The sequence below is a fragment of the Macaca fascicularis genome, chromosome 5 (genome assembly GCF_037993035.2).
Source record: "Macaca fascicularis isolate 582-1 chromosome 5, T2T-MFA8v1.1".
NCBI classification, from domain to species: domain Eukaryota; kingdom Metazoa; phylum Chordata; class Mammalia; order Primates; family Cercopithecidae; genus Macaca; species Macaca fascicularis.
Window position 1 is genome coordinate 60,051,916 of NC_088379.1, and position 72,089 is coordinate 60,124,004.

General features: G+C 37.1%; 2 protein-coding genes and 1 long non-coding RNA gene across 5 annotated transcripts in view; all 3 read right to left on the minus strand.

Moving 5' to 3' along the window:
* Positions 1 to 30,701: 30,701 nt before the first annotated feature.
* On the minus strand, positions 30,702 to 48,557 carry LOC135970929 (uncharacterized). 2 transcript variants are annotated; one of them, XR_012435318.1, is made up of 3 exons: positions 48,030 to 48,557; positions 43,319 to 43,490; positions 30,702 to 30,916 (listed from the first exon to the last, which is right to left on the minus strand). It is a non-coding gene; the product is annotated as an uncharacterized lncRNA (long non-coding RNA). The 2 variants fall into 2 exon arrangements; XR_010586854.1 differs by lacking the exon at positions 30,702 to 30,916 and adding an exon at positions 35,450 to 38,783.
* Positions 48,558 to 53,069: 4,512 nt separating this feature from the next.
* Positions 53,070 to 54,922, minus strand: CXCL1 (C-X-C motif chemokine ligand 1). Its single transcript, XM_045392494.3, has 4 exons — positions 54,744 to 54,922; positions 54,522 to 54,645; positions 54,324 to 54,407; positions 53,070 to 53,792 (listed from the first exon to the last, which is right to left on the minus strand). Exons 1-4 carry the CDS (start codon positions 54,841 to 54,843, stop codon positions 53,777 to 53,779), a joined length of 324 nt encoding a protein of 107 aa, XP_045248429.1. The 5' UTR covers positions 54,844 to 54,922; the 3' UTR covers positions 53,070 to 53,776.
* A 17,129-nt stretch (positions 54,923 to 72,051) lies between these two features.
* PF4V1 (platelet factor 4 variant 1) overlaps positions 72,052 to 72,089 on the minus strand; it is a 1,169-nt gene continuing 1,131 nt past the window's right edge. For both annotated transcript variants that reach the window (XM_065545099.2, XM_065545098.1), the window contains exon 3: positions 72,052 to 72,089. This exon is cut by the window's right edge and continues 404 nt beyond it. The gene's annotated coding sequence lies outside the window, so the exon portion shown is untranslated.

A 72,089-nucleotide genomic window follows, 5' to 3' on the forward strand; every position in this document is an offset into this window, starting at 1 on the left:
CAAACGCAACAAAATACAACAACTAATAGAAGTACTTTAAATCAGCGGTCCCCAACTTTTTTTTGGCACCAGGGACCAGTTTTGTGGAAGACAATTTTTCCAAGGATGGTGAGGGTGGGGGAATAGTTTCGGGAATGAAACTGCCCCACCTCAGATCATCAGGCATTAGTTAAATTCTCACAAGGAGCTCGCAACCTAGAAGCCTCGCATGCAGTTCACAATAGGGTTCATGCTCTATGAGAATCTAATTTCATCAGAAATGGAGCTCAGGCAGTAATGCTGGCTTGCCTGCTGCTTGCCTCCTGCTGTGTGGCCCAGTTCCTAACAGGGGACAGACTGATGGCCCGGGATTGGCGACCCCTGTTTAGATTATAAACACAAGAAAATGTAATGGAAATAGATCCATTTCTGCTTAAGTATCAAAGAGTCTCCCAGTGCTGTTAACACTGTCTCTAATCCAGGATACAGAAAACTGCTGGGTGGCTCCATTACAGATGGAGAAATTGCCTAGAGAGGGTAGGAGGTTTCTCAACATAATGCTCAGAATCATAGAAAGGAATGAGAGGCCTCTGACTCACTGTCTGGTGTTTTCCAAAGGCAGACCACATTTAAATGCTTAAATTCAGAGCCAAGTACCTCCAAATGCAACTAACCACAGAGACTATGAGGGAAGCGGGTCACTTGGGAAAAAGTACAAGAAGTGTAACCTCTTGAGCAAGTGTTAAACATACCCCAAAATTATGGTGGTGTCTTAACTTTATTTACTGCAACATTAAACTAAGAAAAGTGACAGGCAGCACATTGGGGATGGCACCATTATCATACACAGACTAAACTAAATAAGCGCTTTGGGCTAACTGGCTACTTCTGAAATGAGAAGGCAACACAGCACCAAAGAAATGAAAACCAAAGAACTTTAAAATAGCCAATTGCAAAGTAGAAAAATAAATGTTTTTATAATCTATAGAACACCCAGAAAAAAACGTATTTTTATAGGCAGCAGATTTTTTATTTTTATTTTTATTCTTTTAGAATTGCCATAATTTTTACTCTCCTAAAATCAGAACCTCAGACAAGGACTTGGATGCTCGTAGTTGATTTGTGAGGGTATGCAAGACACAAAAGTGAGGGGTAGGAGGGGTGAAACTTGGAGGACTGGAAAACCAGTATAAATGTATGTCTCATTGAGTTGCTGCTATGAGCAACAGGGCCTCCATTCCTCTGGCATTTGTAGGGAGCACATAGAATGACGTCTGGAATTGTTTGCCTTGAAGGCCTGGAGTGGTTGAGGATTGCCCAGTGGTTGAGGATTGCTCCCAGGGGCATAAACTCTCCTCCTCTGCTCGTGACTCTTTTTCCATACTAGTCAAGCAGACTAGTACTGTAATAAAGCAATGAGAAAGGAGAAAAGCACAGAGAGAATTTAAGGCCATGTTACCCGTAGCTCTCAACTTAAGCAGTTTTGTTCTTCCTTTAGGCAGTTGGTATCATGGGGGAAAGTTTATAAACAAGATCTTGACAATGGGACTGAGATTTACTTGTACCTCAAAGAAACATCTAGCTATTTTGAAAGGTTATTTGGAGTTTTTGTTCTTTGTTTTATCATAGCATTAGAAGATTTTTCATTTTGAGTAAGCCGAAGCTCATTAAGCTACATCTCTCTGAATTTTGTTGAATTTGAAATTTTCTACCGCTGAGAGCCAGCTCCAAACTGTTGAATATTGGGGTGGTTATATAAATCACTATGGTTGCTCAGCAGTGAGAACTTCAAAGTGATTGTGCATGTCTCATTATCAAGTGAGAAATAGTGGCTACACTTGGAATACAATCAGGAGGGTTAATATGGACTTCAACAGTAGCAGTAATATTTTAGTTCTTAAGGTGGATAATAAATATGCAGCCATTTATCACATCAGTTTTATACCATTTTAAGTTTCTGAAAATTTTATAATAATTTTAAACTACTTGGTTAAATAAGAAAGGATTATATACTCTTCTATAATGATTTACCTGTCAACGCTAAGGATGTCTTATTAGTTCCACACCCACTTAGAAATGATAATTAATAAAATAATATGATAGTTCTTGCAGGGTTTTCATGCAAGCTAGTATTCATTTACTTAACAGGGAGGAATTATTACATGCCAAGGAGAAGTAGTGCGATTATGGAAGGATAATTTTTTAATATAGCTTTTCTCTCTTTTCATATATTGTTTCCTTTGCTCTGAGACCTGAAGTAATAGAATAAACCCACAGGGCATTGCAAGGATGTCAAGCTTAGACAAAAGATTTGAAAAAAGTGAAGTTTGAATAGGGAGCTTCTAGAATAGTTCTCAGCTGGGGTGATTTTGCCTCCAAAGCGGCATTTGGTAAAATCCAGAGACATTTTTCATTACCATAATTTAGGGAAAGGGGATGCTACCGAACCTACTGGGTAGAGGCCAGGGATACTGATAAATATTTTACCATAAATAGAAGAGCCCTTCGCAACAAAGAAGTATGTGGTTCCAAATATCTATAGTTCTGAGGTTTAGAAACACTGTTACAAGAAAGTTTTTGCTGGACTGGGGGTTGTGTGGATTGAAAGAGAGGATCGTGACATAATAGATATTGTTGGATCTAGGGAGAGAGACTCCCCAAAGAGAGTTGAGGAAGTAATGAAACTTGAGCTAGACTTGTGGGATCTGATAAAAGCAGTTTCCTGAGAAGTCTGGGCAGAGAAGGCTTCAGATGGCCTCTCTGAACATTTCTATGCCCCAGCAATACCATGGAATAAATATAATAATATACATCCTTTTGTCCTGTTGCAACAGTTGTGGAGCGGGTCAATGTACCTAAGGAATTCAGACATTTAGGAAATGTGTACATGTTTGTCGATGCCAAGTAGACAAATAATGACAGTGTTGGCCAGGGGCTTACCTACACAATCTCATTTTTGTGTAAATTAAAAACAATGCTTAGATAAAGCAAGAGCCAAATCTCAGGTAAGAATTGTATATGTATCACCCTGGTAGAATGGGGTTTAGCATAGGAAATGTTCTGAGTTACAGAAAAATAAAAAGAGGTATATTTTGTACATACCTGAGCCTATGGGCTGAAATTTAAACCACTTCATGATAAATTATGTTACCGAATTGATATTTTAATTGAAAATTAAACCAAAGCTAATAAACGATGCACATTAATTCAAACATTACCTGTATCTTTTAAGATGCTCCACAGACTCCAGTTCTTACCATTCTCTGCTTGTGTATAGGGATGTTCACATTTCAGATAACAAGTAAAGAGAGGGAGGTTTTCCCAACTACCAGTAGGTATGTTTTAACATGGAGTCCTTCTGTGAGGAAATTCTATTTTCCTTCACTCCAGGATTACCTGATTTCATCTACCATGATGCCAGTGAATACTGTCTTTATACAATCCATGTTGACCTGCCTGAAATCCAGACATGGTGGTCTGTTTATCTCCAGACTACGGTTGAGATTATGTTTTGAAAAATTCCAGGAAGCCATAGATCACCTGTTTTTAGGAAGCTCAAATTTGTTCCTCAAGTTCTTGATGAATATTTTGCCAAAAGAAATCTTTAGAGAACATATAACCTATTTCCAAACTTCTGTCTGGCTAAGACCCTACATGATCTCTCCTCACCCCCTACAGAATACATGTAGGCTCCTCCCTCCAAAAGTAGGTCATTAATCTATCTTTGTCTTACCTTTCAGTAGAATTTTATTTTTCCTTCTTATTTATTAGTAGATTGACATGTATCTTTAGATTGCCAGGAAATTCGTATTCATATTTAAATGGATATTGTCTTTAATTATGTAATTATATCCTTACCGGTCAACTTGAATCACCAGCAGCCATCACCTGTAAGTTGTAATTGTACAAACACACACACAAAATGCAGTGTGTAGCCTATCTTGATTACACTTTGACATATTTTATTATTGTCTTGGTCAAGAAACATTGTCTAAATTCCTCTCTCTCTGAGCATTCAATTTAGAATGTGAAATGGATGCTCTACAATGAATAATATTCCTACCAATACCAAAATAGCTTCTTTTGGTATTTCCAGGAGACTGATACATTAATTGCGGAACATTCTAACATGAAATGTACAAAATGTTTTATAGATTCTCACTGTCCCTGCCATCAATCTTTCTATTATAGTATAGAAATCAATATTTAACTAACATTTATTTCACAGTTACATGAGACCCTTAAAAGAGTCCTGCAAAGAGAGAGATATAAATGTTGATAATTCTTGCAAATAGCCATAAAATTACTGCTTATAAAAGGTTGCATACTTATTGCAAATGAGATGCTTATTGACAAACATTATCATAGGTAGTTGCATCTTTAAATTAAAGTCGTCTTATGTTACTGTAGAGTAAAAGTCTAAATTATGGACTTTTCTATCTATTTTATGCTTCTGTTGCAACATCAAAACATATTCTTGAATAACCACAGCATTTCCATAAACCAATAAAAGGATGATTCAAAAGGTTAAATACCCTAGGTCACAAACTACTTACATATGAATGTTTTAAAGTTATGTCAAAGTGCTATTTTAAAAAATATTTATATAATTGGCAAATAAATGTATCAGGCAAAATTGTTTGGTCCCTGACTCTTCTCTGAAATGTCTCAAAACAACTCACTGAGTTCAAGAAATGTTGTTTAAAAGCAGATTTTAAACTAGTTCAAACAGATGTATTATAATGACTTTAAACATTCTTTGGCACTTGCTTTCTTTGATTCACTAATGCAGAAAATAATTTAATACAGGGACTTTTTGCTAGCTGTATTTCATTCCATTGCTCACAGTTGTTTTATAGAGTGTAAATCCTAATGTGTCTGACTCCAGCCATGTTTGTAGCCACTTAACCATCCTCAGACTGGCCAGTCCCTGATTACCTCCATTGCTTAATGGTTGGTTCAAAGTTTTATACATTTGATTTGATAATTACATGGACGCAGACTTTGAGCAAAACCAGATGAAAGCAGTGGACTGTGCTGTTGATTCAGGGGGTACGTGGAAACAGCAGAAAGTGATGAGACACTAAATTAACAGCAGATGTTCAAAAGTTACAACATAATTCATCACACTCAGTATAAAACCTGTATTGTTACTCAATGTACAAAGATTGAATGATTTTGATAATTACTATAACATTTTGATCTACAAGTGTGAAAGTATGTATTACAAATGAAGGAAATATAAATAAGCCATTTGTAGGTAGCCACTGAAATTTAAGTGAAGTGAATTTCTGTATTTAATGCAGTACTGATTTCCACATCCACTGAGGCAGATAGGTTCTCTTTAGAATGTATTTATTGTACATTTTCTTTTTTAAAAAATTTAATTGACACATAATAATTATAAATATTTACAGGGTACAGCGTGATGTTTCATTACATGTATATAATGTGCAATATTAAAATTTGGATAATTAGCATATCCGTCACCTTAGATATTTATCACGTCTTTGTGGCAAGAACATTCAAAGCCCTCCTGTTTTAGCTATTTTGTAACATACAATATATCATGGTTAACTATAGTTGTTTTGTTCATTTTCTATAATCCAAGCAAACTCGGGAATACGCAGATATGGTTTTTTGTCATTGAAGAGTTCACAGTCTAAAACAGTGAAGAAGATTTTATAATATGTATATATAAATAAAGTTGCAAGGAGCTCCAAAGTTACTCCAAACAGAAATTCCCTTATATTCTCCTCCTTGTCTATAAAACAGAGGAAATAACCTTTACCCAACTTTTAAGGCTATTGTGAGGATTAGCTGCATTATTATACATGAAGTGTCGAAAATAGTACTTGACACATGCTCACTGTTGGCAGTTATAACAAAGGGAACCTCCACCGTTCCCTCTGTTCCCTACTTGTTAGACAGGAGAAGCTACCATTTAATGGATGCCTACTGTATGCCACACCTTTTACCCCAAGTTAATATTTCATTTTCTCCTTCCACTAACTCTTAGAAATAAGTCCCATTGATCTTAACTTATACATGAGAAACCTAATGTTCAGAAATTTGATAATTTGCCCAATTTTAGCTCTAGTAAATCCAGAGCTAACATTCAGACTATCTTTTCTATTAACCATACAGCCCCATGGATAGAGAGCACTATAGACACATCGGGATTAAATTGCTTAGCCCTCCAGATCTATTCCCTGGGGTAACTGGCTATTTCAATCCACTCTTTACTCCCTTTTGGAGCAAAGGAAGACACTGAGACAGAGACATGCTGCAACATGTAGGGCATTGGAAATGTAGAGTCAACTCAGTGCACTTTTTAAACTGCTTTTATTTCCACTGGCTTGTATAGAAAAGAAGATTGTGGTTCTCAGCAAAATGATAAAAAGTATTTAAGCATTACATATTGTGAATTCAATATTTTTCAGAAGAATCTATATTTCTAAGCATATTATATCACACTTATAAAACATTATTAATAAGTTCAATTCATTTCAGAGTACTAAGCAATCAGGAGAGAACTGGTTCAGTGCAATCCGTAAGAAACAGGTATGAATAAAGCCACAGTGAAGAGGCATGCTTTGCTTGGGCAAGGACTATACTTATTTCCTTGAACAATGTGCCTGTCATCTGATTTCCCTCATATCTTTCTCAAAGCAAACCAAGTGTGATTAAATTAGATTTTTAACAATACTCAACTGTCTTATTGAATAGGTAGGTGTATCTGTTTTCATTGTTTTAGAAGTTAAATGTTTAGATAATAAATTATTATAAATAGTGACTAAAATAATTATTATATAATTATTTTTTATAAAAATAGTGAATGCCTAAAATTTATCAAATGGTTAATTATATGCCAGCACTGTTCTAAACATTTTACATTATTTCATTTAACCTTTAGAGCAGTTGTATGAGATAGATATTGTTACTATTCCATTTTCATACATGAGGAAACTGAGGTCAAAAAATATAAGCAAAATGTCCAAGATCACAAAGATAGTAAAATATTCAACATTTTAAAAAGTTACTGAAAATGAAAAACCAGACAGTCAAACACAGATCTTAAGCTTTTAAGCATTATGTTATACTGCTACTATGCTCCTTAGAGAATTTGGAAAATAATTGACAAAATAAATGTCCTCCATAACTGCATTGCTAAGATAAAATCATTGTCTATATTTTTTAAGCTCTGTGCACATATAGAATATTATGTCACCATAAAGTTTTCATGTTTTTAACTTGCTATATCATGTATGATTTAAAATACTTAAAATTGTTTTGTTATGACTTTTTTTCTATGGTACTTTATCATTTATTTAGCTTTGCCCTGGTTTTTAAGAATTGAAGTTGCTCTCATTTGTTATCACAAAAATACTACACTGACATCTTTGTGTTCAAAGCCTTTTATGCAATTATTTAAGATTATCTGTTAGGATTATTTATAGAACTATAATTCCTATGCTATGAACATGATTTTATTTTAAAGCTTCAGCTTTTTTAAAATAAAAATTTATTTAGAATGTCCCATGGGACTTTATGTCTATTCTTTCTTCCTGTTGACACCTTATTTCCGCTTTTGTAGTTACTTTCACTCCCAAAAGGATCTCACATTTCTAATCCTTTAGAGGACTATTTGATTTCCAAACAGAGGCCAGCTGGAATTGGTTTAACAAGCCAATGTAGTGCTTCCAATTTCCACACTGTGTTTTCTCCCAAGTCAACCATTATATTCCTTAAGTGCAGGATTTGGATTCTTTAGTGCTTTCTGTATGCAGTTTAGACTGAGCTGCCACTTACCTTAGCCAGAAAGTCTGGCCTTTTGTGCATTCTTTCTGGCCTGCCTGTCTCTTCGAAGTTCTTGCATTTTCTCTGCCACATAATATTATTCAAATCTGGCTTCCACCTCCTGATTCATTCTAGATCTTTTGGTTTTGCTTCTTTGTTCGTTTGTTTTGGCTTCTCTGGTCACTGAAAAGCTTTTTTAAATTATTTTTTATTTTTTCTCCTGGCCCAAACAGACCCTGCATTTGAGTTTAGTCGTGTGTTCTTCCACATCACTTGACTCCCCAGTCCTTGCCTTCTTGGCTCTGGGCTCTGACTCTGAGGCCAGGCTTTTACTTGGAATCATTACGTAACACTTTACACCTAGACACAAGAGAGAGGGAACATCCTGCAACCTACAATATGTCTTTACTTGGAATCATTATGTAACACTTTACACCTAGACACAAGAGAGAGGGAACATCCTGCAACCCACAATATGTCTCACAGACATGACCTGAGAAGAATCTAAGATCCTAGGGATAAATGAGATTGTGATTCTTCTCAGCTCTACTATAACTCAACACTTAATTAGCTCATTGTGAAGATATCAATTCTACTATTCAACTGCTCACTTTGTGATAAATTCACATTGCAAAGAAAGATAGCATAACACAAAGATATTAATAGAACGTTAATAGCTGGCAAATAAATCTTACTTTTTAAGCAAAGACTAGGAAGAACTCAGTGAGTTGCAAAGAAGATGGCTATAGGAGCATGCAGAAACCCACTAAATACCAACTATATTGTTCATGACAGCTGCCCATCTAGGTGAGACAGTGGTTTAGTCAGATGCAAATGCAAAATGCTAAGACATTGGGGCCTTATGGAAATATGAATCGGGGGAATAAAATCTTGTATATCAAGCTCAGGACTAGAAGACAAACAAACAAACAAAAAAAGAAAACCTGGGATCTAATGCTAATCTTGACAATGACTTTATAAATTTGGACAAGTTACTTTTTCATTTCTCAACATCAAGTGCTAACTATGAGAAAAGTATCAAATTACAAAGCAATCTATCCAGGTTGAGTTCTTCATCTGGAGAAGAGGGGAAAATAGAAGTAAGTCACTGTTCAGCTTGCAGCCCGTGTCATTTTTTAAGAGAGTGTGTATGCTTTAATATTTACATCTACAAGGTTTTTTTTTTTTTTGGAAAAAATGCAAACAGTTTTTATATTCTATCATATAACAGCTGAAAACATTCTAAAATGTTGGCCAACTGGTAAAAATGTTTGCTGAGATCAAAGTCTTGTGAAATATTAATTGGTGACATTGCATCTCCCAGATTATTCACTTCCCACAAAAAGGAAAATGCAAACTCATTCTGTCAACCACATGTTGACAGATTTTTGGACTCATTGGAAAGGGAATACAGAGTTTTTGCAAAACACTTTAAAAAACTTATCTCTAATCATTAGTGAAATTTCTTCGCAAAGAAAGAAACCTGGCTGGGGCACAAGTGGTTAGGCAACACCATGGAAATGTGATTAGAGTCTATGGCTATACCACCCCTAATGTGACTGATCTTGTTTGATCTAGGAAGCTGAGCAGGGTCGGGACTGGATAGTACTTGGATGAAAGAGGTGATGGGGTATTCTAAAGACAGCCAAGAGCTGGAAAGACTTAAGAATTAGCTGAATCAAATGTGGTTTGATTGTCTATAACCAAAAACTTGACCTTTGAAAAGAAAGACAGGAATGTAAAATGAAGTAAAGTAAGAAATATATATTTACTTTAAAGCCAAATATAATGTAGCAAAATATATTATAAGCACTATTTTGTAATGAGATACTGCAGCAGAAAGTTCTTTGGAAATTAACACATTATACAGCTTACCAAAGAAACATGTTATTATTGATAGAATCTTTTCACTTCTAGTTTAATTGTTATTCTAATGTGAAAGAGAAAAATAGATTTTAAAAGGCCTAATTAAATCAGTGCATGAAAAAAATACACTGGAAAAGAATCCCACACATTTTTGCTTCACAAAGAAATAAGGTAATAAAAAAACATCCCACTGCAGGTCCAGATTTTGCATTTTATAACACAGGTTTCTGACTTATAAGTGGGCTATATTCTAAAATTTTATTGCCAAGTTGGCATTTGGAATAATTTTCCCATAAAAATAATGTTCTAGATAATGGGATTACTTTATAAAATAAGACCTGTCCACACACACACACACACACACACACACACACACACACACACACACACACATATACACAGACATAAAACAATCAAACAAAAAAACCCACACTCTTTCTAATTCCAAATGTGAAGCAACATGGTAGTACAGGCTTTGGTGATAGAATATGGTAATAACCAATCAGAAATGGTTAGGGGCTAAATTAGTAGCCTTAAGAAATTTGCTTAATTTCTTTTAACTTCATTTTACTCATTTGAAAATTGAAATAATAATAATTCCCTCATAGGGTGGTTATGAACATTAGGACAATGTAAGGAAAAGTTATCTTTATACTGCAACATGCTATATAAAAATGTTAGTTATTAGTGTGCTCTAGCACTCTGTGTTTCAGCTATTTTTGGATTAAATTGCCCTATGCAAACTAGGTGGAAAATTAAGTGTTACTTGTCAAGTCTCAATAGAGGAAGATGCATTGTGTAGCAAGAAGGGACTGCAGTTGATCAAGAAGAATAATGCCCCCATCTGTGGTGTTGCCAGCCAGCCATCTGGCCAACAGAAATACTTCTTTACTACCTCCCCTCCCTTTCCCAGCTGTAGTAATTGCTGTTTCCCAGAAAGCAATATGTCTAGTCTCATGCCTCTCATGGACCCACATATCATGTATACCATATTATCTTCCTTATTTTCGTAATTACCTGGGCTCTATTCTCTAGTTGTTTCATGCACGTTGCTAAAGAAAAAAATATATTTAGTGATGCCTGTTAAAGCACTGTATGGGTAACATTATTTAAGACCATCACAAAGGTTTGGTCATCATGGAGACCATGGCAATGTGATTTTTCAGAGGGGAAAGAGATTGAGCTCAACTTCAAATATAGCAGGAACAAGTGAGAATTTATAGCCAAGGTGCAAGGTGGGGGTCAGTGGATGGAAAATTACTAAGAGGAAGCAGCAGGCATCAGGGGGATTCTGGCCTAGACTGACCTGATAGGATTCTTGCTGAAGACAGACCAGAGTGATCAGACATTACCTGAGGTCAGGAAAAGGATGGGGTAGTTCTTATTAACCTGATTTAGCAGGCTTCTTTGCTAATACTAGATTTTACAAGGTTATTCACAGATGGGCTTAGGAGATGGTAGAGGAGCTGACTAAAGTTTAGTCAAGCAAATAATCTTTGTTGAGATGAGATTTGTTTCTTTCATTAATTCTAACATGGGTGGAGGTGAGAGTTGTTATTTTGCCTCTGCAGTCTCAGACAACCCTGTTCATCTCTAGCCACAAAATCCAAGCTTAACAAATGCTAAACAGTGAACGAGAGAGCGCTTCCTTTAACTTAGGTAAAGAGAATGCTCTTATAGACAGAGGGTGAAACTGAGCTTTTCTTTTCCAGGGTTATTATTTGGATTAGAGTCAGAAGGGAAGGCAGTAAGATTCAAACCACATTGAGAAGAAGTAAGGGCTAGATAAAAGATCTATGAGCAATAGCCAAGCCTGAAGATACTTAAGAAGCAAGTCACTTGATAAAAGTTGTGAATAGGATAAGTTTCTCCAGAAACAGAGAAGTGTCATGTATCAGAAGCTGAGGAAAATAGAACTTTAAAAACTTGGGAAAAGACAATAAATTTAGTAGAAAAATTATTTTAAAGGAAGTAATTTTAGGTTAATTCTACACTGAATAAATCTAAGAAATGAGATCAGTCAAGCAGACTCATCTTACTTGCCTGACTCATCTTACTTGTCATCTGTACCATCTGTAATAGACAATTGCCTCGACTCTCCTTATTTTAAAGTGCGCTGACCAGTTAAAAACTTAAATCACAATTGTAATAGCTAATATCTTCAAATACTTAATATGTCCCGAGATTCTATTTCATCTACTTTGTATAGGTTATGATAATATTTAACCATTGCATTAGTGTAATGATTTGGGAACTATCAAGGAAAAGGTCGCTCAGAATTTTTTTTTTTTAGACAGAGTCTGGCTCTGTCGCCCAGGGGCTAGAGTGCAGTGGTGCAATCTCAGCTCACTGCAACCTCCAACTCCCAGGTTCCAACAATTATCCTGTCTCAGCCTCCCGAGTAGTTGGGAGTACAGGCACCTGCCATCATGCATGGCTAATTTTTGTATTTTTTGTATTTTTTAGTAGAGATGGGGTTTCACCATGTTGGCCAGGCTGATCTTGAAATCCTGACCTCAGGTGATCCACCTGCCTCAGCCTCCCAAAGTGCTGGGATTACAGGCATGAGCCACTGCGCCTAGCTGGAAATTTTAAATGACTTACCCAAGGCTATAACAGCTCACAAACGGTGGAGTCAGGGTTTGAACTCAGCAATCACTATTCTTAAACCAGCTTTCTTAACCACTATGTCATCAAGACTCCCATATATGAAGAAAGTTTGTTCACTTAGGTGGTCAAATTCTGTGTGTTTTGATGTGAAAAAAGAAAATCCCTCTCTCCACATTAATGCATATCCTGTCCCCTGCCAAGCCTCCTATAATCATCCCTTGTATTTTCAACCCCCACTGCCTCTCTGTTGGATAGTCCTTCTCTCCTTAATTTTTCATGTTCTATCCAGTTGGAAACGTTGCCCAATGGCTCACACGCTCATCAGCGGTCTGTGGCTAATTTTGGTTAGCCATTAGTGGGGGTCAAACAGCAAGAGGTTTGGCAAGTGAAGGGGTTGGGTTAGTTTGGTTTTGTCCTTCTTGGCCTGAACCCACAACTCATGATTCAAAACAGTGCTTCTCTGTTTTGTAACTTTTTAATCTTTCAGAGCAGATGTGAGAGAGAGTAAGAGAAAAAAAAAAGGAGGTGGGCATTCAACTTCTACTATGTGTTTATTGTGTGTCAGTCTAGGTACTTTATGCAAATTATTTCATGTAATCTTCACAACAACCTTTTAAGGTGGGAAGCATTGTAATTGTCTCAGGAGGAAACAAGTGCTCCTAAATTTTAGGAAAAAAATGCCCAAATTTACACTGCTTTAAAGTGACAGAATAAAAATTTATTTCAGTTTTACCTGATTATAATGTCTATGTTTTTTGTACTACATCAATTCTATGGTAAGGGACAAAACTAATTCAGAGATAAAAAATTATAGAATTTCAAGCTTTTAGAATAAATCCTTTTTTGATAATGAAAATTACCATCTTGTGAGTGATTGGTAGATGCTAGGCTCTTTGCTGAACACTTTGCATGTATTATGTAATTTAATTCCTCACAACTCTATAAAATAGGCACTGTTATTATTTCTAATTTACAGAGAAGAAAAAAGAGTTAGAACAATTAAGAAACAATTTATCTGCTATCGGACACCAGGTAATCTGTTTCCGGTTCCCTTGTTCCTGTGTCTACACTGCCCTTTTTAGCCTAGCTCAAAAGATGTTTCTGCTTTCTTAATTTGTTTCCATTTCTCTCCAAGGTATATATGTGTGTGTGCGTGTGTCTGTGTGTGCGCGCGCGCGTGCGTGTGTGTGTGTATGTTTATATATCCCTATTAAATGTCAAGCATTATTTTAAACTCTTGACATGAATTACTTAATTTAATGCTCACAACAGTTCTATAAAGTAGCTATCATTATCATTCTTATTTAACGATGAGGAAGTTAAGGCACAGGGTGGGTAAACCAATTGCTCAACATCACACAGGCATCAGGGGCAGGATCTACTCTGGAAACCATGCATCTATGCTTACAAGTTCAGATGCTGCTTAACTGTGTATGGTGCCTCCAGGGCTCTCTTTCTGAAACTCAGATCCAGTCACATCTATCCCCTCTTAAGGATCTGCACTAGTTTCCCATTATTTATTAAATAAATTCAAATACATGTTGCTTGACATTTGAGGCTCTTCAATATTTGTCTCTCTTTTAACATTTTATTTTCATTTCTCTTTCTATTGATTAGCTACTTCACTCACTCTTGACTATTTGCCACCCCTAAACTAGCCAATCACACTGAGCTATTTATGACTTTTCTCATAGACTGTGCATTAGTTCATGCTCATGCTGCTAATAAAGACATATCTGACACTGGATAATTCATAAAGGAAAGAGGTTTAATGAACTTACAGTACCACATGACTGTGGAGGCCTCACAATCATGGCAGAAGGCGAAGGAAGAGTGAGGCACATTTTACATGGCAGCAGGCAAGAGAGCCTGTGTAAGGGACCTCCCACTTATAATATCATCAGATCTCATGAGACTTATTCACTATCATGAGAACAGCACAGGAAAGATCCACCCCCATGATTCAATTACCTCTCATTGGGCCCCTCCCACAACACATAGGAATTATGGGAGCTACAATTCAAGATGAGATTTGGGTGGGGACACAGCCAAACCATATCAGACTGGAAGGCTCTTTGTTTATAAAATCAGTATTCAAGTTATCTCAGCTGGCTCTGTTCCCACAATATTTCCCCATTCTCTCTGCACAGAACAGTCCCCACCTTCTTCTGCACTTATTTATATGTAGATAATATCCCATCTTTCTCTCTGTTTCACATTAAACTGTGATGTTTGCTCCCCTCCCATCCACAGCAGACTGTGAATCTCTTGAGATCAAAGGTTGTGTTTCATGAACATCCCCAAAGTGCCTGGAATTTAGTGCAGGTTGTGTATATTCGGTGAACATTGCTGAATGAATGAGAATACGAGTAAGTGAGTGGAAGTATTAACCATATTTTTATCTCTAAGGGGGAAAAAATTACAAGTTCTAAGTGTTTATTGAACTAAACTAACTTTTAGGATATATAAAATTTATATATATGAACATAATTTCAGTATTACCTACATGTTTCAGACAAGAATGCAGCAATACAAAATTCAGATCCTAGTGAATGATGACAACACCAAGGCAGGCTAGTTCAACAATGGCATGACTAAACACCCAGCTGACTTTCCTGGGTAAGTGTAACTTTCAAGTCTTCTGTTTAAATAAGTTCTTCCTAGTTGTCCATCTTCCTTTCCTTCCTGCTGGTTGGACATGGTGGTGATGGAGCAACTGTAGAAGCCACAGTGAAGAATGGCAGAGCCACCCTTGTAACCTGAGACTCTGGATTACTTTACCAAGCAAATTCTGACTACCTGCTCTGAACTGTTAAGGGAAAGATAAATAGACTTATGTCTTGTTTAGTCACTAAACTTTAGAGTCTATTTATTTACCATTACCCCAACTAATATACCCTGAAACACATTTCTACCAGTAGTAAATCTTGCTAGTACTGTATTTCAGGACTCAACTTAAACATTCCATCCTCATTGAGGTCTTTCCTAGCCTCTAGATCAGAACAATCTTCCTTAATACATCCTATCTTAGGACCCAGCTCTTTTCTCTTTTAAAGTTTAATCCTCACAACACTCTCTAGGGAGTGTCTCTCTCCCTCTCTAGATTGGAAGCTCCATGCACACATGGAGTGCGGCCACTTATCCACTAGCACTAACACATTGCCTGGTACATAGCTGACTCACCAAAAAAATTCCAGTGAGCACAGTTAATAATATTTTTAATTGTTTATTATAAATTATATTATTATACTATTAAGTATATTAATCATAACAATCATAATTGATATGATAATTATATTATTAATTGTGCCTACAGATTAGAAATATAATTGATATAATATTAAGTATATTAATTATAAATAATATAGTATATGTAGTATAGATATTATATTAATTATAAATAATTAATGTAATTAAAAACAGTTATTAGGGTAATAACTACCACCCCTAAATATATACAATGTTTCAGGAGTTATACTAATTGTTTCATGTGCATTATATCATTTAGTCCTCTCAATATGTAGAGAAGCCCCGAATAATATTGTTATCCTATTTCATGAGAAAAAAATAGGTTTAGAGAGGTTCTGTAATTCACACAGCATCACACAATTCAAAGTTTATATTTTCAAGTTGAAAGTTTCCTCCATGCTCTGTGCTTGGTTAGCAAGGGTAAGGTGCACAATAGCCAGATAGTTCTACAAAATAAAATCCAGGAATTTCAGCTAAGATTCAGATTCTAGTGAATGATGTCAACACCAAGTCAGGCCCGTACCGTGTTTGGACACTCAATCAATCTTTTTTTTTTTTTTTTTTTTTTGTAACTGGAACACTTTTATTTTTCTCTGCGACAGAAACAAAGCCTAAAACATTGTTTATAATTTTAAAACAATTGCCTATAGTCTGTGTAGTTAATTCAAGATGAGGCATGAAGAAACACTCTCTTGAACTCTGTGTAATTCCCAGTGGGGCAACTACAATGGATTTTTCTTTTCTTGAGTCAAAGATTTTATCTGGAATTCATTCATATTTCAGAACTATGCATGATAATTCTCTTATTATGTATTTTGTGGTTAAACACCTCCCTTACACCCCATACAAACCAAGCCAAGAGCTTAATGTTTAGCAGAAGAAAAATGAGCTAACTATTAGCTTGTGTGCAATATTGGAAAAAATATTATATCAGGGGCCAGCATACTGAAGGTCTATGACCACACTGCCCAATATGCTAGCTACAACCCACAGTTGCTATTTAAATTTAAATTTCATAAAAGTAAAAGACTCAGATCTTCAGTCGCACTAGCCACTGCTCAACAGCTAAATGTATCTAGTGGTTTTGTATCAGACAGTGCAGATTTATAGGACATTTTCAACACTGTGACAAATTCTATTGGAAAGCATAGCTCTATACAGTGATTTTCAAACTTTTTGGTCTCAAGATACTTTGAAACTCTTAAAAAGTATTCAGGACTCAAAAATAGCTTTTTTAAAAAATAGAAATATGGATTATAACCATTGATATTTACTCTATTAGAAATTAAAACTAGCCAGGTGTGGTGGCCCATACCTGTAATCCCAACACTTTAGGAGGCCAAGGCAGGAGACTTGAGCCAGGAGTTTGAGACCAGCCTGGGCAATATTATTAAACCCTGTCTCTACAAAAATTACAAAAATTAGCCTGGCATAGTGTCATGAGCCTGTAGTACTAGCCACTAGGGAGGCTGAGGTGGGAGAATCGCTTGAGGCCAAGGCTGCAGTGAGCCATGATTGTCCCACTGTACTTTAGCCAGGTCGACAGAGTCAGACCCTGTATCAAACAATAATAATAATAATAATAATAATAATAATAATAATAAAGAATTCTTCCTATAATCTTTGTGTTCACCATGGTGTCAGCATATTACAAAGGACCTCTTAAAAGGTCATTTTACAGCACAAAAAATAAGTTTCCAAAATACTAAAGTAAGTCCTGAATCTAACGTAAACACCATCAAAATTATTTCAGAATGTTGGGTTTTGGACTAAGTAGAACAAGTCCTTCCAATTCACCCTAAAAATATGAACTATTTCACAGTGTTAAACCACATGTAAGACTCTCAGAGCAAATACTACTTGCTCTATTCCTAAAAAATAGCAATAATTGAATAAAATTGAGTTACCGAGAAAGTACATTGTAGTAGTTTAACCATAATAGACTTTGCTAAGATATGTTCAGTAAAAATGGCTTTTTTCCTGAGAATTTTACAATGTCCATTATGGTAATGATCTGGATTTGAATGAATGCAATGATAACTAAAGAAAGATTCCACAGATTTTATTAATATCCGTGATTCATATTACCTTTTTCTACAGTGCTTTTTAAGGTAGGCACATGCTGTTTGAGATACATAAGTGAATGAGCTAAGAAAGGCAGCATTTCTGCTGCACTGGTAAAGGTAGACCTCATTTGGTAAAGCACACAACCAAGGGAAGTTTTTGCCTCTTTTTTGAAGTTTCTCTGCTAGTCATTGGCAAGAGAAGTCACTCTCAAATAATCTCTTCACACTGTATGTGACCAAGCCCTGTTTTCTCCTCTTCTTTCTGGATGATATCAGTTCACCCTTCACACCTTTCAAATGTTTTTTTTTCCTACATGTGCCAAGGTGTATCAAGAAAAAAAAAGTGACCTTTGAGACCACCAAACAAGTTTCCTAAGTGGGGCTGTTTGCCTGGTTAGGAGACTGATCTGGATCCATTTTCAACTCTATCTCTTCTTAGTGCTTGAGCCAGGGCAATGACTTAAGCCAGTGGTCTTCCTCACTTGCGACCTTAGGAGAAATAAGTAACCTCTGGAGGTTCGTAACAGCCTGATTTCTTTTTAATTGTCCAGCCTCAGAAAGAACAAACAATGGTCAAAATTATTCTATTATTGATCTATATCTATGTAGTTTCTTCTCCAGCTTTGCTCTGGAAATGTGTTACTCATAAAACCTCACAAATGTATAATCTGTTATTGTGCTGGGAACACACTGTGGTTGACATCATCTGGTAGTTTTGTTACCGGCAACAAATCCTTACCTGTATGAGTCTGCAGCCATCTCAATTCTTGCCTCCTCAGCAGAAAGAATTTGACCGAGGGGCATAAGGCAGAAGGAGAGACTGAGGCAAGTATTTGAGCAGGGGTGAAAGCTTATTTAAAAGCTTTAGGACAAGAGTGAAAGAAAGTAAAGTACACTTGGAAGAGGGCCAAGTGGGTGACTTGAGAGATTCAGCGTGAGGCTTGACCTTCTGACTAACGGTTTTATACACTGGCATACTTCCAGGGTCTTGCCTTACTTCTCCCAATTCTTCCCTTGGGTTGGGCTGTCTGCATGCACAGTGGCCTGCCAGCACTTGGGAGGTGAGCACGCTCAGTGTGTTCACTGGAGTTGTACACATGCTTACTTGAGGAGTTCTTCTTTTTCCTGTCAAATATTCCTGGAAGGTCATTTGCTGGTTAAATTCTGCCATTTTAATGTGCATGCTTGAGCCTACTCGCCCAACTCCTGAGATCTTGTTGGGAAGCTGCTGATCACTAGTTTCAGGTGTTTTCTATCTATGGGGAGATTTCCCTTCGCTGGTGCTGGCTGTGACCAATTAACAACTGCCTGACCATCATCTGCTGGCCGCCTGATGTTCCTGCTGTGTATGTGTGAGGGGAGCCTTCTCTTGCCCTGCTCATGTTTAACTAGCTACCTACTATAACAGTTTAACCATCTTGATTTGAAAAGAAAGAGGAAAGCTTGGTAAAATAAGTTACCTCTATCGAACAATTGTATCACTACAAATTATCATGTCTATCTAGCACATTGTAATGGAATAAATGCCAAAAGTATTGTTAAGTCTTCTTAAGAACTCTAAAATAATATTTTTTAAATTATTGCACATAGAGTCAGCCTTGGACTAATATTAGCCTGGTATAATATAGATTCAGTGAGCACTGAGCATTGCTCTGATTCTTATCTGCATTCTCTCTTTCTAATTGGTGATTATAACATCTCTTTATGTTAGTTACATGAACATCTTTCCATTAGGACCAGTGATTTTTCTCTTGAAAAGATGTCAGAACAAGGTGTAGAACAAACTCGTTTGACCATCTCCCTCTACCTTGTTCTAAATTCAATAGCTCTAAATGTGATTCCCTCTTCTTGAGGAAGTCCATGCTTTATCATGCTGTCTCAGATCTTCTGAGATGGAACCTCTACAACTTCTTCCAGGTGCAGAGAATGATAATGCTCATTGTAGATGTGCCTCAGAATTATGTGTCCTAGGGGTAAAAGTGGGGAGAATTTATTTGACAGCTCCTATCCCATAATATCCATCAGTGGCACAAAGGAGGTCAACTGCCTGTCACTCCCGGGTGCTCCCATGTTAGAAAAGCTCCAGGGAATAAAACAAGGGTCATGGAGTATAGCCGTTGGGTTATACTCAGAGCAGTTTGTTTGCTGCAGGAATTGCTGAATAGCAGGAGGACTGAGAGGATGTGAGGCAGGGTGCAAAAAAAATAAAATAATTTTAAGTTATATTACATAAAATAAAAGTCAGTGCAGTGTATGGGAATGATTTCCCTAGGTGAAGAAAATAGAAGTAAGCATCCCAGCAGAATTTTTATGAAGAAAATGTAGTGTATGTTTTTCAATATAAAATGCATACAAGGAAATAGGATAAACATGGAACTGGGCAGAAGTCATTCTATCTTCAAACTTCACTTCTGGACATCTTTGCATAGCTGCTTTTGGTCTCAGTTTGTTGGTCTTTAAGAATGTGGCCAAGCAAAGTAGATTGTGTTTGCATTGGTAAAATTATTTATTCTAATGTGATGGCTTTCAGTGAGTCAACACATGGTCCTTATGGGATCTTTACATCATGCCACGCCTGCTCTAATAGAACATGCCTGCCTGCTCTTTGATTGGTTTGAATTAGTGCCTGGGTTGCTTCTCTGATGGCTGATGGCAGAACAAAGGCAGCCAAACCTCTCACAGGTTATACATAAAGCTTTGCACACATTTTTGTTAGGAGGAGGCTAAGAGAAGCCAAAGAAGAATGAGAAGAAAGAATAGGTCCCCCTGGTCAGATAAGAAATAACACACTCAGAAGTAGACTGGGGTTGTGATTATGACTGTGTCAGGCAGGATGAGAGAGGGATGATTACATGACAGATTGAACTTCACAATGCCACCTTTAATGGACCATCTTATCATAGTTTTTCTGTTCTAGTACAGAGGACTTCCTGCTCATCAGAGCCAAGGGCATGGATGTATGCTAGTTGTTCTTCTAGGAAGCCTACAGGTAACACCATTTATCCCTTCTTAGATTATGACTTTTGATTCTATTGAGATAAAAAGAAAGTAATTTAGATAAGATACAAAAATATCCTGCTTACGAATAATGAAGCTGGTACTAGAGCCAGTGGTTTGTTTCTGTGGACAGGTGTACTTCCTAACACTGATTCCCAGAATTAGGCAGACATACCTATGTAGTCACAAGCTGGGTTGGAAAATCTTAGGTTTGCCCTATGGGATAAGCTACTTTTATTATCGGCAGAGAGCAGAACAGATCATTTACTTTACAGGAGGCTGAGTGGTTCTGTGAGAAAGGTAAGCAGGAGATGTTATGCTAAGTTGATTTTTTCAAACTCACCCATCTAACTAAGTCAATGTTTCCCTCAGAAGCAGAGAGACTAGATGAGTTAACTTTACAAAACACCACTTTTTCTCTGTAGGTAGATACATCATGAGGTGATAGATGCAAGATTACAGGTAAAAGACTTGCTTTTCCTCAGCAGTACAATCTACAGTTCAAGGCACAACTGCCTGAAAATAGAGTGTGGAAGATGTTAGGACACATGCTGTATTTCAGTGAGTCTAAAAGGCATATTTTATCACATTTTAACATCTCTGTAATTGTGACATGGCTTACCACTGATAGAGAATACAGATTATTTGGGCTGATTTTTCCCTTTCTTAATGTTATGTAAGGTAATGATTTGTATTATGATCCATGGTATCTTAGGTTAGATAAGTAGCAAATAATGAAATTAACATTTGTTACCTGGGTTATGACAATTTCTGAAATGATTCCAGACTATTTTCTAGCCAAAAATTTTTACCTCAACTATACAAGAAATTAAGGCAACACATACCTCATGTTCTATGCAAATGATTTCCTTCCCCACATTGTTTCATAAATTTGCCTGCAGTTTGGGATTTTGTGTCTCACTTGACCACATCTGTATAGAATTATGCTCCTTGGGAGTCACATTCCTTCTTCGCCTGTGAACTGAGGTCACTTAGGGAGTTCTGTGAAGTGACTGATGAAACATGTTTATTATCACAATTCAAACAAGTGTTGGTTGAATGTTCCATCAGATGGACCATTTTAGAAGAAAAACAAATTGGGCCTATTCACATTATTTTATGTAAACTCAACTTAAGTGGAATGTGAGAGGAAGAGTCCTGGGAACTTTTTTATTGCTCAAGACTATTGCTTGTTGCAATTGAGAAATGTGGGAAATAGCTGAAGTGATATTTTGGTTAATAATTTCTCAACCAATATTTTTTTGAAATTTTTTTAATGCAATAAATCTTGAGTGACTGTTTTGTGCAAAGCATGAACTAGTTGCCTCAGGGAATAAAATATGTTGCCTGGCATTAAGTGTCTAACATGATATATAAATGGAACCAGGCCAGGTGCCATGGCTCATGCCTGTAATCATAACACTTTGGGAGGCTGAAGCGGGCAGATCACCTGAGGTCTGGAGATTGAGACAAGCCTGGCCAACATGGTGAGACCCCATTTCTACTGAAAATACAAACATTAACCAGACATGGTAGTGTGTGCCTGTGGTCCCAATTACTTGGGAGGCTGAGGCAGGAGAATCTCTTGTACCCAGGAGGCAGAGGTTGCAGTGAGCCAAGATAGTCCCACCACACTCCAGCCTGGGCAACAGAACGAGACTCTGTCTCTAAATAGATAAATAAATAGGAAACCACTGAGTTTACTCATGACTGAAAAAATAAGTGATATGGTTTGGATGTGTTTCCACCCAAATCTTATCTTAAATTGTAGCTCCCGCAATTCCCACATGTTATGGGAGGGACCTGGTGGTAGATAATTGAATCATGGGGCAGGTCTTTTCTGTGCTGTTGTTGTGATAGTGAGTACGTCTCAAAGGATCTGATGGTTTCATAAAGGGGAGTTCCTCTGCACACCCTCTCTTGCCTGCCACCATGAAGATGTGACTTTGCTCCTCATTTACCTTCTGCCATGTTTGTGAGGCCTTTCCAGTCATGTGGAACTGTTAGTCAACTAAACTTCTTTCCTTTATAAATTATCTAGTCTTGAGTATGTCTTTATTAGCAGTGTCTTTATTACAACAGACTAAGACAATAAGAGAAAGAGAGGTTATACGATGTCTTGAAGAAAGAAGAAATCACATATGTGTAAGGAAATCAAGAACAGAATCATGGCAGAGCTTCAAAAGATTGGGTCTAATTTTCTCAAGTGGAGATGGGATTGAGACTTCTGGTTTCCAATAATGGCAAACTAGGTTACTTGGAGTCACACTCCCATAGAATACAACTGAAGATGGTAGATAAAATATTTTCTGGAAATATTTTAAAAGTCAAAGAGCTGAATAAGTAAAAAATTATTATACCAAGATTTGAAGAATATCAGGAACTCAGATAAATAAATGAAGTGTGGAAGTTCTCAAACTTTACTGTGCATAAGAAACATCTCAGGTCTTTGGATATAGTATAGATTATTGGACCTTACACATACACACACACACACACACACACACACACACACACACAATTAAGATTCTAATTAATTATATTTGGAGAGTAAGAAACCAAATTTGACATTTTGATAAATACCACAGAACACATTTTGAGAAACAGTGCACCATTCTATAAACTCTTTGAGGGCAAGTTTATGTTTCATTGACCACAAGATCTCCAATGCTAAAGTCAACGCCTGGTACATGGTTGGAACTTAATATGTATTTGCTATTGTTATCACAAAATTGGTTACATCTGAGCATGTATCTTCCTTGTAAGTGATATACCTATATCTATTTTCTATTCTTCTTGTATTACCTATAATTTTATATTTTCTTTTAAAATGTATCTTACTATCAAAATACATAATAAATTAGAGTTATCAGTTTTTTCCTACATTGTTTTGAGTAGAAGAGAGAAACAGAGGGTTCTGTCACATTCATTGGTTCTCACCTTACCATTTCCTCTTCATTTCTGAGTGTCTTTTGCTAAAAACTGTTATATATAATTTAATTAGAAATTTGCCCTAAGGAATATTGAAATGGAAAAGAAAATCACTTGAAATATGATGATTCATGACAGGGAAACCCTGAAGTAGCGTGAATGAGAGGAACCTAGTAGGAGATGAAGTCTTATTTTTAGTGGGGGTGTTATGGAATGAATGTTTGTGTCCTTCCTACTCAAAAATTTATGTGTTGAAACCCTAATTCCCAATATGACAGTATTTGGAAATAGGACCTTTGTGAAAAAACCTTAAGGTTAAATGATGTCGTAAGGATAGGGCCTTGATCTGATAGGATTAATGCCATTGTAATAAGAGATACCAGAGAGCTTTTTTCTTTCTCTTTCTCTGCCATGTGAGGATATAACATGATGACAATCATTGGCAAGATATCAAGAAAACCCTCGTTAGAACCCAATCAATCTGGCACCCTGATCATGGACTTACAGCTTCCAGAGCTGTGGGAAAATAAATTTTTGTTGTTTAAATTTCTGTTTGGTATTTTGTTATGGTAGCTTGAGCAGACTAAGACAAGGAGTATGGTAGAGGAAATGGAGGAGGGAAGATAATATAAAGCCTTGTTGGCCATTGTATGAATTTTGGCTTTTCTCTGAATGAGATGGAGAATGATTTGAAAATTTTCAGTAAAAGATTAATGTTATTTGATTTATGCTTTAAAAGAACCACTATGGCTGATATGTTATAAATAGACTGTAGGGGTGAGAAATGTACATTTTGAAATAGGAGGCTACTTTGGAGACCATGGAATCTCCAGGTTAAAGATGATGCTAACTTAAGTCAGAGAGACAGTGGTTTAGGTGGTAAGAAGTAGTCAGATTCTTGGCATATTTTGAAGGTAAAGTCCACATGGTTTTCTGATGAAAAAAATATGTAATATGTAGCTAATAGAGAAGTCAAGGAAAACTGCAAGAGTTTTGGCCTGCACAATTGGAAGGATGAAGTTGCCATTAACTATGATAAAGAAGATTGCTGGTAGGTCAGATTGCTAGAAAATGATCAAGAGTTGAACTTGTTTACTTTGAGACAGCTACTAGATATTCAAGAGAATATGTTAGTAGGAAGCTGAGATATACACATTTAGAATTCAGGAGCGACTCTAAGGATGGAAATTTAAGTATAGGAACCATTGACACATAGATGACATTTAAGGTCATGATAGTGGATGAAATCACCAAGGTCTGTTTTCTTTCTCTTTCACTACTTTGAATTTCCTCTTCTCCTCTCCTTCTCATTCTGCTGTTTCTGTATTTTCTAGGGTCAAAACAAGGGTGAGGTATATAGAAGTAACTTTTTTTTTTTTTTTTTTTTGCTTGTTTGGTATTGTTTGTAACTATTTATTGGCTAACAATGGTTGGTCATGCACTATTTCATAGCAGGCTACACATGTCAGATTTTTATGGGAATGTTGGTTAGTTTTCCAAATACTGACTTGATATGGTTTGGGTTTGTCCCCACCCAAATCTCATTTTCAAATGTAGCTCCCATAATTGCCATGTGTTGTGGAGGGGATCTGGTGGGAAATAATTGAATCAGGGGGTTGGTTTTCCCATACTGTTCTCATGGTAGTGAATAAGTCCCATGAAATCTGATGGTTTTGTAAGGGGTATCCCTTTTCAATGGGCTCTTATTCTTTCTTTGTCTGCTGCCATGTGAGACGTGGCTTTGCTCTTCTTTGCCTTCCACCATGATTGTGAGGCCTCTCCAGCCATCTGGAACTGTGAGTCAAGAAAACCTCTTTCCTTTATAAATTACCCAGTCTCAGATATGTCTTTATCAGCAGTGTGAAAATGAACTAATACAGTAAATTAGTAACTGTAGCATGGGATGCTGCTGTAAAGATACCTGAAAATGTGGAAGTGGCTTTGGAACTGGGTAACAGGCAGATATTGGAACAGTTTGGAGGGTCTGGAAGACAAGAAAATGTGGGAAAGTTTGAAACTTCCTGGAGACTTGTTGAATGGCTTTGACCAAAATGCTGATAATAACATAGACCATGAAATTCAGACAGAAATTTGCATAAGTAATCATGAAGACAATGGGGATACTGTCTTCAGAGCATGTGAGAAACCTTCATGGCAGCCCCTCCCATCGCAGGCCCAGAAGCCTAGGTGGCAAAAATGGTTCGGTGGGCCAGGCCCAGGCACCCCTGCTGTGTGCAGCTTAGGGACTTGGTGTTCTGCATCCCAGCCACTCTAGCCATGGCTAAAAGTAGCCAAGGTACAGGTCAGGCCATGCCATCAGAGAGTGCAAATCCAAAGCCTTGGCAGCCTCCACATGGTGTTGAGCCTGCGGGTGCACAGAAGTCAGGAATTGAGATTTGGAAAGCTCCACTTAGATTTCAGATGATATATAGAAATACCTGGATGTCCAGGCAGAAGTTTGCTGTAGGGGTGGGGCCCTCATGGAGAACCTCTGTTAGGGCAGTGTGGAAGGGAAATGTGGGGTTGAAGTCCCCAGACAGTGTCTCCACTGGGGCACTGCCTAGTGGAGCTGTGAGAAGATGGACACATCCTCCAGAGCCCAGAATGGTAGATCCACCAATAGCTTGCACCACATGCCTAGAAAAGTCACAGACACTTAACCCTAGCCTATGAAAGCAGCTAGGAGGGACCTTGCAAAGCCACAGGGATGGAGCTGCCCAAGACCATGGGAACCCACCTCTTGCATCAGTACGACTTGCATGTGAGACAAAGAGTCAAAGAAGATAATTTTGGGGCTTTATGATTTGACTGTACCACTGGGTTTTGGACTTGCATGGGGTCTCTAGCCCATTTGATTTGGCCAATTTCTCCAATTTGGAATGAGTGTATTTATCCAATACCTGTACCTTAACCCTATTGTATCTAGGAAGTAACTAATTTGGTTTTGATTTTACAGGCTCATGGGTGGAAGAGACTTGTCCTGTCTCAGATGAGGCTTCAGACTGTGGACTTTTGAGTTAATGCTGAAATGAGTTAAGACTTTTGGGGACTATTGGGAAGGTGTGATTGACTGAAATGTGAGGACATGAGGTTTGGGAGGGGCCAGGGGCAGAATGATATGGTTTGGTTGTGTTTCCACCCAAATCTCATTTTAATTATAGCTCCCATAATTCCTACATGTTATGGGAGGGATCCAGTGGGAGATACCTGAATCATGGGAATGGTTTCCTCCATACTGTTCACATGGTAGTGAATAAGTCTCACAAGATTTGATGGTTTTATAAGGGATTCCCCTTTTCACTGGGCTCTCATTTTCTCTTTGCCTACTGCCATGTGAGACATGACTTTACTCCTTCTTGTTTTCTGCCATGATTGTGAGGCGTCATCAGCCATGTGGAACTATGAGTCAATTAAATCTCTTTCCTTTATAAATTACCCAGTCTCAGGTATGTCTTTATTAGCAGCATGAAAACAGACTAATAAATCCCTACACAAAATACTCTACCTTGTTCCATTTTTGTTGAGGAAAAGGAGATGCTGCCCTGTGGACCCAGTTGCAGCCACTGACTCAGCTCCAGCCCCACTCAACTGTGATGCCAGAGTCAATCCCATCAGCCTGGGGACTCAATAAGTAAAGGTTGTTACCTGCCAATATCAGTTTGTAAATACTGAATGGGCATTTTTTCCCTTTAAATTCACTGACACCGATGCAAGACTACACAGATAAAGAATCCAGCAAATAAAGGTAACTAATAAATCTCTAGTTACCAATGCAAATAAATGGAGATCTAGAAATTGCTTGACAAATAATTCAAAATAATCATCTTGTAGAAGCTCAATGAAAAACAAGAGAACACAGACAACTAAATGAAATCAGGGAAACATTTCAAGAACAAAACAAGAACTTTAATGAAGAAATAGAAACCATAAAAAAGAACCAAACAGAATTCTGGAACTGAAGAATATAAGGACAAACTGAAAACGACAGTAGAGAGCTTCAACAGCTGACTTGATCATACAGAAGAACAAATAAATGAATTGAGGACAGGTCATTTGAAATTATCTAGTCAGAGAAATAAAAATAAAAAGGAATAAAAAAGAGTGAAGAAAGAAATATCTATTCAATAAATGATGTTGTAAAAATTGATATCCACATGCAAAAGAATAAAATTGGATCCTTATGCCATACACAGAACTAACACAAAAAAGATTAAAGACTTACATATAAGACCCGAAATCATGAAACACTTAAGAGAAAACATAGAGAAAAAACTCCTTGACATTGGTTTGGGCAATAATTTTTTTTATGTATAACATCAAAAGCATAGACAACAAAAGCAAAATAAAAAATGGGACCACATTAAATTAAAACGTTTCAGCCCAGTAAGGGAAACAGTCAACAAAATGAAAATTAAACCTGCAGAATGGAAGAAAATGTTTGCAAACCACATATCTGATGAGGAGTTAATACTGAATGTATATAAGGAACTCATACAACTCCATAGCAAAAAGCCCTGAGTAACCCAATTTAAAAATGAAAAAAAGGACCTGAATAAACATTTTTTCCAAGGCAGACATACAAATTGCCAACAAATATATGAAAAGGCATTCAATATCACCAATATTCAGAGAAATATAAATCAAAACCACAAACGTATATTGCCTTAATAATAAGCCATTGTTAGAATAGCTATTACCAAAATGGCAAAAGGTAACAAGTGTTGATGAGGTTGTAAAACAAAAAGAAACCTTGTACACTGTTAGTGGGAATGTAAATTGGTATAGCTATTATGAAAATCAGCATGGAGGTTCATAAAAAAATAAAAATAGAGCTGCCATATAATCGAACAATTCTACCTCGGGGCACATATCCAAAGGAAATGAAATCAGTATCTTGAAGAGATATCTGCACTCCCATGTTTATTGTAGCATTAGTCACAATAGCCAAGATGTAGAAACAACTTAAATGTCTGTTGACAGATGAATAATTCTAAAAATATTATATATATATATATATATATAAAAAACGTATATGTAGGTCTCATACATGCACATGCACACACACACACACACACACACACACACACACAGGTATTTTATTCAGCCATATAAAAAGGAATTCCTGCCACTTGCAACAACATAAATGAACCTGGAAGACATTATGCTGAGTGAAATGTCAGACATAGAAATACAAATGTGGTGTAATCTCTCTTTTATGTGGAATCTAAAAGTCAAACTTATGGAAAGAAAGAGTGGATTAATGGCTGCCAGGAGAAAGAGGTGAAGGGTGGGGAATAGGGAGATATTGGTCAAAGGATACAAAATTTCAGTTATAAGATGAATGGGTTCTGGGAATAAAATGTATGTAACAGTGACTATAGTTAATAATAATGTATTGCTTACTTGAAATCGCACACACAAACACACACACACAAAAGGTAACTGGGTAGGGATGAACAGGTTGATTAACTTAATTGTGGTAATGTATATAAAATTGTCATGTTTTACACCTCAAATATATACAAATTTTGGTAATTATTTCTCAATAAAACTGGGAGGAAAGGTGAACTTCTTTAAAGCATTTCCATATTGAAAAAATATTTTAAACATAGGTTCATTATTCTTAGATATGACATATATGATCCACTCATATATGGATTATAGTTAAGAAGCCTGTTTTCTAGCAATCCTAATTAAGAGTATACATTTTGGAGAAGGATGAATGGTGAGAGTCAGCATCCATTGGTTTTATTTCAATAAATTCCTACTGAGAAAAATTTTAAGGAAAGAGAATCTCAGAGAAATTTTAAAATGCTAAAAAGATGACTATGAGAAAATCTTTCCAAAAACTGAGGTGCAATTGAATTATCAGGTTTAATGTGGATCTCCTGGGAAAGGAAAACTCTACTTTCCAGCACAAACTTTCCAAACAATTATAAGGTGTTAATATTTAGGTTGTAAGGGCAATAATTATTATAGAAAACACAGTTTTGAAACTTGTTTAGGAAGTATTGTACCTTAGATGTGTAGAAAAAAATAAGTGTTATGTAGGTCTTAACTGAAAGGAGTAAAATAATGATAATTAAAAATAATATAACCTTTAAACAATAATTGCATTAATTATTATCATTTATTGAAAAAATAATTATTGTCACTTACTGAAAATTTGTTATATTCCAGGTTTCTGTGTTAGCACTTTACATGCATCTCTTACAGCAAACTTGATGGTGGTAGGGTGCTTTCTATCTTTCTTTTCCTTTTACAGACAAGGAAACTGAGGCTTACAGAGGTTAAGTAGTATTTCCAAAGTCATACAGCTAATATGTTCTAAAGCTGATGTTCATATATAGATTTATCCATCTCTAGCATCTATACTTTTAAACACCTCAACTTATTTTCAGAATTGTCACATTTGTATAACTCTTTAAAGCTATGTCTTCTTGCTCCCACTTTCAGGTCATCTCCTTATGATGCTGCATTAAAAATCATTTTAAATGCATATTTAATTTTTATGTTAGTCTTTGGAATATAAATCCATAAGGTTATGTTTAGTACATAAAAACATTAGGATATTAATCTGAATCTACTCTTTCATCAAATATCAATATTTAAAATTATGTATTCATATACATTTAGTTGGTAACATCTTCACCCTCCATGATGTTCTTATACACCCTGAAAACTATAACTTATATTTTCTATACAGAGATCTATGATATATTGATTGCTTTCTCAAGACATTTTCTGATTCTATATTTGGTGGTAATGGAAAATGTTTTTAACAGCTAAAACCTAAATAGGAACCACACCCCACTGATGTTCCTCACTGATAGCTTTAATTGACATGATTTAAAAAGGACTTACTTTTAATAATCATATCTGAAAATATACAGTAAGAATAGTAAACACTACTATTGCTTTTTATGATAATTCCATTTACTCATAAACATTTAAATATTTAATAATTTAATGCAAAATGATTTGTTAAGCCCCAAATTGGTGCCTATTTGTGAAAAGAGTATCAAAACAAAAAAGAGAGAGAATTAAATTATCTCTAGTCAATGTTGCAAAAGTATTTGATAAGATACAACTTTCATTAGAAATTTCACAATTCCTGCTAAAAGTATGATTGGACACATACTCTATTATCCTGAAAAAAAAATAAGAGAAAAACAAAGGAAGGGCATATCTACACCACTGGATGTTTATTGCTTTTAAGAAACACCACAGAAGATATGGCTTGGTGAGAAAGCCAAATAGACTTGTGAATTTAACATCAGAACTAGACAATCATATCCAGCAAAGGTTTAATAATGCTGGACAAGAAGGTTCTGGTCCACATCAAGTAGGAAAGCTGGAAGGACACCCAGGTAAGAGTTTTGGCAAAGAGAAGAATTCATTCTCCCAGTATCTTGATCCTAAAAGGGAAGAAAACAGAGGTGTGTTGAACATGTCTGATTTATTCTTACTAAACAAAGTAAGTCCTTTGAGTAGAATAGAGGCAAGGGTGCACCCTACTCAGAGGTAGAGAAGTATTTTTCCTTTCACATGAGTTGTGATCTTATTTTGAAAATATTACCTTCAGCCCAAGCCAGCATCATGCCTAATAGCAGAACATTTAGTCTCATTAAAGGGATGGATAAGTTAAAGAATGCTTATAGCCATTTATATTAAGACCTTGTCCTAAGTACTACCAATTTATTCAGAGAAAGAAGGAAACAAAAGGATATAAAAACATAGGAGCAAAAAAATTGGTATGAGTTGCAGATGCCATGATTACACAAACAGAAACTCAATTAATCAAGTTTAACTTAATGTGATGCAATTGAAAAGTTCAGCCTCTTGATTGTTATGGAGTTAATATACAGACATCAAGAGCTTTCCCATAAAAAAGCAACAGCATGCAATCCCCTTCCTGAGTCCGAGTGATCTCACTGTTCATTTCCCACCTATGAGTGAGAACATGCGGTGTTTGGTTTTCTGTTCTTGTGATAGTTTGCTAAGAATGATGGATTCCAGCTGCATCCAAGTCCCTACAAAGGACTCAAACTCATCCTTTTTTATGGCTGCATAGTATTCCATGGTGTATATGTGCCACATTTTCTTAATCCAATCTGTCACTGATGGACATTTGGGTTGATTCCAAGTCTTTGCTATTGTGAATAGTGCTGCAATAAACATACGTGTGCATGTGTCTTTATAGCAGCATAATTTATAATCCTTTGGGTATATACCCAGTAATGGGATGGCTGGGTCATATGGTACATCTAGTTCTAGATCCTTGAGGAATCGCCATACTGTTTTCCATAATGGTTGAACTAGTTTACAATCCCACCAACAGTGTAAAAGTGTTCCTATTTCTCCACATCCTCTCCAGCACCTGTTGTTTCCTGACTTTTTAATGATTGCCATTCTAACTGGTGTGAGATGGTATCTCATTGTGGTTTTGATTTGCATTTCTCTGATGGCCAGTGATGATGAGCATTTTTTCATGTGTCTGTTGGCTGTATGAATGTCTTCTTTTGAGAAATGTCTGTTCATGTCCTTTGCCCACTTTTTGATGGGGTTGTTTGTTTTTTTCTTGTAAATTTGTTTGAGTTATTTGTAGGTTCTGGATATTAGCCCTTTGTCAGATGAGTAGATTGCAAAAATTTTTTCCCATTCTGTAGGTTGCCTGTTCACTCTGATGGTAGTGTCTTTTGCTGTGCAGAAGCTCTTTAGTTTAATGAGATCCCATTTGTCAATTTTGGCTTTTGCTGCCGTTGCTTTTGGTGTTTTAGACATGAAATCTTTGCCCATGCCTATGTCCTGAATGGTACTCCCTAGGTTTTATACCTGATGTAAATGACGAGTTGATGGGTGCAGTACAGCAACATGGCACAAGTATACATATGTAACAAACCTGCACGTTATGCACATGTACCCTACAACTTAAAGTATAATAATAATAAATAAATTTAAAAAAAAAAAAAAAAGCAACAGCATGTTTAAAACGTAATGGAATGAAAAGTCTCATTTTTAATCATAGCAAACACAGTTGCAACAAAAATTGTCTAGGAATAAACTAAACAGGAAATGGACAAGATTTAATGAGGAAAAGTGTAAAATGCCTTTAAGGTGCATATGTGTCCACACACAGGTACACATACACATCCTTGAATTAAGCAAAAGATGTGTTTGATTCTTAAGTAGACAATATTTGTAAAGATATCAGTTTTTCCTAGATTAATCCACAAATAGAGAATTCCAATGAAATACCAATAGGTTCATTTTCTTTGGAATTAGGCAAGTTGATTCTAAGGTTTACATGACAAAACAAACATTAGGGAAGAGCCATAAAATCTTTGAAAATGAAGAGCTACAAGAGAAGGATTAGCAACACAGATACTAATGCACATAAAGGCACAGTCGTTCTTTAATTTGTATTATTATTATTTTTTTATTTCAATAGGATTTGGGGGAATGGGTGATGTTTGGTTATATGGATAAGTTTCTTTAGTGATGATTTTTGAGATTTTGGTGCATCCATCACCTAAGCAATGTGCCCTGTACCCAGTGTGTAGTCTTTTATGTTACCCCTCTCTCTCTCTTTTCCCCTGAGTCCCCAGAATCCATTGTATATTCTTAAGGGCCTAGTAATCTTTAAATTCTGATGGTGGCTGACAAAGAAGCAGAGATATTAGTAGAATAGAATAGAGAGTTCGGAGCCAAATTCAAATGACATTAAACACATACTAGAGGAGGTATTTAAAACCATTGAGGGAAAGGGTTAAGCAAATAAATGAAGTTGAAACATATGGTAAACCATCTGAGGATAGATGCAAGCTAAATCGTGTATCTCTCCTTATACCAAAATAAATTCCAGATGGATCAAATATCTAAATTTGAAAAGAAAAAGAAATGAGTTTTGAAAGGGGGAAGTATTATGAAAGCAAAACACAAACTCCAGATGCCATAAAGAAAAAAATTAATAAATTAACTATACTAATAATATTTTTATAAGGAAAACTGAAATGAAATAAAAATTCAAATAGAAAGAACACAATGAATATTTACAATCTATTGAGCAGAAAATGCTTATTTTCTTGTTGTGTGAATATTTCTTACAAATACATGACAAAAAGGATCTGACTAATAGTCTTTCTTACTTTGTCATCTTTTCTTCCTTGGACTCCCTGGCCCATAGAGTTGGGCATAGTTGTGAGTAAATGTGTGTTTCAGTAGGGGTTGGTGATGGTGGTAGTGGTGGTCATGGTGAGAGGTGGGAGGACAATTCTTTTTAGCAGTGACAGACAATAAATTAGGCTCAAGAAAGGAGAAAAATTTCCATTGAAAATGGTGAGTTGTAGAAGGAGATTTAGCTGTATTAAAGTAACGTATTTCTGTTGGCACTAAAAATAAAATTCACAAGATGCATCTGTCCAGATCAAGATTACAGCACCTGATAATCCAGTGAAAGGATAGCAGAGCTGGCAAGGAGCAGCAGTCAAGATGTCTTAGAAGGCCTGATGAATTACTGTGTCATGGGGAATAAATGCACCTCACTGAGAAATACACAGAGGGTATCTTTCTAAAAATTTTATTTTTCAGCACCCCACAGAGCTTGGGATTAACCAGGGTGGGGCTAGCCCTGCTAACTGAAGCATAAGCAGCAGAGGTAATTTAAGATAAAAATGAGGATTCCTGGCTTCATGCCTTGGCTCTGTCACTTACTAGTTTTATCATCTTTGGCAAGTCATTTACATTTGATTTGACTCAAAAGCTTCCTCAATGAAATGAAGTTAAATGTGAAACAATTGAAAGTTTGGCAGCTTATGTAGATGAAGAGGAACAGATAACCCTAACTTAAGGGGTGTGGGAAGCTGTCGTTGATGACACGCAAACTAAAGTCACTCTTCAGACCTTAGATCCTTTAAATGTTAGGTCATGTGAAGGGTAAGGAGGCAGAGTAAAGGGAATTGATCTGTACAGAGGGCACAGTATGAACAAAAGCTTTAAGCCAAGAAATTGAACAGTATTTTCAGAAACACTATAAATAATTTGCTATGACTCGTAGGGCATAAATCAGTAGAAGACATTTGCTTTTTTAATATTCTCAACAAACCTCAAATAAAGTGATATTAATGTTAACATTTTACAGGAGAAAACAGATTCAGAACTGTTATTTGCCTGAAAACACATAACTTGTAAATGCTAGATCTAGGGTCTGTCTTCTCCAAACCCTGTTTTAACTTTTAATTTTTAGCACTTCTCCACATTGTCACATTAAGATGGATGGGTGGAGAGCAATAAAAATTATCCAGTTTTCTCAATGTGTCCAGCAGGTTATATTTTGGAAAAAACACTTTGATCCTGAAGAAAAAAGAAATCAAAGAAAAAATGTAAAATGTATGAATCATTAGATACATAAGATTCGAACCACAAACATACGGAAGCAAAAAATTACTAAGAAAATTATTTGATAAATAAACACATCATTAATCCTGATGTTTTTACTAGTAGTTCATTGCATCTCTTAGAAACCATATGACATTTAGTCATAACTAACATAAGCCAAAGTTAGTGTCCTTTATGCTTCATCACGGAGTTGCATTAAAAAACCACAGCAATTTCATATTGTTTTACAACTAATTCATCCAAAGCAGTTCCATTTTAGAGAAACTACATTATTTCCAGAGACTTGACTCAAGTTTGATCTTTTCTTTAATTGTCCTTCTAGAACATGCTTATTCATTCTCAGGTCTTTATCTTTTGGATCTTGTACTTTCAATACATTGCAGCTGACCATGAACGTTTTATTTTTCTGCTCTGCTTAAAGTCTATTTGGCTTCTTGAACACGGGGGTTTCATCTATCCTACAAAATTCTCAATCATTATCCTTTCAAATATTACTTTTTACCTATTCTCCCTCTCCTTGTGGTCTGGAATTTCTTTCAGAAATAAGTTAGATATTCTCATACTATTTTTCAAGTTTCTTAACCTCCTATTATATAATATAGTCTATATTTTTATCTCTGCTGCATAGTAATTTCCTCAGATCTTCCAAAATAATTTTCTCTTTAGATGAATCAACTATACTGCTTAAGCCACCCTATGAAATTTCACATTGTATCATTGTGTTCCTATTTCTAGAAGCTCCTTTGTTTTTTTCAAATTTGCTATTCTTTTTTTTTTCTATTATCTGTTTGAGATTTCCCCCATACGCTTCTCAAATCTGTTTGATTTCCTAGTATCTTATTTTATTCTTATATTTCAAGTCCTTCTTTGATGTCTAACAATTTGAAACATTTCTGTAATGGTCTCCTTTGTTGATTTTAACACTTTCAGTTTAGGAGTGCTGTTTATTCCAAGTTTTAACCCCTGTTTAGGGTGGATGGTTTCTCTAGAGTTTTATGAATTTGGACTATTAACCCATTTTCAGTGTGGCTTTATCTTTCAGGCTTCTGTGTGGTGCCTATTGAAAATATGTCTGATTAGTGCAGTTTTAGTTTCATTTTTGCCAGGTATTGATCTGGGCCTCCTTCTATGGTACCAAGGGGTTCCAAGCTGAAACAGGTGTTATAACAGAATCCCAAACTATTTCTCAAGAAATCGTTTTTTATTCAACCTGTTGTTCATGTTAAGGGCAAACATGCCTACTTATTGTAAATCAGTGTTTTTGGTAGATTTATTTCTATTGAGGATTCTGACTTTATACAAAGACCTTTGTTACCACTCTCTGTCTTACAAGGATCCACAGCCATGTCTTCCGTTCTAATGTGAGATCAAAATGTCAACATCTAGGTTACTGATGGAGCAACCACCTTCTTACTCTACACAATCCATGGCACCAACCTGTTAAATTTCTTGCCCTATTTTCTGATTCCTCTTTTTTGAGGTCCTGGGGGTTTTTACTACTTTCTAGAGAGCTAAGCTATTCATTTAAAAGAATTGTTTCCATAGCCAGTATTTTAGTTGACTTGTAGTTCAAGGGTTTTCAGGTTATTTTATCACTCCCCCTGTGCCCCTGAAAAAATATCCTCTGAAACCAAAAGTACCTACAATTATTTACTCTTCCCTCATATTTAAGAAGAATGCCCTCTGAGTGGTAGGGAGGTCCCACTGAGGTGTCTGTTAGTCTGGGAATCACCTGCCTCACCCTGGGAGGACCTCTGGCAGCCATGTCTCTATGGTGTGTTTCTAATTTCCTGCCCACAGAGGGGTAGACCATGAGTGGGTGCATGACTCAATCTGCGCTAACTAGATCCTTTTCCTTGGAAATTTGGAATTTTATATGCTAAAGTACTTAGTCTTGGACTTGTTGTCCGGAGAAGTTTCTTTGTCTGTTTTTTCACAGAGCTCAATCTCAGAGGTACTTGTTAGTATATAGCTTAAGAACTATTATCATTTTTGCTATGATCTATAGCAGTAAAACTTGGCACCTGCTTCAAATAATTTAGTGGCTTGGTGCATGTGTAGTTATGGATAGTGCAATGTGAACAGGTACCATAAAACTTGCTTTTCTAAATACTAATTAAGAAGTGATCTCATAGTTTTAATAAGAAGAACAACACACTGATTTTTCATGTTTATGTTCAAGGCATTTTCAATTTTATTATCTCCTCTTGACCGTTTTGTCAAGGAGGAGATGTTTTTGTTTCATTTTGCCATGTTTTCACATTTACAACTGAGTATAAAGAAGCTCAGATGCTTGCTCAGAATCGTAGAACCCAAACATCTGGACTTTTTGTCTAGTTCTCTTTCAGTATGTACATATCACCACTCTAAAGACCAATAGTTTGTTTCTTCTGAGATGTGTTTTCTTTTCTGTCTGCCCCTGTTTGTTTTTCTCTCTCCCATGTTCAGATACACATATGCAGGGATTGCATGCTTTGGAGGTACTTGCCCAATTAATATAAAAATCTTTTACTTCCCTGGGAACTATTTCTTCATTCTATAGTGATGTACCCCAAGTAGCTTTGTTTGTACCATGTAACCATGGTCTCCTGGCCACAGTTGATTGAACCTGTATGTACACCTGAATTAATATGGCCAATAAGATCTTCTCTCCCAGGAATTGGAAAGTGAACTGTAAAGAAAGCAAGTTCATTTTTGCAGATGAGTTTCCACGGAGACCAGGGAAGCAGTGAGAATGAGAGAGAAAGAAAGAAAGAAAACTCAGCCAGCAGAGAGAAGCAAAGACACAAGACAAGATAAGAGAAAGCCCTAAGGGTTCCGGTGCATATAAATATTCCCTTTATGAAGCATTGACTCCATGACAGAATACCACCCATCTGATAACACATTCTTCAGAAGTGGTTAAAAAGAGATGTTTATTCACTTAATATTCTATGGTATTACATATGCAGAAATTCTACCAGAAAGAAGCGAAATAATTAGGACTTCGCTTAGGTCTAGGTTCTCCACCTCATCCTTCTGAACTAGCATCCTTGTGATCTTCCCTGGGTCCAGATGGTCTTTACTTTTCCCACCTTCCTCCTCTCACATATGGCTTTACAGTTCCCTAGGTTGGGTCATTCCTTCTCTTGACTAATTTTATCTATTAGATTTGTTTTACCTGAAAGTAAATTCTTAAAATTTAAGACAATTCTATTATACAACTGCATTATGTCTCATAATCATCCTAAATGTATTTTTATTTGAGATGTCATAATGAATGAAATATTCTTCTTTAAAAAGGTGTTTTAGTTTTGGACACTGGAGATAAAGCAAATAAAGCAACCCAACTTGATAGTGAGATCCAAGTCCGTGGATGCCTACAATGGGGTGGAGGTTAAGGCCTTTGGAACATAAAAGGTTGAACCATCAAGAGATCAGAGTGTGCATTAGTTAACAGAAAAGCACACTGGTGTCATTAAGGATGATATTTTAAAAATTGAGTAGAGAAAAAAGAAACAGCAGTCAACTGCTATTGTCCACTAGGAAGTTAAAGGGACTAAAGAGTGGTAGGGGACAGAATTGAGGAGATGAAATCTAGTAAAATATATTAAGCCTATAGGGAAATCTCTCACCTACTATATGAGGTTTGGGGATTTTCTTTCCTATGTGGAAATTTCATCACATTGTCTATCATTATTCCTCTAACAAAGAGCCAAACACCTGCCTGAAAACAATGTTTTAGTCCTCAGAAAGAGTAAGGAAAACAGTTCATTCTAGTTCTATATTTTCATAAAAGTAGTGCCCCTTCAATGAAAATTCTGGAGGATGTCCATGCTCATGATGACACCATGGTCTCTTGTTACCCATAAGATGTGATGTTCCTTGTGTGGACATCAGTTAGGAGACCTACAATACAAGCAGAGTGACATGTAACTACACAGACACACAGGATTAGCCGCATGTGGTGTGTTTCTAAGAAAGGCATCTGAAAAAAACAACAACAAAGAATAAAGAAATAAAGAAATAAGAATAAAGAAAAAAAACCTATTCATTTAGTAGGTCAAAAATTAGTAGCCATAATTAAACACTCTACATGTGTTATCTCTACTTCTCTCACAATAGAACAAAATAAAAACAAATGAAAGCATGTAAATCCCCAGTGTTAAGGGAATTCTCCAGAATGATGTAACTTATAGTTGGTAGATCTGGAATGTTAAGCCACAGCTATGGGATTCAAAACCCAAACTCTTCCCAGCACATTACACCTCTCTACCACCAAGGTGACCCTCAGGTGAATCATAAGCTCCAAATACCCTTAATTTGCTTTTCTTTGTGTTTTTTAATTAAAAAAATACAGAATATGTTTTTGGTTTGTTTTCTTGTTTTTTGTTATGAGTGGACACACTTCTATGGCTTAAAAATTCAGAAAATATTCAAGTTTCTTATTTTTAGAAGTTAATCCAAACACACTGGTGTTATTATCTGCCTATCCTAATTATCCCTTCTCCATCCACTGATTTGCAGATTCTACCTGAAGCTTAATTTCTAAAAGTGCGGTGCCAGAAATACCTTTTTTCAAAGAGGAGCAATTTTGTCCTTTGAAACTTCTTTCATCAAATAGGTCTATTGCCCACTTAGCTGGTCTGTATAAAACAGATTATAGCAATTTTATGTAACTTTTGTGTTCCATGGGGTTATTTTAAACACAAGTCAACTTGGATACAATATTAAATAGAAGGTGTTAACTGGTAATAGTTCTAAAATTGGAGAGTGCATTGGACTCACCATGAGGGTGTTTTAAAAAGCAAACTTTTGGGCCCCCCACAGAAACTCTGATTGAGTAGGTCTGAAGTAAAACCTGAGAATTTTCATTTCTATGAAGTTCCCAGGTGGTCTGGGGACTAATCTTTTTGATTCTCTGGAATAGACATATTCTAATCTTATCATTATTTTATTTTAATCTAAAGCAAAGTTTGTATATATTTTAAGTCTATATTTAATTAGAAGAATAAAGAAAGTGAATATGAGAATCCTTGGCATTAATTACACTTGTCCATAATCTCTTGGATAATAGTCATCACCCATTCAGCCTCAGGATCCAAACAAATTATTTTCCCATCTTTCAGTGTGGCTTTGAAAAGAAAAGAATGTTCTGGCTAAATAATAACTATGATTAATTTAACAATGCTTTAAATTTATTCATTAGAATTTTTGAAAGATAAAATGAATATGCTTAGAATGAACACTCAGATTTCTCAAACTAAATTTATCATATTATTAGAGTACAACTTTTAATCATTTCAGTGTGCATTGCTAAATTTTTTACCAACTAAATAATGACATCTTCTTTAGAATCTTTTGAGATATCAACCAGTCAGCACACATTATTTGACTTATGTACATAGTACATAAGTATACTGCTAAGACTCTGGAAAATCTACACAAATGTAATGTCTTCCAGGCTGACAATGGTCAGTCTCTTATCATATATTCTTTATTGTTATATCTCTGATAATGCTTTCAGCTTCATAAATGCTCATTGATCATTGGGCAGGGAGAGGTTCAATATTTTTATTTATATTAATTTTGTAGTTTTCAACTGCAGTTCACAAAACCACAAAGTTCCACCAGCATCTCTAGTACTGGATCATCTTACCACACCCTGAGCGAGAGGTATGTATTCCAGAGTTTAAGAAAATAACATAGCAATATTCCATGATAAAAATCAACAAAAATAATATAATAATGAATCCTTAGCAAATTACCAATAAAAGGATAGCCTAAAACATCATACACAATAGTGAAAACTTGAAAGTAACCCCTTTGAGTGCTGAAACAAGACAGTATACCTACTATCATTGCAGATATCTCAGTAAAGCTAGAAAGATAAACAAAAGGCATAGAGTTGCCAAAAGAGGAAACTAAACTGCCGTTTTTCCCAGATGCTATGACTACTCAAGTAAAAGGTTGGTGGTTACAAAACCAATATAAAATTGTGTGTCCAAACAGTAACAGCTGGAATGTTACATTTTATAAAGATACCCTTTACAATAGCATCAAACAATATAAAGTGGCAAGAAATATGTTTGTTATAATAAAAAGTATGGGAAACCTTTATGAAGAAAATTATGAAACTTTAAAGACATTAAAGAAGGCCTCAATAAAGTCCAAAAAGAGACAAGCCACTCTTGAACAAGATGGAAGAATTTCTCATCCCAGGTGTTAAAATTTATAAAATATTAATAATGAAGACTGTGTACAGTTGTAGCCAAACTGATGAATGGGAAAGAGAAGAGAGGTTTGAATCATCCCTCTGCTTTCAGGAGAGCTCAATGTATGGCAGAAATAGTATTGTGTATCAGTGAGGATATGATGTTTTATTAAATGGTGCTGAAATAATTGATGAATCATATGGAAAAATAAAATTGGATATGTTTCTCACATTATATACAAAATAAATTCCATATGGATTCAGGTCTTAACACAAAGAAAAAAATGTAACAATTCTAGAAGATAATATAGAAGAATATTTTTGTAAACCCTGTAAAAGTAAGATTTTTTTTGAAAATAAGACACTAAAAGTGCTGACCAGAAAACACATACTGCACATTCCTAGGAATGTGAATATAATGAGATATTATACCCATAGTTGTGTTATCTCACATGGCAAAAGATATTTTTGCACATGTAATTAAGATTACTATGAGTTTATTAAATTAATACAAACTGGTTGATTCAAGTGAGCCTAATGTATGTCTTGAGCCCTAAAAGTGGAGAGTTTTCTCTGACAGGTAGCAGAAGAAGTAAGAGAGATTTGAGGGGTGAGACCAACTCAATGCAAGGCAGATTGTTCGTTGCTTATATGAAAGAACTGGAGAGCAGCCTATAGGCACTGTGAATGACCCCAAGCCAACAGCCAGGAAGAATATGAAGAGCTCAGTCCTATACTTCAAAGAACTGAATTCTACCAACAACCTGGATTGGCAGTGGATTCATCCCTAGTGTCTTCAAATGAGACTTTAGCTGACACCTTGATTTTGACTTTATGAAACTCCGAGCAGAGAACCTGGTCAAGCCACCTAGATTGCTAAGCTACAAAACTGTGAAAATCAAAAAGTCGGCTAATTTTAAGCCACTAAATTGTGGTAATTCATTACCTAGCAATGAACAGCTGAAGCAATCTATATAACATAGTTTACAGTAAAAAAAAAAATAATAATAATAATAAAATGCAGAATTGTTTTCCAGAGTCTCTAAGCTGTTTATTTGTAGGCTTATGCCTCAGTTGTCTCCATGGCCATGTGGCCATATGGAGTTTATCATAACTAAGTTTGTAATAGATTTCCCAATGATCAACTAATTATCCATGTATCCTTACTGAGGAATGTGTATCTTTGCTTATGGTACATCTTCACTGACTATAAGGTTAACTCCACTCAGATGAATTCATACCCTGTGTTCAAATTTGAGAACCCTTTTTATTGGGGAAAGTACATAATGTTTTCAGGAATGGAAGCATAAAGACTGGGCAGTTATCTTCCCACATTGTGTGGGAATAACACCTAGAGGTTAGGTCTTCTATACTTTCAACCTAGAATACTTTGTAAGGAAATGCCAGCTTTGAAAACTGCTATCCTAGAGGCTTCCATACTCCACCACATCTTCACTACTTACATGACTTCTTTTCTTCTGCAGAAAGGACCCTCATGTATCAACTGAACATTTTTAATGAATTGGTGAAGAATAAAGTCAGAATGTGTCTGAATACACTGACATCACAACTCTTGATTCTCAGAGGAATCAATTGTGTAAGAAAAATTTAGAAAAATCCTTATTGAGAACAAACATAGCCATGATGCTTACTTCTTTACTTGAAAGTAGAAATCAATACAGCAGGACACACAACTATATTCACAAATTCAGTACTGATAGAAATATTTACGAAGACAGTTACACAAACCTAATTATATACTATTATCCTGATCAACAAACAGTTATTGAGCATCTATTACAAGTATGTATGGTCAGTAAGATAACTTTTCCAATGGCAAAAATCAACTTGATCCTTTCTACCAAAAGTTGTAAACATAAAGATTATATGTGAATTTTATTAATTGAAAGTAGCATTTTCTCTCTGCTTACCATCATTGAAATGAATACTGTAAACCAATTTTCGGTAACGTTCCTGCTATCATCTATAATAAGAAAAGCACAGACTCTTACAGTCAGATATTTCTAGGAAGTTAAACACACATTTGTATTTGACTCAACAAGAAATTCTTTGACGCTCCACAGTCTAAATACTGTATATATCAGCTTAAGTTTCAGTTTCACAGTTTCTACATTTTCCTTAATGTCAAATACAATCTCATTACATCTGGAATCTTTTCTGAGATTTTCTAGTGCCTAGAAGGAAAAGATCAAAGCCACAGTTGGCTTACCAAATGTATCCAGGACAATAACAGCCAGCAGGAGGAGTGCTGGAGGAGTTCTGAGTACCCATGTCTGTCCTTGATCTTGATCCTGGTCTGGATGGTGGAATCAATACTGCAGCCCACTTTTATGTGCTCTCTGCAACCCTGAGAACTTTTTTATTACTCTCCTTGCACTATCCTGGTTAAAGAATAAAAGGTACAGTTTACTGAGTCTCATGTTGTCACTCACAAGCCAGCAAGGAAACAGTTTGTTTTTCAAGTTTTGTTTTAATTGGGGCTTTGGGGGCATGCTAAGATGAACTTGTTAAATAGAGAAGTGAATGTATTATTTTCTGGGGGTGAAACTGCATAATTGTGAATGGATCGATGTTGGTTGCGGTTAATGGTGACTGGTAGAATGGAGTCATGAGAATGTCTAGGCATGTTTGCAAAGAACATGTTTGTACAAAGTAGGGAATTAAGATGCATTTCCTCAGGAAGTATTTGCCGTTGGCTTTTGTATTTGCATAATCCCGTTTAAGGTCTTAATAAAGTCTGTCAAACCTGACCTACACATACAGCTTAATATGTTGCAGAAAAACGGAGTTCAGATTACAACCAAGTTCCTGTCAAGAAATGCAAACTGGCAACATGATCCTCTATCTAGATAATGACATAGTCGCAGTCCAATAGCTTCTTAAGTGGATAAACAACTTCTGCAAAGTCTCAGTACCAAATCAATGTGCAAAAATCACTAGCATTCCCATACAACAACATCAGTCAAGCTGAGAACCAAATCAGGAACAAACTCCCATTCACAGTGGCCAAAAAAGAATAAAATACATGGGAATACAGCTAACTAGGCAGGTGAAAAATTTCTGCAAGGATAACTACTAAACATGGCTCAGAGAAATCGAATATGACACAAACAAATGGACGAACATTCTATGGTCATGTATAGGAACAATCAATAACATTAAAATGTTCATACTGCCCAAAGCAATTTATAGATTCAATGTTATTGCTATTGAACTACCTTTGGCATTCTTCACAGAAGGAAAAAAAAAACTATTTTAAAATTTATATGGAACCAAAAAAGAGCCTGAATTGCCAAGGCAATCCTAAGCCAAAAGATTAAAACTGGAGACATCACACTATCCAACTTGTTATCCATGTTACAAGGCTGCAGAAACCCAAACATTATGGTACTGGTACAAAAACAGACATATAGACCAATGGAACAGAATAGAGAACCCACAAATAAGACCACACACCTACAACTATCTGATTTTTCAGCCAACCTGACAAGAACAAGCAACGGGAAAAGGATTTCGTATTTAATAAATGGTGCTGGGATTACTTGGTAGTCATATGCAGAAGATTAACACTGGACCCCTTCTTTAAACCATATACAAAAATTAACTCAAGATAGATTAAAGACTTAAATGTAAAACCCCAAAATATAAACACCATGGTGAAGACAACCTAGGCAATACCATTCAGGACGTAGACACTGGCAAAGATGTCATGACCAAGATGCTGAAAGCAATTGCACCCAAAGAAAAAATTGACAAATTGGATAGAATTAAACTTAAGAGCTTCTGCACAGTGAAAGAAGCTATCAACAGAGTAAACAGCCTATGGAATGGAAGAATTTTTTTTCAAACTATGCATCCAACAAAACTCTAATATCCACCATCTATAAGGAACTTAGACTAATTTACAAGAAGGAAAAAATCCCATTAAAAATGGGCAGAGGAGATGAACAGACGCTTTTCAAAAGAAGACATATATGCAGCCAGCAATCATGAAAAAAGCTCAGCATCACCGATCATTAGAGAAAAGTAAATCAAAACCACAATGAGATACCATCTCACACCAATCGGAATGACTATTATTGAAAAGTAAAAAAGAAACAGATGCTGGCAATGTTATGGAGAAAAAGGAATGCTTAAGCACTGTTGATGGGAGTTTAAATTTGTTCAACCATTGTGGAAGACAGTGCAGCAATTCCTCAAAGCCCTAAAGACCCAGCAATCTCATTACAGGGTATATACCAGAAAGAATATAAATCTTTCTATTATAAAGGCAGCCACATGTGTATTTGCTGCAGCACTATTTACAATAGCAAAGACATGGAATCAACCTAAATGCCCATCAAAGATAGACTGGATAAAGAAAATGTGGTATATAAACACCATGGAATACTAGGCAGCCATGAAAAAGAATGAGATCATGTCCTTTGCAGGGACGTCGATGGAGCTGGAGGCCATTATCCTCAGCAAACTAACACTGAAACCGAAAATCAAATACTGCATGTTCTCACTTAAAAGTGGAGTTAAATGATAAGAACTTACGGATACCCAGAGGGGAACAAGACACACTGGGTGCTATTGGAGGGTGGAGGGTGGGAGGAGGGAGAGGATCAGGAAAATTAACTAATAGGTACTAGACTTAATACCTGGGTGATAAAATAATCTGTAGGCCAAAGCCCCGTGACAAAAGTTTAGCTGTGTACCCTTGAACTTAAAGTAAAAATAAAAAAAAAAATCATTCAAAGCAAAACAAAACGAATGACAACAAAGAACTCTGAACTTTGCCTTTCAATGATCATTTCTGGAAATGCTCTCTACATGGTACTCTGGGGTCATCGAAGGGCTTGCCTCTGTTTTTTTTTTCTTCTCACAGAGATTACTGTCCCATTATTCCTATTGTCAAATGTCCATCGCTTCATGTATTTTGTGTTTTAATTATTTAAAGTAGAAAGATAATCTGGTCTGTTATTTTTTTCATGGCATTAAAGAAAAAGAATAAATTATAATTTTAAAAAGAACTGCAAACAACACTTTACCTATTGTTTGAAGGTAGCAGTTTCCATTGGCTTCAAGGTTAATTAACTAATAGTGAACTATGAGATTTAATTTTATTTCTTAAGCAGTTTTATAAGTGACTTTGATTATATCATAGTGACCACATATTTTTGCATTAACAAATCAAAGAGCAAAACATTTGTATTAGTTTCCTAGGGCTATCATAACAAAGTACCACAAACTGGGTTGCTTAAACAACAGAAATGTTTTCATATTTCAATTCTGGACTCTGGAATTCCAAAATACAGGTTTAATGGGGTTGTTTCTTTCTCAGGACTGTGAGAGAAGGAGTTGTTCCAGGCACTTTACATGCTCAGTGGGTGTTCATCTTTATGTTTACATGGTGTTCTCTTTGTATGCATGTCTATCTCAAAATTTCCCCTTTTTATTAGGGCACCAGTCACGCCGAATTAAGGGTTCACTCCAATTACCTCACTTTAACTGTATTACCTCACTTTAACTGGATTACCTCTTTAAGAACCCTACTTCCAAATAAGGTCACATTCTGAAGTACTGGGGATTAGGACATCAATATAGAAATTTGAGGAGGACATAACTCAACCTATAACAACATTTAACTGAAGAACTAGTGGTTACTGAAATGTTGATACAGTTTAAAGCTAAAACTAGCCTAAATAGTAAGTTATTTTCTTTTACTAATTATAATTGAGCATTTATTATTTGCCAGGGCCTTTGCTTGATGCTAGGCATTTGAAGATAATAAAAGTTGAATTTCTGCTCTTGAGTGGTTCACAGTCTGTTTTGAGAGACAGACGAGCAAACAGATTAAACTAGAAGGTAGTCTGTGTTGTCGGTTGTATATCTGAGCCATGGTGGAAGCAGAGGGGAGGGAGGACTTCCCCAGGGCAGTCAGGAAAGACTTGACAGGGAAGGTAACATTGAACTGGTGAAAAGACAAAAAGAAAATCATCTTTTTTTTTTTTTTTTTGAAGGCTGATATGCATTTGAGACAGAGAAATACTCAAAGAGGCACAAACAAGATATGGGCATGTGAAGGAAGGAGAAAAAAACTATTTCAGTCTTTAAATGAGATGTTTCAACAACCTGACAACATTCTATTGGCTGATCACATCTTGTCCTTTGTACAAATGAAAAGCTGTAAGTAACTTCAAACTGTTATTCAGAAACAACCTTGATTTCTTCAAGTCTCATTTTCCTTCTGTACCAATTAAAGGTAATAAAATGTGCTATCAATCTGTACAGGTGTTATGGTGCTAATAAGAAGCGCATACAGATAAGATAACCAAATATTGAAAGATTCAAAGTAATTTAGTTTTTCATAAAATTTCAAAGACAGGCTTAAGACATCACAATAATTTACTAAGGAGTTTGTTAAAGAGGTGGTAATTTTTCTTATCAAAGATGGTTCTCTCATTCTGCAGCTACTAAAATTTGTGCCAGATCCGCAGCAGAATTTATTACAATTAGACTTATAGTGCTGAGATTGACAACTTGACAACTTCCCTGATTTTATAGACAGTTATTTTGTTAGTTGAATTTTCACTTAGGCCTGAGGCTTATACCAATACACAAGTTACCAAAACATCCAATTTTAACTGTAATCTTATGTTTTATTTTTTAAAATATTTATCTACACTGAAATGCAATGAAATATAATAATAATAATTGTTTATTGTACTCAAATAAACATTTGTGTTAGCATTCCTCTATGAATTTTCATAAGTTATCTGGAAACTTTACAAGGGGTATCTCTATGTCATAAACAGGAAAATCAAATATCAGAACGTAATACAACAGTGAAAGATTAAAAATAGCCTTACATTCTTAGCAGTTCCTCACTTTAAGAGGTAGAATCTGTTTCCCAATCCCTTTGACTCTATGCTCACCGTATGACTTGCTTTGGCCAACAGGATGTGGTAAAAGTGACGCTGGAGATGTTCCAGGCCAACAAAGTAAGAAGTCTAGGAGCTTCTACTCCTGCTCTGTTAAAATGCAGTTCCCACCATCTGAGGATAGCCAAGCTCATGAGGCCCAGGAAATGACAAGTGCAAACAACCAGACATGTGAGTGAGGCAGCTTCACTCAAGTCACCAAGTGTCACTGGTGACTCCAGGAGACACTATCAGAAGAATCACCTGAGCCAAGCTCAGGTTTTTGCATTGCCTAGCCCAAATTGATGGCCATGTGTCAAAATAAAATGGTGACTGTTTAAACCCACTGCATTTTGGGGTGACAATAGATGACTAATGGAGTAATTAAGCCAGTACCATAAATTGACTGAACTCATTTTACACTTTTAATTATTTGGCTACAATATGCACAAATGTTTTCTTTAAACTATCTTAAAGTGGCACATGGCATGAACGGCTATTAGCTATTAATTAGTACCCTGAGAATGGTTCTACAAATTTTAGAAAGCCAACCCTACAGCCAAAATTCAGACTAATTATCTTCTTGAGCAGTCATGAAAATAATCTAGTTTAATAAAAATCACTGTATGTTAGTCATCAGAAAACCAAACTCTGGCCCACTTTTTAATAAAATAATTCCATGGCATATGGTAACTTCTTGGTGGTTTCTGAGCCTTCACAGTTCCATCTATAAAATGAGAAGGCTGATTTTCTTTTTCTTGTGACTTTCAAGTTTTGAACCAAACTCCTGTCTGGCTGCCAAGGGATCAGTCCCTAATCTTAACATTTTATTTATTTGTTTGTCTTCATAAATGATCTGGCTTCTTTTTTAGGACATTCTTGAAAGCAACAGGAATATTTCTAACTACTTTTCACTTAAAAAAGGAAAGATTTATTATTTTTAACATAGAGAACAAAAATGTCATTTGGAGTACTAACCTCTTCAAAGGTGAAAATGAGGTCCTGGCTATGGTCTGGTAGAGTCTTTCCCCCTCCTTCAGGACCTTATGGATCCAGATTCTACATTTTTATTTTAAGCATAGCCAAGGAATAGAAATCAGAGGTCAATGCCCTGCTGTTAGGATGATTTATGACTCTGCTATAAACATGAGAACTACAATTTGTTGGTTTGAGAAGATCTCACATTTCTGCAGAAGAGGAAAGCAAACACTCACAACAGCCCCTTTGTGAGGTCAAGAACTCAGTTGTGTGCAGCAATGGCCAGTGTGGTTATGCTCTCTCCTATCATGAGCTTTCGCTTTTTTCTGCCTCACTTCCCATTTTTCTTCCTCCTGGTTCTCTGGCATTATACTCATCAGTGAAATAGTAGTCATAAGCCTCTGCTGTGAGGTCTAATTTCTGGGGGGCCCAATTGTCTAAGTTTGGGCTCTCCCGAAACAGAGTCTGATACAAAGACTTATGTGCAGTAGTTTATCTTAGAGATGATCATAGAAAGAACAAGTGAGGGAGTGGGGGAATGTGGGATAGGGAAGAGAGAAAATCTAATAAAGGTATGTAATGAATGAGATATCACTTGGGCAATCAGGGTTCGTCTTGCCATGGAGTCTCAAGAAACCTTGTAAAATGTTCCTCAGAATTGTCCCAATAAGATTTCAATTTCCAGTCATGTTGAAGTAAAACAAAAGTCATAACTTCCTGTCTTAAGCAACTAGAAAGTGCAACACAATATATGAAGCAATTGTTATCAGACATTAGACAACAAGCAGCAAAAGATTAGAATTCCTCAGAAAAGGAAACAAACAAGGTGAGGTGTATGGTCATCCTGGTTTTTTTCTGGAGCAACTCTGGACCTCTGTGCAGGGGGAGAGATCCCAAGTAGACCATGGTAGTCTTAGTGAGTTGAGGGGGCACAGGTTTGAATTCAGTGGAGCTGGGATGGCTAGAAGTTTAGGAAAAGAGAACTGCGGAAAGGAGAGACCTATGCAAGAAACCAAAACTCCATCAATCTGCATTGAGGTCCCAGTGGGTCTCTTTGATCAATACTAAGTCACACATGCATGAGGCGAAACTCCATAAGTCAAGCAAAATCCATAAGTCAAGCAAACTCCATAAGTCAAACTAGAGATTTGTAAGCTGAGAAAACCTTAGACCTAGCATGGAATGAAGAGATATTTAACGTCTACCCTGTCGGAGTAGAGAGAACCTGTGAGCTCCGGGCATTCACTAATGGCACAAGAAAGACACGACTTAGTAGTGCAGCTAAACAAACCCTAGAGTGAAGAACATTCCTAGACCACCCTAACAAAGCTCAACAACAAGCCCCAAAGAGACAAAGCTGATGCCCTAGAACTTAACTGCTTGTCAAAACGAAGCCCAAGACTCTAAAGAAAGAAAACAAATCTTGACACTCAGCAACATAAGATTCAAAATTTCCTGCAGTCAAATGAAAATGATTATCCATGCTAAGAAGTAGAACAGCATGAGTTAATAAGAGAAAAAAATCAAGTAAATATAGATTCAGAAGTGACAGAATGATAGATTTAGCACAGCAAGATTTTTAAATAACTACCTTAATTATGCTCAGGTGTTTAAATAAGGTGTAAACATAATGAAGAGAGAAGTGGAACATTTCATCTATTCATATATTTGTATTTTTAACATTTATTTTATTTTAATACACTATAAAATGTAAACACACACATATACATGGAGAGAGAGAGAAACTTCTAGAATTATCTAACAAGAGACTGGGAAAATTGAATATTCATTCGTTAACTCCTGTTTCTCCTCTCAGGGCATCAAATTACGGGCCATCCTAGCTGTGGACTGAGAAATCTCTCTCTGCCAAGCCCCCTCTCTACACCTCAATAGAGAAAGCCCCCAGGAAGAGATGCAGAAGAATAGGTGCCTTAAATTGGGAAGCTGTTGTACATTGCAGTTGTCATACTCATTGTGAGTGGAGTGGGACATCACTGGTGGAAACAGGACAAGTCCTTTTTTAAATTATGTGATTGGGTAGCCAGAAAAGACAAACAATATGATCTGTTTTTCTGGACTTCCCTCACTGTGATATTGTGGGTCTGCCACCTCCACCATCCCTTAATGTCTCTCTAGTTTCTTCTGGAACACCTGAGAGGGTGTCTCAGGAAGACTCACAATGACAGAATAGTGTTAGCCACATCTCCTTCCTTCCTTCTCTAGACCCCATGGTAACATTGCTCAAGAAACCTCAGTCACTGTGATCATTGCTGTCTTCTGCTGATGGCTTCTCAATACTGTGATGTGTTATGTAATACCCTTTCCTACTTCCTTCACCCTGTGACTACCACACCAAACAGGCTGTATCCTACCTCCTGCTATAACACTCCCAACAGGAGACTGCCTTGTACTTGCAAGTTTTCAAAGCAATTTGGTGTGAAAACCACAATTTACATATCTGCTTGATCTAAGACTGAGACTGAGACAATGTCCATGGAGTTGGCCTGAGGACCAATGGCAAGAACCAGGTTTCCAGAGTCTGCATAACATTTAATTCCTGCAACACTTCAGAAGCCTCATTTTGTTATTATCCTCATCCTGTAGAAAGGAAATTGAGGTTGAGTGAAGTAAAGAAACTTGCCCAAGATCATAGTGACAGAGCTGGAATTTACACCAAAGTCAATCTGATCCTTTGAAGTCTGTTTTTAACCACCATGTGAATAAAAGCATCTCTTTTGTCCTTTTTTGTCCTTTTTATGTTCCCTGTTCCATGTTAGCCAGAGCTAAGTAGCCAGTACAGCAAGCTCCAATGTTTGAGGGTAAGGACTTGTCTTAGGTGTAAGGAGTGGTTCTATTGAACCCTTGGGAGCTGCTTGTAAACATTTTCTGGTGTCCTCTAACTTGGGGTTAGGGAGTGAATCCTACCATTTATAGAGTTTCTCAAATGGTTTGCATTTATTTGCTTATGTATAGTTTATAAATATTATTTCTTATCTCATTCATAACTAACTAATAATGTCGGAATTATGAAGAGATTCTTATTTTTAACTTTTTTAGTTGTGAGGAAAGTTCCCAGAGTTTGTTTCTTGCTACTTATGACCTTTATTTGCCCAGATTCTTGGGACAATCCAGAACTTGATTTCAAATATTGAGGCTGCCAGCCTCACCTTCTTGCCTCTGTTAGAGGCAGTTACCCAGGACTCAGGATTTCCTGAATGAGTCCTGAATCAGAAGCAAGTACACACTTCATGCATGCATGAACATCCTTCCTTTTCAGGTTTGGAGTGTGCTTTCTTTTATATTATTGGGGTCTTTCTTACTTAGACATGCCAATTGTGCTTCTGTCCTAAAACCTGTAGTGCTGCTGCCGTCCTGGGACAGCAATGAATACAGAGTTCCCCAGAGGACAACCGCTCTGAGGTCCCATCAAAATTCCACTAGAAAGGATGCGAATGAATGCAGTCCAATCTTAAAACCATTGTATTTGGCATATTGCTATAAAGGATTGAAACACTGCTGATCTTAGTAGTAATTACTTATATGTGAAGGTTAGAAAGCTGAGCCCAAATTTCAATAAGATCTTTTCACAAGTGAAGCATTCAGCCACTCACTTCTGCTTCTATTGACAACACAAATGATTTGAGTTTTGAAAAAAGAAATATTTTAGTCACCATTTCACTGCCACCTTTATTAAACTGTCAACAATTATAAGAAATGTTGTTTAACAAAAGCAATGAAATGAGGGCCCTTATTAAGATAATATAAATGTTTTTAAGGAGGTAAATTTGAGTAGCAAGACAGAAAGAAACTTCTTATAAAAAGGGCAATTTATATCAGTGACTCTCCCATTAGGGGCCAGCCCATAGTTTGGTAAAGCACATTCTTCACTAGGTGAGAGCCAAGGGTATTGGCAGCAATCACCACATGAAATGAAGCATAACTCGTAGTTTGATTTATCTGTATAGCAAATTGAACACCCAGAAAATAACAAAATAAAAATATTGAGAAATATTGATATAAATCACCAGATTTTAAAGTAAAGATAGCCCTTGTTTCCCCCAAAAAATCAAACGAGTATTTTCTATTTTTAAGTACTTTATTTTTATATTATGTATGAAAACACCAATAATTAAACCCCTTTGTTCTAAGACAGAATCACTGTGAAACTAACATTAAACAAGGCAGTATGCCTTACAAGAAAGACATAAAATGTCCAAGGGATATTTAGAACATTTCAGTTCTTAAAGTTTCAACATGAGAAATGTTGACCATACACTACGAAATCGTTTCAATAAATAACAACTGACATTCATCTAAACAGTTACAAAACAAATGCGCACATACATTCCCCTGCCCTCACAATGATTTCATTGGCCATTTGCTTGGATCCCCCAGCCTCTATCACAGTGGCTGGCATGTTGCAGGCTCCTCAGAAATATTAACATAATGGCTGGAGAACATTTGAAAACATTCTACCTTCAAATTAAATACGAATCCAGATGGAACTAACTTGGGGTTGACATTTTAAAAAGAATGATACAATGGGAGAGTGTGCAAGTAGACTTAATCATACCCTTAATTATTTTATACCTAAAATATTAACATAGAATCTTCAAAACAAACTAATAAATAAATAAATAGAAGACTTCTCCTAAGTGATGCTCAAACACATTAGGCTCAATCCAGGTGGCCTCTGCAGCTGTGTCTCTCTTTTCTCTTCTGTTCATATAAGGGCAGCGCCTCCTTCAGGAGCAGCCACCAATGAGCTTCTTCCTTCCTTCTGGTCAGTTGGATTTGTCACTGTAATGAGAAATGGGTGCCCTGAGTAGGTGCTTGGGAAAGCTGACTGCACAACACTCTGCTCCTGTCCTGCTCTTCCAGCCTCTAGAGTTTTCTGAATGCAGCTTCCCCAGCCTGGCAACCAAGTGGCTACTGCCTGTGACAGCTGTACTGTGTGGCAAGGACCTCTAGGCTTGGGATGCTCTTTTAGGAATGGGGGTGGAGTGGGGTGGTGGTCTCCACTGTACTATTGGATTAAAAACAGCCAGAACCTATTGCTCTTTGTCCCACTGGGCCTCAAATGAAGGCAGTTATAACCTACGTTCGTTGGAACGAAAGAAGAAACTGGGTGGGGACGCCAGGCATTGGGAATATCCTCTGGCACCAGAGCAGTAATTATCGTAAAGGAAACTTTAATTGTGAAAACAATAATCACAATTTCTAGTCCTTCAACTAACCCCTGGGTTTCCCTAATTTTATTTTTAGGGGGCAGATGCCAGTATTTCTGACCAACGGCTCCAGTCACCTGTGTACATAGAAACCATAACTCACCAGTTCAGCATCTTTTTGATGATTTTCTGAACCATGGGGGATGCGGGGTTGAGACAAGCTTTCTGCCCATTCTTGAGTGTGGCTCTGCAGAGAGAAGGGAATTCCATGAGGCAGGAGGTCGGACTGGGCACAGGGTTTGGGGCAGCGGGAGAGTCGGGGACCCCGGCGGTGACAGCAGCAGAGCGGGACGGGACTTACATGACTTCGGTTTCGGCGCAGTGGGGTCCTGGGGCCTTCACGTTCACACTTTGGATATTCTTGGGGTGAATTCCCTGCAGGGTCTGCAAGCACTGGCAGCGTAATTCAGTGACCACGGACGCTCCTAGGGAAGAAGAGACTCACTGATTGAGCGAGGCTGTCGGCGCCGGGCGCCCACCCCAGCAGCGTCCGACCCGGGGACCCCAAGGCGCCAGGACCCACCTGCTGCGCGCCGGCCGGTGGCCACCAGCAGCAGGAGCAGCAGCGCCACCTGCAGGAACCGGGGATTGCTAGGGGCTGCGGAGAGCGCGGCGCGGGCCATGGGGCTCAGCAGGCGGGTCTGGCGGCTGTGCGAGGAGCTGGAGAGCTGGCGAGGAGATGCCTGCGACCCGGGCTCTGTGGGTCTCTGAGATCCGCGAACCCCTTTTATGCATGGTTGGGGCTGGAAAGCCCGAAGCTCCCAGGCCAGGGAAATTCCCGGAGCTCCAGATCCATGCTGAGTCCGGAAGGAAGGCGACGGCCCCGCCCCCAGGGTGGAGCACTTGGTGTGCGGGTGGGGTGGGGGGGTCCACTGATGCAGCCCGCGCCTCGCCCTCCAGAGTAACTCCGGTGGACTCTGAGACTCTGGGATATTCGCCTTCTGCCCCGGATCCCTGGAGGGGGGCTGAGTGGCAGCCAGCGCTGAAGATACCACCTGAGAGGTGGGATCTTGGGTACCTAGTGATCCCAGTGTGTAGGGCTGGGAGTGGAGAGGGAGCTGGGGTGGATCCCTGAGAACCACCACAGGGTAGGCACGACCTCTTTGGAGGAAGAGAGTTATGTCTCGGATTTGTGTCTGGAGGTTGAGAGAAATTAACAAGGTGCTGGGAGATAGCCTGGAATTATATTATCCTCTCTGCCTCAGCGTTTCTTATTTTCGGATTAGCCTATTTCATGTACATCTAACATCAGCGCTCTGTGTGAAAGGAGAGTCCATCATTTCAGATTCCAGAGAAGAATGTTCTGCTTGTTCCTTGTGTTGCATATTCTCTAATCACACTTAGAACATCTTCTTTACGTCCTCCATTGGCAACAGATTATCAGCGTCAAAAGTTGAATCCAGTGTTAGTGTCAGTGGAAGCCAGTGCTGTATAGCATGACGTCTTCTTTCCTATCCTGCATAACTTCCTTCTTCCCTGTAAAATGTTGGAACTTCCAAAATCCCCTGGAAATCTTTTCCCTGTAGGATGGGGTTCAGATTCGATCTAGAAATACAGTACTGGTTGTCACTCCGGACCTCGGAGGGGCTGGGTCCAGCAGGTTCATGGGCTCACCATTCCTCATTCTGTCTTTGGACAGCATAGCACATGACACCGGGGAGTGGGTACCTGGTGTGCAAGCGCCATTCCCACTGAAGCAGCAGACATGCATCCGGATGAAATAGGAACGCCAGATCCCACATAAAGTCACATTCCATTTACTATAGGACTTCCTGGTATTCAATATTGGGCCCCCTTTCTAGAGGAACACATACATGTTGTTTTCTCTCAGGAATTTCAGTCATTTAACCTGGTAGCTTTTTTACTTTTTTCTCCAGAAGTTCTAGAGAACTTATTTTTATTCATCATTAGGTTTTTAGAGGGTTTAAGTGTGATTTTCCAATTGGGATTCAGAGCTCTCTGAGACGTGGAGTAACCATGGGAGGAGAGGGAAAAAGCAGAGGCCCCAGACCCAGAGGCAAATGTCTCCACAACAGAGTTCTACACAGCCCAGCTCAATAGGTAAGACCTGTGTTCCTAGCCAAGCAGAGAACACAGGCCAGGCTGCCACCTGCATATAGTAGTGAAGCATCGCCTGCAGGTTGTTTAGCCTCTCTGTTTCTACCCCAAGGCACTTATGAGAAATGAGTCAACATTTGTAAGAGCCAGCATGGATTTAAGTGCCTTGTAATGTTTGTTAAATAAACAAAATGGAAATAGGTTTTCCAACATTGCCTAAACAGAAACTCATCCTGATGTGAATTCACATATATATATATATGATATATACATGATATATGTGTGTGTGTGTGTGTGTGTGTATATATATTCTAATGGAAAGGTTCACTCCCCAGTGTTTTTTACATTTAAAATTTTCTGTATCAGTTACTGCTTCCCAACTAACCCTGAATGTATACAACACCATATACAGCAGTATGAGTCTTGAAGAAATAAAGGCAGGTCCTGGAAGACAGAATGTTCATATAAACACCAAAAGCTCAGTTTCCAAAATGCCCTTTTGGTTACTGGTGCTCAGGAGTACTGGTGCTCTCATTACAGTAATCTTAGTCAAGGGTAGAAAGGTGTGCTAGAATGCTGTTTCTTTAAAATGGACACTGTATATAGTATATGTACTCCAGTCTTTTCAATTATTTCCCTTTTCACATCTTCCTGATTACTTATATTTCTTAATATAAAGAATAAATGAAAAAGCATTGACCCAATGGAGACCAAAATACAGTGTCCCAAATATCTTCATCAGTTTCAAGCTGTAATCAATGCTGCAAACTTCTAAATTTAAAAAAAAAAAAGAAACTCAGTTGAGAATTTACAAAAATTGAAATAAAATTTTCTGTATCAGGTTTTCAGAAAGGAAGACAAATATGTACTCTACCAGGAGGTACACTTAGATAAAGTTTTATTTGTTACCATTCAGACAGATCATTGGTTTATTTTGTAGTCCACCTTACAATCACTTCATGTATATAAAAAGGGACTTTGAATGTGACAGTCTCCATCTCATTTATTGAAAAGATGTACTAAAGGAATGACTATTTTTAGAAAATATTCTAGTGTTTATCAATATGATTCTAAGAAAGAAATCAAGAAAATTAGAGGAAGGTTCTAATTGGTATTGAGGAATAGGAAATGACATATAATCTAAAGTTTATTAAGTGTGTGACTAGCTCATGAATAATTGAAAGTTTGTGTGATTACACCTCTTATTATCACTCTTTTTCTGGGATTTGATGGGAAATTGAAATTTCCAGAAACATGGAAATTATTCTTTAAAACTTGAAAAATGTATTGTTTTGTTTTGTTTTCTAATTGTATTTGTAATACGTGATCATTTTATAAAGTTCATACAAGCCAAAAAGGCAAGAAGATCTTTTTTTCCCTGTAATATCTCTTCACTTTGTCTATGAAACAAACATTCACAGGTCACTGAAAATTTGCTTTTTTTTTTCTTCAGCAAAGGAGCTAAATTATAAGAGCTTACAGAATTCTGGTAAATAAAAAATATGCTGCTTCCTTGATTATGCTGCTGCATACCAAGGGCAAATTGCTACACCTCTTCACCCGAGGCAAAGGGCAGAGCATTTATTTTCTGTTCTTCTAAGCAGTTTACAAATATTAACTCATTCAGTCTTCCAAACAAGCCTGTACTTGTACTGATAACTATAGTATCAGTAGATATTGGTATGTCTATGAGACTTTAAGTTACGAATAAAGGAACTGTGGTGCAGAGAGCTTAAGTCACTTGCCTAAGGCCATACATCCTTGAGCCTGGAAATCAAACCCAGATAAAATGACATTTAACCATTATACTATGATAAAAAACACTCTGTGATATATAATTAATACTTTCAAGAGTAGAATGGTTTTTAAAAATCTGTTATTGCCCTAGTTGAATAGTTCAAATTTACATATTCTTAAATGAAAGCACAGCAAAATGGTCATACATCTCCATAGTTCTGTTTCACTAACCGCATATCTCTCCTGTGGCATTGAAATAGCTTGTTATATTTTCCTGAAGTGACCAATTCTGAAAAATAAAATAGTAACTTTGCCATGAGGAAACCTGGTAAACTCACCCTATATCAAATGAGAAAGATTTACATCATCAGTGTGATGTCATGTGCATATCATGTACCCCCTTGATATGGTGTCACAAGAACAACATACCTCTTTGGTGCTCTTTCAAAAATTAATAGCCCAAGTCTAATCATGAGAAAGGCATGCTTCAGACCTAAATCGAAGAAACTTAAATGGCTGAGTGGTACTCTTCAAAACTGTCAATGTCATGAAAAATAAGGGCAGATTGAGGAACCATCACAGTCCAGAGGAAATTATGGAGACATGACAATTGGCTGCAGTGTGGTACTTTGGTTTGCATTCTGAAACAGAAAGAGGCTGTTAATGGAAAAACTGGCAAAATCCAAATAAAATCCGGAGTTCAGTTAAAAGTAATGTGTCAGTGGTGGTTTCTTAGCTTTGACGAATATACCATGGTATTGTAAAATGTTCACTTTAAAGGAAAGTGGGTGAAAGATACACAGATACTGTATTAACTTTGCAACTTTTATAAACTTAAAATTATTTCAAAATAAAATGTTTATTTTTTAAAAAGTTTCTCTTTCTGAATTCATTTAGAATACCTCCAAAATTAAATGGTCATGCATGTTTCATCTGCTAGCTTTTAGAAAGGAAATTGAATTTTTGTTAGTGACTGTTTGCTCAAATATGAAAATCCAAAATATCTACTGCCAAGTTTGGACACTTCATCATGTTTCATAGGATTAAATAGTTTGCCTTCATCATTAATCATGCTGCCCAAATCTCTCATCTAGTTCTGGTAACTGGAGAAAAACACAAGTGTTTCTGCTATAATCATCTCAGGACCCAACCCAAAACTGACGCAATGAGAGCACTCAGGGGGATCAGAGCTCCACAGGAGCTGCCAAGAGAATGAAGTGAATGAAGCATGTCAAGAAGTAGTGGGCATCTGCAGATTAGACAGAACTTGACTCTTACGAAAATTTTCATCAGAATCACTTGTTTTTTGTACATGAATTGGAAAGGAAAGAATTTTTTGTTATTTCCTCCTTATTATGCCACTTGTATCAGTGAAATCTGCATAAACTAAAAGTCAAAATGTATAAGCACAGGAATGCTGTAGTCTGGAAAAATAAACAAATTCATTGTCTTGTTGAGACAAGTGTTCCTCCAAGCCAATTTTTTTCAAGAGTTGAATGCCATGATTTTACGCAGTCTTTAAACGTATGCAAGCAACAATTCTTGAAGAAATGGAGGAATCTTTAAAAATGGAAGCTTTGGTGGCTAAATTCCATTTTCCCTGAGATCACTATGGAAACTTTCATAATTAGCAGTCAAATCTGCATGCTCATGTTTCCTAGATCTGTTTATCTGTCATTGCTGTAGCACTCTGCTGCCTGCAGATGTCACCTGGCAGCTCCCTGCCTCAGCTGCATCAAGTATTTTTCACTCACTAGCCCAATGTTTCTCTGTTGCTGCCATGGAACATCCCTTTCTCAGGAGAAACAAGAGGCAATAGATACATGTTTTCCCATTTTTCATGGTTTGGGCAGACATTCTACATCATTTCTCAGAGGATACCCAGTAGGATTGAGCCCCAATTGCCCATGTCCTCTCTTCCTATTTTACTCTTTCCAGTTCTTGAGTCCTCTGTGTTGGGAACATTTCCCCAAATAAATTACATGCATGACAAGCCCATGACTCAAGCTCTGTATTTTAGGGGAGCCTAAATAGAGGCAGTGCTCCATCCTGAGAAGTGACCGTGCTCAAGGCAGGCAGGAACAGGCGGGGCAGCTCTCCTCTGCCCCTACTTACCTTAGGAACTTGTCCCTCACACCTGCTGTCCCTATTTCTCTATACTCATCTCTTCCAGTGTAATGACTCTGACTCTGAGCAGAGAAGAATAAGGATGTGTGAATGTGATGTTAGATTTCTGGATCAGTTCACCCCCAAAGTACAAGGGCAGAGTGGGTTCTAGAGTCAGGTTCAGCCTCTCTAATCAGTCTTCCAAAGACTGCTTGTCTGGCACTCTCTTCTCAGAACACACCCTGGATTACCTGCTCTTAGTCTATAGGGTTCAGATAGGATAACCCATCTCTCAGTTCCTTCCTGTATGCCACCCCTGGCCCTAACCTTGCTGATTGATTCAGATGTGGACAAGTGACCAAAGCCTGGCTATATTAGAAATAGTTCCTAGAATTTTTGCTGGAACAAATGAAAAGGATGTTCTGAATTCTCACTGCGGTTGCAAAACTGGTAAAATGAGGGCCTGGAATTTTGTAATGCTTGGGGAGAACATGCCTGAGAGTGAATTTGGCCCAGAGAAAAGCACAGGTAAGACATGAAGGGGACCATCTTAAGTATATTGTATGGACACCTAGGTCCTCCAGCTGGCTCTGATTCATTTATGAACTTTTCAGTCATGTAGGCCGGCAGATTTTCTTTCTTTTCTTTTTTCTAAGATGGTATAAATTAGATGTCTGTCTCTTGCCAGTGAAATAGTCTTGCCTAACATCACTCATCTTCCACATTTCTGCTATAGATAACTTTCCTACACAGTTGCTCTAGTTACTTTATTGTTAATGCATCTGTCCATTCATCCATTCAAAATTTATCTACCACTCATGATCTGGGAACTAAATTGGGCTCTAAATTGGATTACAAAGAGGGAAAAGACAGACTCTGCTTCAACTGAATTCACATCTACAGAGTGTCACAGAAAGATATGACATGTGTCAAGGTCCAAGACACTCAGCAATGTGCAGAGTTTCATGGGCACTCACAGGAGGGGAGCACCTGACCCTGTTTCGTGGAAGGGTGGGAGCTTCCAGAGAAAACTTTCTGGTAGAGGGTGCTACCTAAGGTGACTTGGGAAGGGACCCACTTCAGAAGAGGCAGACCAAACAAGCAAAGGAATGGAAACTGGAAACAGTGTGGTATGACCTGAAAGCAAAAATCAGCATTTTATTTTTTTAACATGGAATTTAACATTTAGATTGATCCAGCAGAAGCATAGGCAGGGCCCGGTCACTGAAGCCTCCTGTTTATCAATCAAGGACCATTTCAAATATCACTTCCATTAAAATCCCATCTTTCCTTCCAAAGGGTTATCTTAGCCCTTGGATGCAAATCGTATTGTGGGGAGCATAGATTTACATACTCCCATACTGGATTATGTATTCTGAAAGGAAAACTATCATATCTCATTCCTGTTTGCATCCACCAGACTCTAAAATTCTCTCACACCAGTGACTTCCTAAGTACCCATCAAAAACTATGAATATCTGGTCCTGAAAGTTCACGAGAAGCTTTGTGCTAGGACTCTGGATGATAGGCAATTCTGTCAGGGAAAGGAAGATGTAAACATGAAGAGAAGTTTTCAAACAGGGAATTATAAGGAGCTAGGAGTAAAAGTATCTAAAATGAGTCTGGTTCATACTAACCACTCAACAAACGTTTGTTGAAATAATGCATGAATCAGTGGTTTCAGGCCACTGTTTTAAAATTAAAATATCCTGAAGTCAGGACATGTGGAAGCTTCCCTTGATGGACTGTGGAATTTCCTTAGTTTCTTTTGCCTATTTTGACCTCTCTGGACCAGAACAAAAGATGCCAATGGACATTTAATGAATCCAGATATGACAGCTGAATCAGAGCCAGAGTTTGAATTCTATAGTAAGAGCTAGGGAAGGGGATCCCCTACCTGGGAAAGCCAGAGTAATGAGTCTGAACCAAAATCCTTAGAAAGCTCTGATGCCTAGGTCTGCCAACACATTTAAAGAGACAGATGGGACCTGCATCCAAAGCCAGAGGGCTCGAGCTCTCCCAGGTGTGGAACAGAAGGGGAACAATGTCAGGAATAAAGCCAGGGAGGTCTTGGTCACAGACGGAGCTGGAATATCTGTGTTTGGTTTATAGATCATCTACCTCAGCGCCGATAGAATGATCTGGGTCATTACAGGATCATGATCTAGGCAGTAAGTGAGTAGCTAATAACTATTCTTCCCACACATTTTAAAATTCATCTACGTGTACAAGGCACAGTGATAGGTTTCGTAGAAGAGGTAAAGTTTGATAAAATATGAATTTGAATGTAAAATTATTTATTTAGCCTGTCTACTTTCTCTTACAATGCTATATTATTTGTTTTTCTGTTCCTAGCATGATAATCTGATGATATGATTAGTCTACAAATACTTAAAATCATTCAGGTAACACTGAGAATCATTTGATATATTAGCTTTGCCAGATTTTTTTTTTTTTTTTTTGGAGGGGTGGTTATTTTTTGTTTGTTTGTTTTTTGTTTGTTTGTTTTGTTTTTTTGAGACAGAGTTTCACTCTTGTTGCCCAGGCTGGAGTTCAATGACACAATCTTGGCTCACCGCAACCTCCGCCTCCTGGATTCAAGCGATTCTCCTACCTCAGCCTCCCGCGTAGCTGGGATTACAGGCATGCACCACCACACTTGGATAACTTTTTGTATTTTTAGTAGAGAAGGGATTTCTCCATGGTGGTCAAGCTGTTCTCGAACTCCTGAACTCAGGTGATCCACCTGCCTCGGCCTCCCAAAGTTCTGGGATTACAGGTGTGAGCCACCGTGCCGGCCGGTTATTGTTTTTTAAAAAGGTTTTTAAAAATCTTTTTGCATCTCCTTTTTCTTTAAGATTGTTTTCTGACCTATCTGGAAGTGGTATTCACCAAGTAATGACATCGTGAGCATACATTAAAAAAAAAAAAAGAATTACAGGATTGTAAAGAATAAGGAAATGAAAAGTTTCTCTTGGAAATAATTATGCAAGAAATTTGTTTTGGAGATGAAAACGTTATTATGACTTTGTCATTCTGAAAACAAAATTTAGGAAATTGAAGGATGAATGTATAAACCACAAATGAAATAGCATACATAGCATAAAAACACAGATTTCAGCAAAGAAAAGTTTGAATCATCATAATAACTTGATGTTAACTATCTTGTTCATAGTATTTTCCAACATTCATTATCCTTCAATTTTTTGGTAAGAAATATTTGTGTTTTCCTTTTTATCTTCTTGATCAGTCCATTTACTTAGGTAATCTTTGAAGCAGATTCTCCTGAACAACACTGATTTCAAAGGGGTTGCTCTACTGGTGTGTGACTGAGCTAGTTCATTGATTGACATTTCTAGTTAATTAAGTAAGTAGTTAATTAAGGACAATAAAGAAATACAAGATATGGTGGGAATTATAGTGAAAGAGGAGGAACAAGGGCTTGGTTGTGTGTAATTTACTATCCATATCTTGTACATTGAAGCAAACATCTATAATAAAATAAAGTTTAATATGTCTATACCATAGCGTCTGTGTGTGATTAGAGCATGTGGATAGAGAGATGAGGGGCACTCTTAACAAAATCCCTAATAGTTACAAATGCAACTCTAATTAAAACATCAAACACATCACTGATGAGGCCGATAGTATTGGTGTGTTATAATATCTATGAATAACTTGGTGAGATCTGTGAGCCTAACAAGATTGAGAGTTGGGAAAACGGTGTCTTTCTTTGATTTTCAGTTAATTTTCTGTTGGCCGAGTAGCTTATCCTTAGCACGTAACTGCACCATTACTTCACAGCACTAACTGCAGATTTATTCTTCTCCATGTAGTTAATATTTGACACACATTTACTTAACACCTACTCTATCAGCATTTTTCTGAAATCCAGAATGAAGAGATGGAATAGGTTTAATCCTTATTCTCTGATTTAAAGTAGGAAAATAGATAAAGGAATAATTACAGTGAAGCATAATAGTTATCCTGATGGAGGCATGTGTAAATTGCTTTATTGCTTATTTCCTAATAGTCCCTATAGCTATCCCTAGAATTACTGAGAGAAGAAGACTGATTCTCCAACACAGCTGATAAGTAAGAGCTGGCTGTTCCAACTCTGCTTTAACTGCTCTGTTTCAAGTTGCATTGCCTCTCACCACAAATGCTGGATAGTGACATAATCCTCATGTTGGGTCTGCTTCAATGAAGAAGTAAATACTTGGCAAATTTAAGTCTAAAGTTTATTTTTTCTTGTTTTCTTTCCTGGAAAAATAGCTAAGCCAGCCTCCTGCATAAAATATACAAGACATCTAGTGTCCTGTATATTTTGTAATCTTATGGACATGATGGCTGACAAACATTGTGGTTTTGTTATTTAATTTTCTTTTAGTTGTTATCAGGAAAATACTACTTGTGTCTGTCATGCTAAATTTTTTCTTAACTAGCTGTCTGCACCCAAGCTTTGGGTTGTGGTTCTGAGGAAGGGAAGAACTGGCTTGTTGGCTGTATTTTTAAGGAGTTGGTTGCTAGCTCAGGTATTGCGGCTTCTGTTGGAAATGTTATGTGCCCTGAGAGTAGAACTCCAAGGAAAGGAAAGTAGACATTTATTTACTAGATTTCAATTCTGAGTCAGAACCCATACTGAATCCTATTATAAGTATGATTTAATCCTTTTCAGTACTCTGTGTGGTGGGCTTTATTGTCCTTGTTTTGGAATAAGGGAACTGAGGAGACCCAGGGTCACACATAGTCAAAGCTGAGATATAACACAAACTGTCTTACTCAAAAACCCACTGGGCTAATGCCAGCATCTACAGGAATAATGAGGAAAACCCCATATGAGAAGAAGAATTTTATATAACAGCTAGTTTAGTTCACTGAGTATGAATATGCTGCTTTTATTCAAGCTCTCCTAGAAATCAATGTGCTTTCTGTTCTTAACTCAATTTACATTTGGGACCAAGCTAGGAGGTACACTGCTGAAGCAGATGGGCAGTGAATATAAATGGTAGTCCTAGCTGAAAAGGACCTAGAATCTCAACAATCCAGACAATATCCTATTTGGTGTGACATCTTTACCACAGAAGCTGTTTTCATGGGTTTCCTTGAGACTCCAACCCCAGATCTGGGATGGAGATTGAGATTAAAGGAACACTGTAGACCAGGAGATTTAACTTTCCAGCTGGGCCTCAGTATCGTGCCCCTATTGGCTCTCCAAGCATTTTATCTGGAGTGTGGAATCTAATATAGACCGTCAGAGCTTAACTCTTTAATCAAATAACTGGAAAAGTGTTTTTAAACTACACATCACGATACATCAGTAAGTTATGAAATCACTTTATAGTGGTGTGACCAACATCTTTTAAAAAAATGGAGTGTGGTAGGATAAAGTAAAAGAGAACACAAAATATGTGGACACACAGTACAAAGCAAATATAAGTATCATATTATGAATTTGTTTTAAGTTTGTGTGTGTATATATCTGTATGTGCAGAAATATATACATACATTCATACATACACACACACTGAATGTAACAATCACAGGATTTACAAATATGTATAAGTGAATGCTAGATCACATAGGTTAGCTATTCATTCTCTGGCCAACGAAAACTAATTATATTACCCTAGACTTGGTTTTCTATTTGTAAAATTGGGACGAGAATGCTCCCTAGCTGCTTGCAATGCACTTAAAATAATTACTAAGTGTTTTCTTTATGATTGCGTACTTTATTGATATTTTATTGAAAATTAGCACTTCAACTTATAGCCATGTCAAATGATATCTCCAAAAAGAATAAAAACATTGAGTGGCAAAATTACAAGTTTTAAAAATTAGTTTCTATTCTTTTGCCTCTGTTTGTTGTTACTTAGAGTGAACATGCATTGTCTTTTACAATGAGAAAAATATGAATATGTATTTAAAAACAACTCTTCAATATCCTATGCATTACAGAGGAAATTATTTTACCACAAAGTTCTTAGAAGGAAAAAAAAGCAATAATAACAAAAATGTAAAACAACTTGCAAGGTCCAAATGTCCTTTGATGGTTTTGTTTCATTGATAGATGCCACGACTATGTGGTAAGTCCCTAATTTGTGGACATTTTATGCTGACTACCTCCATCTAGAGGGGAGTTTAAATGCACTGAATCTTTATTACTCCACGAATGTTGAAACAATAACAGGGAGTTGCTGTGTCATTTGGGATTTTCCAAGGAGCAAACCCTCTCTCCCCATGCCCATTTTGATAAAGGCAGTAATTTAATATAGTTTGGACGTGTGTCCCCTCCAGATCTGATGTTGAAACGTGTCCCCCAGTGTTGGAAGTGGAGCCTAGTGGTAGGTGTTTGGGTCATGGGAGCAGATTTCTTATGCATGACTTGGTGCCCTCCCCATGGTAATGAATGAGTTCTCACTCTGTTAGTTCACAAAACTGGCTATTTAAAGGAATCTGGCACCTCCTTCTTCTCTCTCCCTTTTTCTCACTATGTGACACACTGTATTAGTCAGGGTTCTCTAGAGGGATAGAACTAATGAAATGGATGTGTGTGTGTGTGTATGTGTGTGTGTGTGTATTCCATATATATTCAACAATCCAGACAACATTCGATTTGGTGTGGCATTTTACACAGAAGCTGTTTTTCATGATTTTCCTCGAGACTCCAACCCCAGGTCAGGGATGGAGACTGAGATTAAAGGAACGTTATAGTCCAGAAGATTTAACTTTCCAGCTGGGCTGGAAAAAAAGTATATATGTAATTATGGGAGTTTATTAAATATTAACTCACACAATCACAAAGTCCCACAACAGGCTGTCTGTCTGCAAGCTGAGGAGCAAGGAGAGGCAGTCGGAGTCCCAAAACTGAAGAACTCGGGGTCTAATATTTGAGGGCAGGAGGCATCCAGCATGGGAGGAAGATGTAGGCTGGGAGACTAGGCCAGTTTCTCTTTTCACGTTTCTTTCTTTTTTTTTTTTTTTTGCCTGCTTATATTCTAGTCGCACTGGCAGCTGATTAGATTGTGCCCACCAAGATTCAGAGTGGGTCTGCCTTTCCCAGCCCACTGACTTGAATGTAAATCTTCTTTGGCAACACCCTCACAGACACGTGCAGAATCAACACTTTGCATCCTTCAATCCAATCAAGTTGACACTCAGTATTAACCATCACAAATGCCTGCTCCCCCTTTGCCTTCCACCATGAGTAAAAGCTTCCTGAGGCCTCACCAGAAGCTGAGCAGTGTTGTTGCCATGCTTGTACAGCCTACAGAACTGTGAGCCAAATAAGCTGCTGCTTCTCCTTTTTTTTTTATTTTAATAAATTACCTCAGGTATTCCATTACAGCAATGCAAAACAGATTAACATATGACTCAAAAGTGTTCTCAGGACAGTTAGACCAAAGTCATTCTGAAGCAAGGATAAATGAGGCACCAACATTCCAGCATCGTTTGACTTTGCAAAATTCGTTTTGCTCTTTTGACCCTTTAAAAGTCACGTCAACAAACTGTTAAATAAAGCTAAGTATGCTGTCTGAGACAGGCAACAAAAGGGAAATCAGCAAAAACAAAATCACGCCACACACATCTCATTTCCACTATTTTCTCCTTCAAAGTTCATTTGTTTTGAACAATTTCATTGCTATTGCAATATTTTGCTCCTTTTTTTTTTAAAGAAAAATCTTTAATTTTGCCACTCAAAACATTCTGGTTTGTTGTTTTTTATACTTTTTATGTATATACACATTTTAAAAAGTAGAATCACAATATATAGTCTTTTGTCACTTACTATGTTTTGGGCATATTTCTCTTTTATTATATATACTTTAAGTTCTAGGGTACATGTGCACAACGTGTAGGTTTGTTACATATGTATACATGTGCCATGTTGGTGTGCTGCACTCATTAACTCGTCATTTATATTAGGTATATCTCCTAATGCTATCCCTCTCCCCTACCTTCCCCCCACAATAGGACCCGGTGTGTGATGTTCCCCTTCCTGTGTCCAAGTGATCTCATTGTTCAATTCCCACCTATGAGTGAGAACATGCAGTATTTGGTTTTCTGTTCCTGTGATAGTTTGCTGAGAATGATGGTTTCCAGCTGCATCCATGTCCCTACAAAGGACACGAACTCATCCTTTTTTATGGCTGCATAGTATTCCATGGTGTATATGTGCCACATTTTCTTAATCCAGTCTGTCACTGATGGACAACTGGGTTGATTCCAAGTCTTTGCTATTCTGAATAGTGCCACAATAAACATACGTGTGCATGTGTCTTTATAGCATCATGACTTATAATCCTTTGGGTGTATGCCCAGTAATGGGATGGCTGGGTCAAATGGTATTTCTAGTTCTAGATCCTTGAGGAATTGACACACTGTTTTCCACATTGGTTGAACTAGTTTACAGTCCCACCAACAGTGTAAAAGTGTTCCTGTTTCTCCACATCCTCTCCAGCACCTGTTGTTTCCAGATTTTTTAATGATTGCCATTCTAACTGGTGTGAGATGGTATTTCATTGTGGTTTTGATTTGCATTTCTCTGATGTCGAGTGATGATGAGAATGTTTTCATGTGTTTGTTGGCTGTATGAATGTCTTCTTTTGAGAAGTGTCTGTTCATATCCTTTGCCCACTTTTTGATGGGGTTGTTTATTTTTTTCTTGTAAATTTGATTGAGTTCTTTATAGGTTCTGGATATTAGCCGTTTGTCAGATGAGTAGATTGCAAAAATTTTCTCCCATTCTGTAGGTTGCCTGTTCACTCTGATGGTAGTTTCTTTTGCTGTGCAGAAGCTCTTTAGTTTAATTAGATCCCATTTGTCAATTTTGGCTTTTGTTGCCATTGCTTTTGGTGTTTTTGACATGAAGTCCTTGCCCATGCCTTTGTCCTGAATGGTATTGCCTAGGTTTTCTTCTAGGGTGTTTATGGTTTTAGGTCTAACATTTAAGTCTCTAACCCATCTTGAATTATTTTTCATATAAGGAGTAAGGAAAGGATCCAGTTTCAGCTTTCTACTTACGGCCAGCCAATTTTCCCAGCACCATTTATTAAATAGGGAATCATTTCCCCATGTCTTGTTTTTGTCAGGTTTGTCAAAGATCAGATGGCTCTAGATGTGTGGTATTATTTCTGAGGACTCTGTTCTGTTCCATTGGTCTATATCTCTGTTTTGGTACCAGTACCATGCTGTTTTGGTTACTGTAGCCTTGTAGTATAGTTTGAAGTCAAGTAGCATGATGCCTCCAGCTTTGTTCTTTTGGTTTAGGATTGTCTTGGCAATGTGGGGTCTTTTTTGGTTCCATATGAACTTTAAAGCAGTTTTTTCTAATTCTGTGAAGAAAGTCATTGGTAGCTTAATGGGGATGGCATTGAATCTATAAATTACCTTGGGTAGTATGGCCATTTTCACAATATTGATTCTTCCTATCCATGAGCATGGTATGTTCTTCCATTTGTTTGTGTCCTCTTTTATTTCACTGAGCAGTGGTTTATAGTTCTCCTTGAAGAGGTCCTTTACATCCCTTGTAAGTTGCATTCCAAGGTATTTTATTCTCTTTGAAGCAATTTTGAATGGGAGTTCATTAATGATTTGGCTCTCTGTTTGTCTGTTACTGATGTATAAGAATGCTTGTGATGTTTGCACATTGATTTTGTATCCTGAGACTTTGCTGAAGTTGCTTATCAACTTAAGGAGATTTTGGGCTTAGACGATGGGGTTTTCTAAATGTACAATCATGTCATCTGCAAACAGTGACAATATGACTTCTTCTTTTCCTAACTGAATACCCTTTATTTCTTTCTCTTGCCTGATTGCCCTAGCCAGAATTTCTTACCAAAAAAAAAAAAAGAAGAAAGAAAGAAAAAAGAAAACTTATTTCCAAAACAACAACAATAACAAAAAAACCCTCTGTTAAATTGCTTACTCAGGCCAGGTGCAGTGGCTCATGCTTAGCACTAGCACTTTGGGAGGCTGAGGCGGGTGGATCACTTGAGGCAAGGTGTTTGAGACCAGGCTGGCCAACAAGATGAGACCAGTCTCTACCAAAATCACAAAAATTAGCTGGGAGTGGTGGCACTTGCCTGTAATCCCAGCTATTCAGGAGGCTGAGGCATGAGAATCACTTGAACCTGGGTGGCAGAGTTGCTGGGTGACAGAGTGAGACTGTCTTACAAAAAAAAAAAAATTCTTACTCAACACTCCAAAGTAACTGGAATGGTGCATTAAGAGAAATATTGATACCAGTAATGTAATACTATAATAGAATTAATAGTCCTTCATTTTTAAGTTCAGACTGTGTATAAGGAACTGTGCCAAATGTTTTGCGTATATCCTCTATCTAGTTCTTAAGATAATCAATCCATAAAGTTAGACATTCATAATGTCCGCATTTCACATATATGAAAACTAAGGCACAGAGGAAAAGTGAGTGTGGCACAGCCTGGGATGCCAGGCTAAGGACTTTGGACCTTGAATATTTTATTCAGGGAAATGAAATATTTGGGTTTTGGAAATATTATTTGGGTGGTAGTGCATAAGTTGTACTGAAGATAAAAAACACTAAGTGGGCAAAAACTGGTTGGGAGACCTTTTTTCATTCACTCTCCCCATAGATACTCCAACCCTGCAGAGCTATGAACTGTTGTTCAAACATGCAAATGACTTAAAATGATCTTGTGTCTTTCTACTTGTTATTTATCTTGAGGCAGTTCCAGTCTTCCCATTGCCCGCCCCACCCATCCCCCCAACAAATTTGTACTCCACCTTTAACAGCTAGTTCATGGATTTTGCTAACATGCCACTTTCCTGTGTGAAAGACAGCACAACGTGAAAGCGAGCAGGGAGTCAGGAGTCAGAATGATCTGCTCAGCCTCTGACAAGCTGTGTCCTTCCCAAGACTGTCACCTCATCTCTATAACGGGAATAATACTAGTTTGCAATGTGGATGTGGAAATTTTAGATGAGATTCGTAAGTATCTATTAATTTTGTTTATTTTAGTTTGTCATCCTAGGTATCTCCCTCCTTTCCAGCCCACCACAGAGGTTGAATTGTACCATCTGTATTTTATCATAGATCTTAATCCTATCTGTACACCTTGTCACATTAGGTCAAAATTGCACTAGCTCATGAACAAGGGTTTGTAGCTTTCTCCTGCCTCAAGTAGGTTCTGCCTTCTGGTCCTTGGTGGTAGGCTGAATAATGCCCCCCACCCCTGAGATCCTTGTGTTCTACTCTCTGAACACTATAAATATGTTGCTTAACATGGCAAATATATATGTATCTATAGATAGATAGATAGATAGATAGATAGATAGATAGATAGATAGAGATATATAGATATATAGATGTATTAGAGAACTTGAGTTGGAAAGCGTTTCTGAATTATCCAAGTGAACCCAATGTATTCACAAGCCTCCTATGATAGTTAAGAGGGATATAAAAGGTAGAAGAGTCAGCGGAGACAAAGGAGAAGTAGAGGCTGGAGTGAGGCAGGTTGAAGACTGGGGAAAGGGTTATGAGGCAAGAAATGCAGGTGAAAAAGGAGAGGAAGTAGATTCTCTTCTAGAGCCTTCAGAAGGAATACAGCTCTGGGGACAGCTTGAGTTTAACCTTTAAGACTTACTTTGGACTTGAGACCTCCAGAATTACAAGACAATAAATTTGTATTGGTTAAGCCACTGAGTTTGTGGTAATTTGTTACAGAAGCAACAGGAAACTAATATGCCCACGTTACAACTCCTTCATTTCTCCCCAGTATAGAGCAATGTCTTCCCAAAGGATGAATGAAAATATTACCTCACACTTCTCCTAGTTTCCAGAATCTTAATATCTCCAATGTTAAGGAATTTGTGGGGATAAAAGCAGAGTGTTGCTTATTTACTTCATTTAAAAAAAAAACAAAAAAAAAAAAACAAGCTGTCGAGTAATGCTTAAGAGCTACTAATATTTATTGGCAAGCTAATT

What these genes read in the sequence shown, in the direction of transcription:
- CXCL1 (XM_045392494.3), bottom strand. Translation starts at nt 54,843, where the DNA reads ATGGCCCGCGCCGCGCTCTCCGCAGCCCCTAGCAATCCCCGGTTCCTG. An exon ending in CACCGGCCGGCGCGCAGCAG is followed by an intron (nt 54,646 to 54,743) that starts GTGGGTCCTGGC and finishes CTTCTTCCCTAG; the next exon opens with GAGCGTCCGTGGTCACTGAA. An exon ending in TGCGCCGAAACCGAAGTCAT is followed by an intron (nt 54,408 to 54,521) that starts GTAAGTCCCGTC and finishes TTCTCTCTGCAG; the next exon opens with AGCCACACTCAAGAATGGGC.